This window comes from Siphateles boraxobius, unplaced genomic scaffold, assembly GCF_051911475.1.
Source record: "Siphateles boraxobius isolate OS27281-9 unplaced genomic scaffold, OSU_SipBor_1 37, whole genome shotgun sequence".
NCBI lineage: Eukaryota > Metazoa > Chordata > Actinopteri > Cypriniformes > Leuciscidae > Siphateles > Siphateles boraxobius.
Window position 1 is genome coordinate 2847724 of NW_027508997.1, and position 67277 is coordinate 2915000.

The following is a 67277-nucleotide window of genomic DNA, read 5'->3' on the forward strand; positions in this document are numbered from 1 at the left end:
GGGAAATTGCACAACGCCACAATATCTACTGCTTTTCATTTGTTCATCATGTACAGAATTATATTTACAGAAAATATGATGGCTCTCCCTAAAAATTGTAAGACCTATGTGATTAACCTTCAGCCAAAGATTGGTGTCACCAAACCTGAGGTGTTCAGAGGGATGACCTGTGAACTGTTTGTTTGTATGTGACATTTTCACTTCTAGATGGCATGTAGCCTACTTGATTACTAATACTACAGCAGTCATTATCATAACTATAGTCATGTTATGAAGTAATAATACAAGAATCTGTAATAATCAAATGCTTTTAAAAAATAACTCTAAAAAATACAATGTGCTACACCACTAAGTTTCTTAAAATCAATGTATTTTTAAGCATATGCTTTGTGACCTTATACCAGACAACATCATATTATTATATATAGGCCTATATAATAATAATATGATGTTGTCTGGTATAAGGTCACAAAGTTATCAGAAAGTGGCCAAGATACTGAACTGTTTTTTGCTTTTCGGTTCATTAAAACATTCATACTTTTGTGTTGAATCTTCATCCACACAACGACGCATGTCATGTTCTTCTTGAAAATAATGATTAAACCGGTTCTTTGAAACGAACTGTTCGAAAGAACCGATTCTCAGGCATGAGTCCCATCCATAGACTGGTCCCGTCACGACTCATGTCTGAAAATGTCCTTTTTGACTCTCCGTAGTAACTTTAAGACTCACGTCACGTGATCACAACAACAAAAATTACCGCGAAAACTGTCTTTGACTACATTGGAAATTTACTAGCTAAGACTTTATCCCAGAAATATCGACATCACATTTATAATGTTCTGCGAAAAAGCAGTCGAACTTATAAGAGAACTACATCGGATGGGAGATGGTCAGCTGCCCGCGTTTAATGTAAGTAAAGCGTTTCGTACAGTTTCATAATAGAAAACTGAAACTTAGCTGCCAACATTTCAGCAGGTAAGTTAGTAACAGTCGGATGTCATTAACATGTCAAAGTGAAGTCATACCGGTTTGTCCTGGATTTTCCTCAGGAAGACAGTATTCGGCAAGTCCTGGAGGAAATGAAGGCTCTGTATGAACAGAATCAGAGTGATGTGTAAGTCTGTGCTCAGCTCTCACCATCGAGACTAACGTTAATGCTTTCTGTGTTTGATTAGTTAGCAAACGGCACGGTCTGCAATGCTGTTTTTGTAAACTAAAACCATTAAAAAACGTTTTAGTGACATTCAGCCAAATGTTTTATGATTCTAAGACATAAACGGTATGTCATATCAAACGTCATACTGAGGCATAATTATGAAAAAAATATAAAAAGTCAACTTTTCTCTCATAATTTACGTCATAATTTCATATTTTTATCAGATAATTATGACTTAAGTATTACTCAAGTATTTCAATGTTGACATAGTCATTCAATGTTTTGTCAAGACTTAGACTCTTAATCTAAAAATAACTTCTTAAGTTAGCATGTCATAATGTTGGCTTTCTCTTAATGGCTTTTAGCTCATAAATTAGATTTTTTAGGCAAAACAAAATACTTTTACTAATACTTAAATGAAAACAAATGAAAGCTTAATAAAACAAATATAGTAAATAATATAAATGAAAAAGTACCTAAAATAAAAACAAAATATAAAAATAAAACCTTATTCAAAATATTAATAAATACTGCATGATTTAGTATAAAAAGCCAATATACTCCATATAAACCTGCTTTTTTATAGGAATGAGGCAAAGACAGAGGGCAAGAGTGAGCTGATACCAAGCATCAAGTTCCGCCACTGCTGTCTACTGAGGAACCAGCGCTGTATCTCCGCATACCTGTGAGTGATTCGCTGTTTTCCTGTTATCCATCGTCTGGTTCACTCTTCAGACCTTGGCAGGTGTGATCAAACATTTCTCTCTCTCTCTTCCCACAGTTATGATCGCCTCCTGAGGATCCGTGCTCTCAGATGGGAGTACGGCAGTGTACTGCCCACAGCCATTAGGTTTCATATGTGTGCTGAAGAGGTGGGCCTGAATTTCTTCTGTGTAACAATTATTAAATGCCACTTGTTTCTTCTTGGTGACTGACATGTTAATTCAAATGCTTCTAAATCAGATGGAGTGGTTCAATCAGTATAAAAAATCCTTGGCGACCTATATGAGATCAATTGGGGGAGAGGAAGGTTTGGACTTAACTCAGGATATGAAGCCCCCTAAGAGTTTATACATTGAGGTGAGTGCATTTTTATTTTATTGTTTTTTTAGTATTACTTACATAGGCCTGGTTTCACAGACAAGTTTTAAATTAAGCCAGGATTGGGCCTTAGTTGAATTAGGACATTTAAGTAGCTTTCATAAACATGCCTTGGAAGAAAACATTACGGATGTGCGTCTTGAGACAAAACAATGGCACTTATATATTTTAAGATATGTGTCAGTCCAAGTTACTTTCATTTAAAACAGCTCAAACATGCATTTTAGTCTGGGACTAGGGACTTGTATTAATATATATTTTTTTTTAAATTTCCATTTTAATTTTCAAGTTTTAGTAAATTAGTATTTGTAATTTTCAATCGGTTTTTATTATTTTTTCATATTAAATATTATTTCAAGATAACTTTATATATTCAAAATAATTGTATTTCTTTTTAGTTATTTTAGTACAATCAAGTTTAACCAAATTAAAAGTACACATTGTAACTTGGCCTTCTAGCGGTTAAAAAACCAAACTGCATGCATTGTGAGGAAGAACATTGTTTTGGTTGTGCTTTGGCACTGTGTGGGTGAAGTTTCTTTCTCATAACTAAAAATAAAATGTATAGCTGAATTCTCATTAATGTAATGGGTAAAAAACATGCATATAGTATGTAGACTTTTTCCCCGTTACATTAATAAATTAGCGGTGATCTTTTTTTATACAAGTTCTGAAGTATTCATACATTAAAATTGCCATTACAGCAATCGGAATTTGCTTAAAATGTTAAAAAATATATAATTATTCTAACATAGGCTTTATTTCTTTTATGAAAAATAATTTTATTTTGGGACAAAAATGTAATAAAGTAACCAAAATGTTTTTGTGTGTGTGAAATTGAGCCGTTTACCTAATCGCACAGGAACTTTATTAGCACTGATGTATCTTTTCCTTCATATTCAGGTGCGGTGTCTTAAAGACCATGGAGAGTTTGAAATAGATGATGGCACTGTGATTCTGTTGAAGAAAAATAGCCAGGTAGCTTTTCTTAAGAGCATGTTTGAATCACACTAGAAGGACTGCTTGTTTGTTTATATTGCTGAACGTGTTTCACCCTTTCTCTCTTCACAGCACTTCTTACCCAGATGGAAATGTGAGCAGCTTATTCGGCAGGGTGTATTAGAGCATGTCATCTCCTGAGAATAAGCAGCTGATTGTGGATACTCGCATCTTTTCTTCACTTTAACTATTGAAATGTTATAAAATTACATTTGATTGATCTAATCAGAAAGCAACACATATACACAGGTAAAACTTTACTTGCTCACATTCCTTACAGTGGGAAATAGTACATGATGCATTTACAAAACAGTGGTGTCACAGTTATCTCCCAAAAGTTAGCCAGCTCTTTTAAACAAGGTGTACATCAATTGTAACACTTAGAATAATTTATATCCAAGTGGACATTAGTGCATCATGATTGAAAATTGTGCAATTACAATATAGTATTTGTATCAAAACTGTACATTGAGTGAATACTGTGCTTTTGGTTATAAAATGGGCATTAAAACTGCAGTAAAAAGAATACGTCTTATTTTACTATCAAATAACGCTTGCGGTTTGTACCCTACATCACAGTGAACAAATAAAGGAATGTGTAAAGCTCTGTCCAAATGATCAATTCACTTGCCTCTGAAGAGACTAAAATATGACCTTAAATTAACTTTGCGCTTCGTCCTCTTTATATTGTTGAAAACAGCATGATTTAAATACAAAATGCTGTCAGAGTAATTGTAAGACTTTGCATTATTTGTGCTTTAACTTTAACACTAGGATTGTTTACTGCATTTACAAAAACAATTCGCACCAAAATATAAAAGTGCACTAGCAGGGGGGACTTCAGTCCAGTACAACAGGTAAAGGCTTGTGAAACAAGTCTAAGCCGTGAACGATGCTGGGGCGATTTTACGTAGCAGTTTATTAAGAGCGATCACTTTCTCCTCCAGCAGGAAAGACTTCTTCTCTGCACTCTTCTGCCTCTGCTCTGTCACCTGAAGAGCCTTCATGAGCTGAGAGTTTTCCACATACAGGTCCTTCAGCAGCAGATCTGACTTGGCATTTTTGGCCAGCTATAGGAGGGGAAGTTAGAGGGGATTGTCAATATACAAAATATCAAGCTTTGGAACAGCATACTAATGTACTATTTCTGTTTGTAGTATGTATACTACAGTCTTTTGAATGGATGAAATGCCCAGTTGACCTACATTTGGCAAAAAAAATTGCACAGAAAACACTGTATCACAGCTACGTTTCCATCTAAAGTTGCAAATTTTACATGTGCAAAATTGGAATATCGCATAAAACATTTTTGAATAAAGCACATTTTCCATTCCATGTGTTAAAGAGAACAAATTCATCACTTCCTGGGAAATTTTCACAAAATATCTAATAAAAATGGAAGTTGCTGCAATTGGGAAAGAGAATACTGCTCTTTTTACCTCCATCATAAAGACATGCGTGTCAGGCATTTCAGAATGATCAAACCAACATTGATCTGCTTTGCGATACGATTGGTCCCGCTGGTTAGTCTATTTATCCAATCACATCCACTGAATTCACGTGAGCTTTTTGTTGCACATCGAGGGATTTATTCGGTAAATGTGTTTCCATTGTATTTTACACGCTGGATTCTTATCGGATAAAATATTTGCCTTTTATTTGCATTTTTAGAATTTATTCACATCTTTATTTATAAACAACATGCAGTATGTGGGGTTATCATGTGAAATTTGTACTTGTTGCATAATGCCGCCTAATATTTCACATCCTAAAAACGACAGAATAGTAAGTATTATGCAATATTCAGTAACATGTGGTTTAAAGTGGCGCTATTATGCTATTTTTTAAGTTCCTAATTTTGTTTTGAATATCTCCTGCAATAGATTTACATGAATCCAAGGTCAAAAAACACTTTTTTCCCCTCATAATATACATTGCACATCACCTAATTTCTCAAAGAGTCTAAAAACTGTTGGTTCAAAGATTCAGTCCCTTTAAACCCCTCCTTTCCAAGAGCCTACTCTGCTCTGACATCAGAATTTCAGGTAATTCAGAAATGGTTTGTTCTTTCGAGATACAAATATCTCCATTTATAGTGCACTTTGAAACTTTGCAGACCTTTTACAATGATCACAAACAGCTATATTACACACTGCATGAAAGGTAATATCTGAAAAAGCATAATTGGTGAACTTTAAAGTCACTTGTTTCTGGTTACCTGTTCTTTTAGCTGGTTGACTTTCTCCTGCAGCATCACACGGGTGTTTTTCAGCTTGCCTTCAACTTCATCCATACGCTCCTGCATACTCACCATCAATTTCTCGTATTGCTCCTGTTGTTTGATTTAATAGTTTGCAAATAAAATTACTTGGAATATGAGATGAAGGTTGAAAAAACGTAAACGATTCAATGATAAATACAGTTGTGGCCAAAAGTGATGTGTGGCTTAGGAAAATTGACGTTCAACCATCAAGAATTTGAATGTGTAGCTGTACCTGCTGAAGGCCCATCTGAATCCCGGCTTGCTTGGCCTGAGAGCGAAGCAGACCCTCTAAATCCTGCGTCCTGAGCTGCTGCTCGGCCAATTGAGTTTGTAGATGAGCCAAGTGCTCCCGGGTGCCAGACCCCACCTGTTCTCTTAGTTCCTGTACCACACGTACATGCTGAGCCTGGACCAGCGACAGAGCGCTCTCTGCCCTTAGTGCCTAAACCAAAGCATCAAACACACAAAAGTGAGACCAAAAACATTAATAAGGAATTCTCAGTCAGTGAGAAGGTAGAAATGATCTCCAAACCTGTTCATTTGCCTCATGTTTAGCAGTCTCTAGCTCTGCTTGTTTGTTTCTCAAAGTGAGGCACTGATGTGTCAGTCTCTGAAGTTCCAGCTCCTGAGTCTGCAGCTGAGCCACCTAAAAAAAATATTCCAGCTAATCAGAATGATTTCTGAAGGATCACGTGACACTGAAGACAGAATAATGGCTGCTGAAAAATTGTTACATTTTAAAACATATTAAAGAAAAGACTCATTTTAAATTGTAATCATATTTCACAATATTATTGTTTACACTGTATTTTTTCTTGGTGAGCATAAGAGACTTCAATGTTTCAAAATATTGACAAAATGTAACATGAGGATCATTTGAATCCTATACCAGCTGTGCAGCTTTTCTGTGCTCAGGGGAAGACAAATGGCTATGAGATTTCACTTCTGAGACACATAGGCTGTGTCCGAAATCGCCCCCTATACCCTTAAAGGGCATTGATGGGCACTATTTGAGGGGGCAGCCATTTGTAGTGTTGTCCGAAACCATAGTGGACATTATCGACCTCACTCATTCAATCCCACATTGCACCATATTAACAGGTGTACAACCTATGTACGCTGAACGGCTAGATGGTGGCGCCCCCAGCTGAATCTCCACAACTTGTTTCTCCACAATATTTCAGTAAAGACAAAAAGACTGCAGGAATAAAGGAAGCTTCAATTTGTATTTTTTTGGTGAGTTTGGTGATCCCCTCTGCATTGAATAAAGGCCTATAATAGCAATGAGAAGTATACATTGGTTGCACACAGAAAAAATAATGCATTGTGGGTTTAAAAGTGTGCACTATATGGAATTCACAATTGTGAATTCAGAACATTCCAGCCGTGCAAACAGTAGAGAATGGTGCCAGCAACACCAAGGTCATGGGTTTGTGTATACCTTGGTTAAAAGTGTCATGCATATGCATTCCAAATAGTGCACTATAAAATAAATAGGGAGTAAAATTTGGACACAGATATTTGCAAATTGAGAAAAATCCACTGCAAAAGCAATTTGTTCTTCCTGACTAACTTTGTTAAGAAGGTCCTCGTTTTGTACTCGCAAGCTCTTGCTCTCCTTCTGCAGAACACTGACTGCAGTCTCCTCCTGAATCCTGTGGGTCTGATGTAAATGCTCCTTCTCTTTATGCAGCTGATGTATGCTGTTCTCAAGCTCCTGTACCTTGTGTTACACAACAATATTTAGCGGTTATTCATTTTATTATTATTGAATTAACCCAAACAAGTATAAAGATCATTGTTCACCTTGTCCTGACACTGCTGCAGCATCTTTTGATGTGTGGATGCCTCCTGGATGTGAAGATCCTTTTCTTGCCACAGAATTAGGATCTGGGAGTTGAGCTGCTCTATCTGGGTTTCTGAGTTACAAAGCGATTCCTGAAGCTTCTTCAGCTGCAAAAAACACAAAGCAAGCTTTAGCATGTCCAGGATCAGAAAAGTACTTGAAGAAAAAGCATCAGCATCTCACCTTCTGGTCTCTGTCCGACGTTTCCTTCAACAAATGGTCCTTGTCTTGCTCTAGTGCTTGGTTTTTCAGAGTCTGACTAGTCAATGCAGACTCAACTACAGTCAAATGCTGGAGCTGAAAATTAAGAGGAGTTGCAGTGATTCCTGCCAACTTTGAGATAATTTATTAATATATTTCCTAAAAAACTAAATCATACCATCTCCTTGGCAGTTTTAAGCTCCCTCTCAAGAAGCTCCTTCTCTGTCTGCCACTGTTCCTGGAGCTTTAGTTTGTCGCTCTCCTGCTGCTGTAGGGTTTCCTGCAGCTGTCTGTAGGAAGCAGCTGTCCCATCGTTCTCCTGGCACACCTGTGCTAGCCTGTCAGTCAGCGTCTGCACTGCTCTCTGATCAGTGCACAGCCGGGAACTCAGTTCGGCGTTCTCACTGCTAAGCTGAAGGTTTCTCGCACTGAGATCGAGCACCTCTTCTCGACATTTAGAATTCTACGTTGGAGAAGGAAAACAATTGTTAGGAGAAGGAACTATAATGTTGTGCAGTCATTCAGTATTCATAATGTGACATTTATGAGTGAAAGAGCATATTAACAAAAGAGAGAAATATGATGTTTTTTAGTTTTTTTTTTAAATGCAGAAAGTTTTGTGCGATGGGTAGGGTTCGTGTAAGGGGGTAGAATATACAGTTTGTACAGTATAAAAACCATTACGCCTATTGAGAGTCTCCACAAACATAGCAAAACGACTCGGTTACTAACGTAACCTCGGTTCCCGGAGAGGAGGGAACGAGTATTGCGTAAGTAGCTTACGCTATGGGAAAACTCCTTTTCTCGAGAATATTGAAGTCTTTATGTAAAACGCATTGCAGCTGCACAGCAGACAGCAATGAGCCGGTCATTGGCTGTGCTGCGGCAACTTGCTCGAACCAATGACGGGGCGACTCTGAATGTGCGACCAATGAGCGCGCCTCGCGCCCGCGCGCGTCAGAGCCGGCCAAGATGGGCGTGGCCAAGAGCTATATATTGGGCGCCCCGTCATGAGAGTTCTTTAGGTTAAAACGACTGAAGCGAACTAACCAAGCACAAGCACGGCAGCTTACGCAATACTCGTTCCCTCCTCTCAGGGAACCGAGGTTACGTTAGTAACCGAGTCGTTCCCTTTCGAGAGGTCTCTCCTATTGCGTAAGTAGCTTACGCTATGGGAACACCATGCAAAACGCCGTGCGTGCTGAACTTCGCCTTATGATAACCAGAGGCAGGTGCCTGAGCTAAAAAGCAAAGTTATCATCCAACTAGCCGGCAGAGGCGGGCTTTATATGTGGGAAAAAAGTAAAGAGCGGCTAGAAGGCGCTCAGTGTGACACAAGCACATACATAATCTAGATACGAACTCATAGTTCTACTAGTATCATGCTGATAGTACATTGGAATGCAATGTCGGGACCTGTAGGTTGTAAAACCTGATAAATGTGGACGGTGAGGCCCAGCCAGCCGCCGCACAAATATCCTCGATCGGTATCCCGCTCGACCACGCCCAGGAAGAAGCCACACTCCTGGTGGAGTGTGCTTTGACTCCCCAGGGGCATTGAAGTCCCTTGGCTTCATAAGCCAGAGCTATAGCCTCAACTATCCAGTGAGAGATTCTCTGCTTTGAAACGGCAGAACCCTTCGTACGGCCGCCAAAGCATACAAACAGTTGTTCTGTCTGTCTGAATAGGGCAGAACGCTCCAAATACACTCTGAGAGCCCTAACGGGGCAGAGTAGGTTAGCGTCGTGTTCGTCTGCTGGGGACGATAGCGCAGTTAGGGAGATAACCTGTGCTCTGAAGGGAGTGGTGAGCACTTTAGGAATATACCCATGTTTTGGCCTAAGGACGACCCTGCAGTCGTTAGGTCCGAATTCCAAGCAGCCAGCGCTTGCCGAAAGCACATGCAGATCGCCCACTCTCTTGACCGAGGCGAGTGCCAGCAAGAGCGCAGTTTTGAGCGAGAGCTGCTTAAGGTGCACGGTTCGGAGTGGTTCGAAACGGGGGCCCTTTAAGAGCGTCTAGGACAGTAGCTAGGTCCCAGATCGGCACTGAGGGGGGGCGTGAAGGGTTCATCCTCCTAGCGCCCCTTAGGAAATGAATAATTAGGTCGTTTCTTGCCAATGGACGTTCCATCACAGGGTCGTGTGACGCTGTGATGGCCGCCACATATACTTTGAGCGTGGAGGGGGAGCGGCCCGCCTCCAGAAGCCCTTGTAGAAAGGAGAGTTCGTTCGAAATCTCGCATGTTTCAAGGTTCAGGCCCTCGGCGTTACACCAGTCGAGTCTAGATGGCTGATAATCCAAGATCTGTGTGTTATTAACTGACTCTCTGATTGTGCTAGGACCAGCCAATCGTCGAGATAATTCAGTATTCGCACTCCCCTTCGTCTCAAGGGGGAAAGTGCTGCATCCATACATTTCGTGAATGTACGGGGAGCCAGGGACAGGCCGAACGGAAGTACTGTGTACTGGTAAGACTGTCCCTCGAAAGCGAATCTCAGAAAAGGCCTGTGATGAGGCTCTATTGGAACGTGAAAGTAAGCATCTTTCAGATCCACTGAGAGAAACCAATCTCCTGGGCGTACTTGCGCGAGGATATGTTTGGTTGTTAACATTCTGAACGAGCGAATCATTAGTGCTTTGTTCAGGTGTCTGAGATCTAGGATGGGGCGGAGACCGCCATCCTTTTTCGGGACGACAAAATAGCGGCTGTAAAAACCTGCCCCGCTCATAGAGGGGTAAACAGTTTCCACAGCGCCCTTTCCTATTAATTTGTGCACCTCGGTGCGTAGAACATGCAAACACTCCTTTCTCACTTTCGTCTCGACCACAGTCGTAAAACGTGGTGGTCTGCGAGCAAACTGGAGCGAGTATCCGTGCTTTAGTATATTCAACACCCATTTCGGCATATCTGGAATGTTCTCCCATGCTGCTGCGTGTACAGATATGGGCTGAATACAGGCTAGGGGCAGGCCGCTGTGACGTAGGGACCCGGCCAGCGAATCGCCTGAGCTCGTAGCTCTCAGAGGCGCGGGCGCGCGCTGAGCAGCTGAGTGAATGGGCGCGTGTGTGATTACAACAGCGCGCGCTATGTCTGTAAGACTCGCAGCCTGAGCTGGGGTTGTGTTTGACACTGTAGGGACAGTGTTTATAAGTGGGGGTGCATAGACAGTGGTAGGCACACGCGTTACTTTTATAATGTTTCCCGCTTTTACTGGGGATGAATTCATAACTGTGTGAACAGTGCTTGTGTGTAGTGGTACGTACATGACCGTAGGCACGTGATCTACATTCATGGGGCGTGCAGCCTGAGCTGGGAATGAATTTGGCACTGTTTTGACAGTATCTGGGAATGCACACTTTGTGGACTTGTGAACCCTTAGTGACACAGGCAGAAAAAGACTCTTTTTGTGTTTTCTGTGTGTCGCCGTAAAAACGGCGTTTGTTTGCAGGTGAGCGAGCTCTGTGACTGGCCCATTGACTGCTGTATAGACATTTCCAGCCGCCTGTACGGGGACTGGGTAATATTTGAGATTTTGCAGAGAGAGTGGTCCGGCTTTTTTTTGAGACACGCACTCTCTCTTCTCATTCCTGTGGCTAGGAAGGCTTTCGAGGCTCAGGGTTCAGCACAATCTTGGGCCGAGGACCCCGTCGCTCAGGAGGCGGCTTGCGGTTGTGGGAGCGCGAGTGGCGTCGAGCGTCAGTCTGAGGCACGGGCTGAGAGGCGGTGGGGGCTGCTCTAGCCCGCTGCGGCTGTGGCGGCCTCTGTCTGCTCTGCGATAAGCTGGCGCATAGCTTGTGAAGCGTTCTGGGCCTCAGTGAAGCGTTCGGCGAAACCTTTAACTGCAGGTCCAAACAGGCCGCTGGTGGAGATAAGCGCGTCGAGAAACGGGGCCTTATCCGCGTCCTTCATCTCCGTCAGAGTCAGCCACAAATGGCGCTCGAGAACAGTCAAATTAGCCATGGCGCGGCCAATAGACTGGGCGGTGGCCTTCGTGACTCGCAGGGCTATGTCAGTCGCGCTGCGTAGGTCCTTGAAGGCTTCGGGTTCAGGGCCAGACTCGTCCAGGGAGCGGAGAAGCTTGGCTTGGAACACTTGAAGTACCGCCATTGAGTGAAGCGCTGACGCAGCTTGGCCGGCGGCGGCGTAGGCGCGACCAGCGAGAGCCGAAGTAGTGCGGCAGGGCTTCGAGGGGTGGGAGAGGCTGGGCAGAGATGATTGGCCACGGCCTCCTCGAGGGGCGGCGTTCCCTCGTAGCCTCTTTCCTTCGCGCCGTCCACAGAGGAGAGCGACGAAGAAAAAGAAGGCTTCAGATGCGCAGAGTGGGGGGCTTTCCATGACTTGGTGAGTTCGTCGTGAACTTCCGGGAAGAAAGGAGAAGGCCTTTGCCGAGGGGCCTGCTGGCGCCCCGGCAGAAACCACTCGTCCAGTCGGCTTCGGGTTGGTTCTTCGGGAGAAGACCAATCGAGCCAGAGGTCCTCCACGGCCTTCGAGAGGATGCGGACAATCTCTGTATCCATAGAGGAGCCCCCACTCGTGTTAGTTAGCGTCGACGGGGCGGGGTCGAAAGTGGAGCCCGGCCAGTCGTCAGATGCAGCGTCGATGGACAAAGAGTCATCTACTCCCCCGTCGTCCTCGGACGCGCCGAAAGTCACAAGACCCACCGCTCTGCTAGAGGGGCACGCGGAGACTGGCTCGGCGTGACGTCACTGAGCTCAGGTTCAGGAAGCCTCTGTGAGCGGCGCTTTTTCTTAACACGCGGCTCAAACAGAGGGGTGTCGGCGATGGGCTCGCTCGCGGCGAAAGCGGTGAAGCGAACCCGCAGTGCGTAGAGACCCAGGTCGTCACATTCCGGGCATCCGCCCTTGGTCAAAGCAGCTTATGCGTGGTCCCGGCCCAGGCAGCGAGCGCAGATGATGTGACGATCCCCGTCTGGAAGAAGGTCTCTGCACGACGCGCAGGAAGGCATTTGAAACAACGCCACAGAAAATTGCTCTTTTACAAATGTCGCGGGGCGAACAGATGTAAATACTTGCGTGTAGCGCGCCGGATGGCTCAGTAGGATGGCGTTCGAAGGCGGCTGAAGATACCGACGTCCTCGTAGCAATCCCGCTGGTATGCTTTTCCACGGCGGCGAAGGCTTTCAATAATCCGGAGGATCCAGCGAAGAAGGTGTTCGCTGAAGGAGATTAAATCTAAAGAACTCTCATGACGGGGCGCCCAATATATAGCTCTTGGCCACGCCCATCTTGGCGGGCTCTGACGCGCGGGCGCGAGGCGCGCTCATTGGTCGTGCATTCAGAGTCGCCCCGTCATTGGTTCGAGCAAGTTGCCGCAGCACAGCCAATGACCTAGCTCCTTCGCTCATTGCTGTCAGCTGTGCAGCTGCAATGCGTTTTACATAAAGACTTCAATATTCTCGAGAAAAGGAGTTTTCCCATAGCGTAAGCTACTTACGCAAAAGGAGAGACCTCTCGAAAGGGAACCGATTTTCTCTCTATTATACCCGAGTGGAACTGCTTCTCGAACAAGAAAAAAAAGAAAAAGAAAAAAAGTACGGCGAGAAAACTTGTTTTTGTCCCTTGGGAACTGATTGGATGGTTGTGGTTTGCTATTGCTGTGATGTAATGTGAGTGACAGGTTGTCCCGCCCTCTTGGTAATAAACAGAAAAGAGATGTTGCTGCAAGAGGGAGGGGAAGTTATTTTGATTAAAGATCATGAGGGCACATGAATAAAAAAATATTTTTTAACAAGTAAAAAAAGTGCACTGATAAATCATTTAAAATAAATACTGCAATATTCCATAAAACAATAAGAAACGTCAATTTTGATTTCATGGTGACTTGCTACCCTCTCCATGCTATCAATATTTTTCCAAGAACTTCATTGATGCCAATCTTGCCTCTTTTCGTAGCCTCTCCTCGTCTTCTCGATTTTTCATATATTCTCTGTCCATCTCTTCAAGTTTCTTCCTTAAAAGTGAAGTGAAATTTGTTTTTTGTTAAATAAAATGCTAAAATTAAGTTAAGATAATTGACAAGTCAAAGTAGACTATTTCTTTACCTCTTTTTGTTGACCTCCTCCTCCAGCAATTTGACGTCCTGCTGTAAGACAGCAAGCCTGTCTTTCAGTGCACTGTTTTCAGACGTGACCTCATCAAGTTGAGCCCTACAATTGGACACCAAAATATAGAGATCAGCTCTCCATTACAATCTTACCAGCCTCTGAACTTTTAGGAAGCCTAGTACTGAAAACAATACAATTTCAGGAGTTTTCGTATCAAGATTTTCAACTTAAAAAAAAAAAAAAAAGCAGCATAAGTTTAGGGCAACAAACACACAAATGTAATATTAATACAATTAATAGGATGCAAGAACACATTTTCAATCAGAATACATACAGCAATTTATTAATAGTGAGTTTTCATGCATGTCAGTGACACATTGTCATTCAGTTAGTGAGATGCAGAATGAGTTCTGAAAAATCAAAGTGCATATCTACGGTTAATGAGATCTTATTCTGTGAAACATTCAGTCAAACATTCTTGGACAGACACAAAAGTCAATTCTTGGCATCCGTACGGGAGAATCGACGATTGGATCAATGCAGCAATTGTTAATCTTTTGGTTCTGTTTCGACGGTCATCTACTAGCTGGAGAACCACAAACCTGTGGGGATTGGAGTCCATCTCCAGTTCTAAGGCCATGACAAGTCCCTCCATCTCCAGAAGCTGTTCTTTCATTTGGCACTTCTCGATTTCAAAGGCCTCCTCCATTTGCAGAAGCTCTGCTTGGGAGTCCATCAGCGATTGCTGTAGTTGGTTAGTGGTATTGTCGGCCTCCTCTCTCAAAGAGCACAGCTCTCGCTTTTTGTCCTCCAATTGGTTGGTCAAAAGTTGAACCTGACCAGAGAAATGAGTGACGTTTTTAAACAGATTCATCTTCACCTGAACCTCGTTCCAGAGCAAATCCATCTCTTCGGCTTTGGCTTCAAGCTGACGGTTGAGTTCCAGCATTTGGTTGTCTTTGCTTTGCAGTTCCAGTGCAAAATTATCTCCGTTCTCTTTAAGTTTAGTAGATTCGGCCTCCATTTCAACAATCTGAGAAGAAAGCTGGTCTGCAAGTTGCCGGTAGCTTGTGTTCTCTTGTTCAAGATGTCTTGTTTTTTCTTGCTCCAAGTTCAGACGGGCTTGGAGCTGTTCAACCTTACCCTGCTCCACAAGAAGAAAGCCTTGAAGGTTTTGCTCCATTGTGTGCATTTGATCCCACTCTTCAGAGAGACTTTTAACCTGTGTTTGTAGCTGTTTGAGAACCTCACACTGACCCTTGAGCTCCTCTATGAGTCGATCCCGCTCCATCTCCACAGCATTTAGCTCAGAAGCCTGTCTTGTAAGATCATCATCTCTGGTTTTCAATGCCTCGTGCGTTTTGGCCAAGTTTTCTTGAAGATCCTCAAGTTCTTTCAACTGCATTTGCTGTTCACCTAATGCTGTAGATAGATGACAACTGCTTTCCTGCATTTTTACGATCTCCTTCTGCCAGGTCTCAGATTTGGTCCTCCAGTTCTCTAGCTCTTCTGTTAACTCAGAAATTTTGCCAAGAAGCTCCTGTTCCTTCTCTTTTTCTTTTGCAAATTCCTCCTTTAGATCTTGAGTACTTCTGTCCATTTCTTTCTGTATTTGCTCCTTCTGCTTCAGAAGTTCTTGCTTCTTTTCCCTCTCAGCTTTAAGCTTTTGCTCTAGCTGAGAGAGCTTATTGCAAAGCTTTTGTTCCTTCTCATTTCTAATTTCGGTTTCCTTCTCTTTGGCATGAAGTTCTGAGGTCAAATGCTGGACAAGGGCATCTTGAGCTTTCATGGAAACAGTGTTGTCTTCAAGCTGAACACACATCTCTTCCAGCTTATCTTCTAGCTGTCTTTGTAATAGGAGCAACTCCTCCTCAGCCCTGGATGTGAGTTCTACCTGAGCTTCCATGAAGTGGATGTGTTCTCCTAGCTTCTTGATTTCTTCCTGGTGTTCCTCCTCCAGTTTCTTTCTTTCCTGTGCCACCCTGCTGCAGATCTGAGCTTGCTCTTCACTCCAGCGCTCGGTGCAAAGGAGACGCTCCCTGCGCGCCTCCTGTTCTTCTCTGCGATGCTGCTCAGACTGTTCCTCTCGACGGCTGCGCTCGAGGTGCAGCTGATGGAGTAGGCTACGCTGAGCCTCGCTGTGTTGTGCCTTCATGTGCAATAACTGCTGCTCTGCCTTCTCCCTGGGACACAGCAACATGCTAATTCGTCTATGTCTAAATTCATGGCAATGTAATGGGCACCAAGGGAGAGATAAAAAAATAAATAAAAAAATTCTACTTTTCCCCTACTTAAAAAAAAGAAAAAGAAAAAAAAGTGGTTGAACATACAGTAAAACACAATTCAAGATGTAATTCTTGAATGAAGGTATATATGAATCACACATATTACGTTTTATTGAAAATGCACAAAAATTGTAAATGGGTGAATCTCACAAAACCTGTCAAGAACATTCATATTTCAAACCAAAATATTTTTTTTATATAAATATATATATATATATATATATATATTTTTTTTTTACAATTGTTACTACAATTATCTTTAAACCATCACATTTTTGGGTAACACTTTACAATAAGGTTTCATTTGTTAACATTAGTTAAATACATTAGTTAACACGAATTAACGATAAAAAATATTTCTACAGCATTTTAAACTTAATCTCAATTTACTAATACATTACCTTATTATACTAATACTTATACCTTATTGTAAAGTGTTACCAATTTTTTATTTATGCAAATTTCTAATCACTATAATGCATCCAGATTTTCAAAATATATTTTCTTCACAACAGTAATAAGAAAACTTTTTGCATTATGGAAATGAAAAAGGATGCTGTGGACGAATTATATATTTTTATGAACTGTTGTAAATCAAATAAATAATGGTCACAACAAAAAAACTAATGATCTTAAAATAGGCAACATTTTATATTTGCAACAAAAAAATTAAATTAAATTAAATGTTTAATTAAATGTATTCTTTTTTGGGAGGGGGGCAAACAATATACAAAATAATACCCTCATTATATGAATTCCATTATTAAAGAGTCTTAAAGACTGACAAGTAATTAATCTTCTTGCTCTGTCCTTTTTCAAATATTTACTTCTAATGTCTACAACATATGAACAGCACCTAATCCTTTACCAGACCATTCGCGTAACACTTACCTAACAAGCAGCACCTCCTGGTCCATCTTGAGCTTGAGTTCTGCCTCTAGCTGATCTTTCTCTGAAGTGAGGCGCATCACGATGTTACTGATCTCACGAGCGTAGTTCTGCTCCAGTTCTGCCTGTTCCCGCTGAATTCTCCGTTCTTGCTCTTGACCCCACACTCCTCCTGCAGTCTTACCCCTCAGCTCTGCTTCCAGCTTTTCAACAGCCTGACGCATTTGCTCTGCTCGCTCTTCCGCCTGAGCCTTCAGGTCCTCCAACTCACTGATCTCCATCTTAAAGCCCTGTGAGATGTCCTTCCTTTCAACCTCCATATTCTGCCGCATCAGCTCCATACTGCGCTCGTAGAAATTCACCTGTGGACACAAAATTAAGATTATAAATCACTTTCTCTACAGCATGTTAACCGTCAGTGTCCTGGTACTTTTTTTTGTCCGTCTTTGGTTTAGAAGCATTTGCATATCCTAACTTTTTCCCCTTCAGCTCTGGCTGTTTGAATCTAAACTGAATCTACTCTAATTTGCAAAGGGTACTTTGGTTAACCCATTTAATATTTCCATAATTACGATATTGCCTTACCTTAGTCTCCAATTGGATCTTCAAGTCCTGAACCTCTTGCTCGTATCTCTCTTTCATCTGCTCCATGGCCAGTTCTGTCTCAATGCTCACAGAGGGAGCCAAGCTCTCCAAGGAACCCAGGGCTGAAGAGACAAATCAAGCAATGACCCATGTGTATGGATATTTCATTGAGAAAGGATAACTTTGTTTTTAAAATTCCTCACCATTCTTGTCAGTGACTTGGAGCGTTTTTCTGACCTGAGGAGATGTACCTTTCTTCATTTCAGGATCATCTGTAGAACAAAACAGATAAGTTTAGATGTTTACTACAGAGGTTAAGCTCGATAACATGAAAGATGTGTTAGATCTAGATATTTGTTCACCAGAATCTGATTCAGTGGTTAATGCTCTTCGGCTTGACCATTCATGATCCGACAGGCTGCCCCTGGATCGTCTGACTCTCCTTCCTGAGCCCCGAGACTTCAACAACTCCAGCTCTGAGCACAACTCGTCATTCCTGTCTTGCAACTCCTGTATTTAGTGGGGCGGAGACACAGAGTCATTTGAACTAAAACTTTTTTTCTGCATTTCCTGAAACAAATCTCCCAACAATATGTAAAGCAGAAGTGAAATGGGTTTTTCTTTGAAAGCATCACCAAATAAAACTGCAAAAACTACAAATGGCTTACTTATAGTTGTCTGCAAATATTTAACAAATTATAATTAACTTGATAAAAGGTAGTTTTTGCAAAACAAATGCATACTTTAAATAGCAACGTTCCCTCATTTTGGTTTTGTAATCCTTTTATAGTATAGTTTTCATAACAGTTGTTAAAAACATTGGACAGGTTCAAAATTCTTGTTTCATTTTGTTGACATATTAGTCAAATGTTTTTATAAAGGGGATTTTGGATATCTATTTTGTCGCTCCATGAATAAATAAAAAATACCATCAACAGCCAGAAAAATAATTTATTTTCACCATGTTTTTGTGAATAAAATGTGCATGTATAAAATCAAGCAAATGATAAATGAACAAACCCCTCTGTAAAAACCTTCAGAATAAATAGAAATAAAACTAAAGTTTGGTGAAGTTCAGTGATACCAAAGAGGACAATTGTCTCTATGCATGAGAGAAAAAATCATTTTGAGAAAATGGTCCTTAAAGACATGCATTGTACTCTAATCTACCAGTAAAAATACATGAAGTGCAATAAAATAAACACTTGAAAGTGTATTTTTGATGTTTTCTTTGCACTAGTCTAAAAAATGACATGAAAAGCCAAATAGTCCAAAATCTCAAAATTGACCAGTGCAGAAAAGAAATGTCTTGCCTTAATAAGCCTTATGGGTAAAGTGTCTACCTTGTTGCGAAGCTGTTAAGTGTCATTTTTGTGCATTAGTATACACTTGCTAAGTTTTTTTGAATGGTTCCTAGGTGGATTACTTCCAAAAGAGCAAAATGTCACAAGAGCAAAAAGTAATAGCACACGACTCCTCACAATTAAAGCACCATATATTATAGGAGAGCTGGCATAATAACCAAGAAAGGACACTTAAATACAATGCACAATACAAGGCTGACCTCACCATTCACTCTAGACAAAATATCCACCAACACGCCATAAACACACACAGGAAAGCTCATACCCTGCATTGCTGCTCGTACTCCTTAAAGATCTCTGAGAAGTGCTCCTCTTGATTCAGCAGTCCTGTGCCATTTGGATCAATGCCACCGTACTGTTCAATAAAACAAGCATAGATCAATTATCATTATTGTTCTTAAAGAATGAAACTCATGATCTTCAGCATATAGACGCCTCACCCTGTCCTGCAGCAGATGCTCTAGATCCTTCTGTAGTTTCGAGATGGTGCTCTCCGCTTCAGACAGCTTCTCCTTCAGAAGACTGACCTCCTCCTCCAAACGACGGTTCTCCTGTAACACAGAGCTAGAGTTATTTAACCTGACACCGCACTGACATGCTCAAAGAAACATACACCTCTAACCATGACAGATCACCTCTTCGTTGAGTCGTGTTCTGTAGCCAAGAACAGAATCATTAAGGGAATTAAAGGAGGCATGTAATGCAATTTATATATTATATAGATAATGTTATGGTTTATTTAAATATAATTTCCCAACTTGAATATTCAATGACAAAACAGTCATATGTGTATCTTGGTTGTGTTCCAGCATATTTTTTCTTTGTATGTTTCATCTTTATGAAAAAATACTATATTAGGATTACAAAACTGAATCAAGGAAAAGTTAAAGTATAAATTAGTTTTCTTTTTTAAATCAAATAAATATTGATTTTATTGCAGCAATGTTGCCTTATTTTTTACTTTACAGTGAGTTTACCACAGGTATGGTAGTTCCTACAAATCATAATAAAGTCAGTGTAAAGCATGACCTTGAATGTTGTATTGCTTTAAAAATGCAGGCACCTGCTATTTAATAAAATTAATTCGACAATGTAAAAAATACATTATATATTATTATTATTATTTATATTAATAATAATAATTATTGGAATAAACAATTCTTCCACGAAGAAACGGTTCATTAGTAAAACCGTAAGCCATTTCTTTTTGCAGCCAAACAAAAAAAACAACACGGTGCTTTTGTATAGAAAAATTAACAACCGCTATTAAAGACGACACTCTGAATTCATCAGTCAGAATGATTCATTTTATAAAGTTATACACTACCGTTCAAAAGCTAACTATTCATAGATGCCACCTACGTCACTAGAAATAGAACGCCGCCATATTGACGACCAATCTCGCCCGGCGCCGCCCAAACTGCCCATTTGAATGAGAGAGAAAGACAGAGATAGATGGATAACATTTTTATTTTAGGCTCAGATCCTTATTTGTCACCCCCAGTTTTCTTTTGTCCATTATTATCTGCCCCAGACTTGCCCCAATTTACCTTCCATGATATATATATTTACCTTGTCCATAACCCCTACCCATACAGTGGGGATCGCTTGAAGGCTTTCAAAGAGTACAGTCGCGTATCAATATGATGTGGCTGGATGGGTTACAAACGTAAAAGTGCGGCACCTGGCCACCAAGGATTTATATTTAATCATGGGAAATGTTGGTATTATAAAAAAAAAAATCAAATGTATGATTTTGGTGGTAGTTTGCTCTGACTAGGTAGCGAGTTGCTAGCTAGCTAAGTGGCTCAGCTGGTAGCTTGCCAGCTGTAAGCCACGGCTCACGGCTAGCTGTCATTAATCTGGATTAGGCCTGTCGTGACAGTCAATAAATCAGTTAACGTTAATCGCACGATAAAAAAATGAGCTCGATAATTTTTCCGGCTGCGATAACGTTAATTTCCATTTGCATGCTTTGTTTTCCTCGTCTCTCTCGCTCTCTACCAAAGAGACTGGATGACAACCCTGTTTAAGACATAACCGACATATTTTACGTGAATACTCTCCACAACGGACATTTAAACAATGTCGTATGTATTTGTCCATTCAGACACGAAACAGAGCTCAATTCATTACTCGCGCGCTGTATAGGGCTGTATATGGCTGCACGCTTCGGCTCGGGTGTGTGCGCACAGAAAGATGAGACATGATACAATATTAGAAATTCATTCAATATGAGACATTTCTTCTATAATTTTGGTATAGAATAAAATACCAGTTCGGGGTTCCTCTTTCGGCTGTTGTTGCAGCCAACTGCACAACATATTGCAGGCATTACGGAGACCGCCGGTCGTGAAGATGGCGGCGCAAAGCTACAGTGACGTCATGTGAACCGAACAAATAGTAAATGAATTGTTTTCCAAGTTAATATATTTGTAATGTAATTCATTCCCGTGTTATCCCTAATTTTCAGCATAATTACTCCAGTGTCACTTAAGAAGACTCCAGTGATCCTTCAGAAATCATTCTATATGCTGATTTATTTCTATTTTTGTGGAAACAGTGATTCTTTGATCTTGATTCTTAAAAAAAACTGAATTTATTTTAAAAGAAATTGTTGTTACAGTTTAAACATTTTACTGTCACTTTTGATCAATTGAATGCATCCTTGCTGAATAAAAGCAATTTCTTAGAAAAACAATAGTTTCAAATGCATTTTAAATGCAACAACCTAACAGAATACAGCTACTTATAATAACAACAACAACAACAATAATAATAATAATAGTGACATCAGTGGTTACCTTAGCAGCAGTGCAAATGTCCTCCTGAAGGCTAACATCCTGAGCCTGAAGCAAGTCTAGCTCCTCCCGGAGTCTCTCCCGCTCATTCTCGACCTGCTCAAGAAGAACCTCGCTTTCATACTCAGATTCACTCCTCAGTGCTGTAAGTTTATCCCGGAAGTCCTGCTCCAGACCCCTGCAGAAAAATGTAAAAAAAAAAAAACACTGTATAGCCCTTGCATGTCTCTTTATTAGATATGATTACATATGGATTAGAGGAGAGCTGCAGCCGTACTTGATTTTAGACTCATTGAGAGACTCCATGGTTGCATGCCGATCATCCACCTCTCTGACCAGCTGTAGGTTGCGGCGGTCAGCCAGTTCCAGGTCCGCCTTGGTTTTGTCCCTCTCCTGGCAGGCCTGCTCTACCAGGACTCTATAGAGGTAAAACACAAAACCACCACACCATGAGATGATCATCCATTCTGATGCAACATAAGCAAGTAACAAATGTTAAGCATTCAGAGGTGTTTGGAGAACAAAGTAAAGCCACTTTGTAGTCGTTTCATATCTAAGGGTGCTTTCACACTAGGGGTGGGGGAAAAATCGATTCTTAGATCCATCGCGATGCGGACGTGGACGATTTTTTTTTTTTAGATATGTAGCCTATTTATAATGACGTAATATTGACGGAACGCAAAAGACGGAACTCTGCAGCGCGGAAGTGCAGTGCCCGGACAGTCTGTATGTGGCGTGTGCACATAACAGAGACGCGATGGCTGAGCGCGAAATCCAAACACCCTCCTCGTTAAAAGCTGACGTGTGGAAATATTTTGGCTTCTATGAAGTTGAAGGGAGAAAGGAGCTGGACAATAGTTGTAAGCTTTGTAGAATAAAACGTCTCCGGTTACTTTCGTAACCTCTGTTCCCTGAAAGGCAAGGAACGAGACATTATGGATGTCGTATATGGGAACTCCTCTCATCCTTCACTTCTGCTGAAATCTTATAGGCTAACGCCAGCAGAGCTGGCCAATTGACTCAAAATATGCAAATACTGACACCTCGTAGCAGTAGTAAGCAAGTGCAGCGTCAATTCCTCTTCAGAATCGAACAAAAACGCTAAAACAATAGCGAACACGGCGGCGAGCGTAATGTCTCATTCCTTGCCTTTCAGGGAACTGAGGTTACGAAAATAACCGGAGAGGTTCCCTATCAAGGCTATGGAACTTCGACATTACGGATGTCGTATATGGGAACTGTGTAGAATCCCGCCGTGGCAGCCAAACAACAGACCCAATACGAAGACCGCCCCCCCCAGTATGCAAGCATCTGATAGGCCGAGATTGACCAATAGCGAACTCTAACCTCTGATAGGCCCAAAGGGACCAATCACAAGCTCACAATACACTGCCAGCATTTGCATATCCCGAGCAGTATAACCGGGGGAAATTTGCACTGTCGAAAAACAGGGCAATAACCACAGTAAGAGAAGGCCAACGCATAGCGGTGACAACAGTACAAACACACAATATAGCACACAGAACAACTCATAAGCAAAGCGCAGAGCAGCTCTATACAATGCTGTGTGTGTAATCAACTCACCGAAAGCACTCGAGGTGCTACAGAGGGCAAATCCAACTTGTAAAACCTGGCAAACGTGTTCTGAGAAGACCAGCCAGCCGCAAGACATAAATCCTGAATAGACATACCCTTAGTCCAAGCCCACGAGGAGGCAATCGCTTTGGGCCTTGACGTTAAGGGGGCATTCTTGGCCCAGACAATCATAAGCCAAAACAATAGCGTCCACATTCCAGTGAGCAAGCCTCTGTTTAGAGACCCCCCGTCCCTTGTTGCACCCACCAAAGCACACAAACAGCTGGTCCGATTGTCGAAAAACGGCCGAGCGAGAAATGTATTCTCTGAGCGCTCTGACTGGGCAAACAGCACTCTGAGCAACCGAATCCTGAGAGGTTGGTGGCTCAGTGAACGAGGCAGGGAGAGAAACAATCTGCGCTCTGAACGGGGTGTTGAGCGACTTAGGAACGTAACCGGGCCTCGGTCTGAGAATTACATTACAGTTTCCCGGTCCAAAGCGAATACAATCTTCACTTACAGAGAAAGCCTGTAAATCCCCAACCCGCTTCGCTGAAGCGAGAGCGAGAAGCAGTGCTGTTTTAATTGATAATTCTTTAATGGCAATCGAAGCTAAGGGCTTGAAAGGCGGTCGCGACAAAGCCTCTAAGACCAACGTTAAATCCCACGGCGGCACCGAAGGCGGCCGTGCAGGGCATAATCTCCTAGCTCCCTTGAGGAACCGTGTCACCGATGCATGTCTACCGATAGACTGTCCGTCAATAGGGGGGTGAAACGCGGCAACAGCGGCCACATATACCTTCACAGTGGATGGTAGGCTCCCTTCATCCATCCTGTACTGAAGGAAGCGTAGAATATCCGACACAGAGCTGTTCGCTGGGTCTATACCGACATCCTGACACCATTTTGAGAATACACCCCACTTCAGAGCATACAGGCGCCTGGTGGACGGGGCTCGCGCCTCCGCGATGGTATTCAAAACTCGCGAGTGCAGCGCGTCCCCCCCGCTCAGCGACCCTGCAGCGGCCACACATGGAGGCTCCACAGCCCGGGGTTGGGATGCCAGATCGTTCCGCTCGCCTGAGCCGGAAGATCCGTCCTGAGCGGAATCTCCCATGGCTGTCCTGCCAGTAACTCTGCCAAATCCGCGAACCAGGGCTGATTCGGCCAGTTCGGGGCTACCAGAGTCACCGCCGGCTTCTCCTCCCTGATTTTGCACAACACCATGGGCAAAATTTTTAAAGGGGGAAAAGCATAGAGACGGACTCTCGGCCCCGCGATTCAGAACGCCGGGGATGTGAGCCGCTCTCAGCGAGAGGAAAAACCGGTCCGCCCATAGCAGAAGGGATTCCGCCTGCCTGAATAGGGCTCTGGAATGTACACCGCCTTGGCGATTTATGTACGAGACCACGGAAGTGTTGTCGGTCTGAATCAACACATGCTGTTGCTCCAGCCGAGACCGGAAGGCTTTTAGAGCTAGAGAGACCGCTTCTAGTTCCAGACGATTTATGTGCCACTCCATCTGCTTCCCTGACCACCGACCCGAGGCGGGCTTTCCCAAGCAGACGGCTCCCCCTCTGGTGGACGAAGCGTCCGTCAGGACCTCCACGCGCCGCGTCACTATGCCCATAGGGACGCCTGAGCTGAAGAGATCTGGGTTCCTCCACGGGGGCAGGGCGCGGGCGCATCCGCGGGTGACCATAATGCGCTTGTGGCCAGAATACCACTCGCTCGGGAGGACGCGCGTTTTCAGCCAGTGTTGCAGCGGTCTCATATGCAGCAGCCCCAGATGACACACCGAAGAAGCCGCTGCCATCCGTCCCAGTAGCCTCTGAAACTCTTTCAGTGGGAAAAGCCTGCCAGGTCTGAAGAGACCAAGAGAAGAACTCTGAGCCTCCACTCGCTCGGGGGAGAGGCGCGCTCTCATTCTCACCGAATCCAAGCACACTCCCAGGAATGTTGTAGTCTGGCTCGGTGTGAGGACACTTTTCTGGACGTTCACCCTCAAACCATGCATCTCCAAGTGTCGAAGGAGGGCTTCCACATGGCTGACCAGCATTTCAGAGCTAGTTCAAACGGGAGCACTGTATATTGGTACACCGAATTCTCGAACGCAAACCTCAGGAATCGCCTGTGGTGTTTTACTATCTGGATATGAAAGTAAGCGTCCTATAAATCCACTGAAGCGAACCAATCCCCGGGGCGAATTTGTGCCAGGATTTGCTTCAGAGTAGTCATCCTGAAAGCGCGCTTGTGAAGCGTTCTGTTGACGGGTCTCAGATCCAGAATGGGGCGGAGACCCCCTCCCTTCTTCGGCACAACGAAGTAGCGGCTGTAGAATACGCTCTCCCGCTCCCTCGGGGGAACCGGTTCTATAGCCTTCTTTTCGAGCAAGTTGCAAACTTCTTGCCTCAGCACATGAGCGTTTTGGGGCAAAGTTAATGACTGAATTACGCCGCGGAAGCGGGGTGGTCTGCGTTTGAACTGAAGTGTGTACCCGTGCCGAATTATATTCAACACCAACGGCGAAATGCCCGGAATAGCTTCCCACGCTGCCTGTAAGCGACTGGGCTGATCTAAACCTGCGGTCATCGCCGCTATGCGAGGGCTGGGAATATTTATTGACCGTGACTCTGCGCTGCTCGAAGGCAGGGCGGGTAACACAGTGTGTGGTGCAAGAGGAGAAAAAAGCTCTGTTTGTGAAGTAGTGATCAGCTTTATTTTTAAACAAGAAACAACATTGACAACATTCACAAAACAACTGCACGCGTCGCTCGCGGAACGCTGAGGGACCAAGTGCATATGAGCGCGCCGCTTGGACGCGGGACCGACCTGGCGCTCTCTTCTCCTCTTGCCCGAGCGGTCAGGACGACTGCTTGGGCCTCGCAGGGGACGCGGTGGGCTTTCTGCGCGGGCTCCTCTGCGTCCTCTTGCTACCCGCTCCCTGCCACTGGCCGCTAAGGCCTCTACGAGCATCCGGTCCCGGGCGGGGCGCTGTCCGTCTTCTAACCGCGGCCTGAGGTTGGCGGCCCGAGGCGGAAGACGAGCGGGAGCGAGGCTGCGGAGGCGGCGGCGCCCTCCGAGGAATCACGTGGCTCATAGTCTTCGCCTTCTTCTGCGTCTCGGAGTTACGCTCAGTGACTTTCTCCACGGCGTCTCCGAACAGGCCTGCAGGGGAGATCGGTGCGTTCAGCAGCGCCTTCCTATCGGCCTCCTGGACGTCCGACAGGGTGAGCCACAGATGTCGGTGGAGGACCACCAGGAACCCCATCGAACGTCCAATCGCCTGGGCCGAACGCTTCGTGGCCAGGAGCGCGAGGTTCGTGGCCGAACGGAGATCTCGGATGGCGTCAGCGTCAATAGAGGCAGCGTCATCCAGAGACTTGAGCTGCTTAGCCTGCAGCACTTGGAGAACGGCCATGGCATGCAACGCGGAAACCGCCTCCCCCGCTTTACCGTAGGCCTTGTTAGCCTGGTGGGCCGTAAATCTGCAGGCTCGGGACGGCAGGCTGCGGTCCGAGCCCAGGGCGGGAGCCGACGGGCAGAGGTGCGCGGCGACGGTCTCCTCGACGGGTGGGATGTGGAGGTAGCCGTGGTCCCCCGCCTCGTCCACGGGGGCAAACATGGCCAGGGTGGAAGTGAGAGTGCGCGCCGATTGCGGGGCCACCCACGACTTCACCACGTGCTCATGCACGTCCGGAAAAAACGGTGTTCCTCTTCTCGAAGCGGCCTGAAGGCGGCTCGATTGGAGGAGCCACGTATCCAGCTTGCTCTTAGAAGGTTCATCGGGAGCCTTCCACGAGAGGTCCAGTTCCTCGACGGCCTTCGAGAGGATACGGAAGAGCTCGTCCTGCAGGTCCGCCGGGGTCTCTTGCTCCGCGGCCACCCGCGGTGCGGCCTGCTCCGCACCCCAGTCGTTCTCGGAGGCAGACAGAGACATGGAGTCGTCTTCCTCACTCGCCCCGAAGGAAACGAAGTCAGCGACTTCGCGAGGGGGCTGGAAGGTGGGGTCGGGAAAGCTCACCGGGGGACGAACCTCGACTCCGCGGTTGCGGGGGGCTACCAGCGGCCCAATGGCGGCTGTAGACCCGATCCCCGCTGCTGTGAGAGCCTCTTCCCTCCTGGCTTTGAGAGTTCGAAGAGGCATGTCCGCGCAGAGGTCGCAGGACCCTTCGTCCCTGAGGGCTGACTCAGCATGGGCCAGCCCCATACACGCGATGCAGAACAGGTGCGTTTCGGGGGGCACAATGGGCCCGAACACAGGTTGCAGATAGTTTCCATCGGATGCAGGAGACAGTGCAAGTATCTCGGCGCAACTTCAACGACGGCGAAATAATAAGTTGTTAGTGGAGAATCAGCTTTCTAGCACATGATTTGAGCGTGAAGAGAGAGATTCTGAAGAGCAATTGACGCTGCACTTGCTTACTACTGCTACTAGGTGTCAGTATTTGCATATTTTGCGTCAATTCGCCAGGTCTGCTGGCGTTAGCCTATAAGATTTCAGCAGAAGTGAAGGATGAGAGGAGTTCCCATATACGACATCCGTAATGTCGAAGTTCCGTAGCCTTGATAGGGAACTAAAATATTTCGGCAACACGACAAATATGAAAAGCCATATGACACGTTTCCACCCAGAGGAGGAAAAACACTCGGCTGTACCAGAGCCGTTTCTCTCTATGACTCTGGGCTGTACCGGTGTTCAGACAATTTCTGCTGCCTTGTCGAAAAATGCTACCCATGCGCGAATCGATCACAGATAATGTTGACTCATTCTCTATTGTTTCCATAATGGTGTAAATCTCACAATATTATGACATCGTTATTTCATTTTAATCAGGGTAAGTGTATGGGGAGCATATTTTGATATTTTAAATGAACTAGCAATTATCACATTTGATATAACAAGTAAAAATGATATTATATGAAATAAAATTATAATGAAATTCGAAGTTAAGAGTACAGTATAATGTACTGTTTTTAATTTTAAAACTGTGTGAAAAGTAAAAATTATCATCAAATATTCATCTTTGACCTGTCAAAGTTTCCTACAAGTCTCCACAGCAAGGACACATAGATTTATGGGCGTGGTAAGCAGAAGAAAAATGAGTCTGTACATGCGCATAACCAGTAAGTAGCACATCTCAATGGGTAGCATGAATCGTCAGAACACATGTTGTTGTTATGTTATTAATTTACTACAAGTATGCTGCTAGTTCAGGCACACATTTATTTTCCTGTTGGTTCTTTGCAATGTTAATAAAACATATTGTACGTTAATTCTTTATGGGCCATTACTTTGTACTTTTAAAGCAAAGTATTTATGTTCACACACACACACACACAAAAAGATTCAGATAATCGCTTTAGAATCGAATCGCAGGCCTCTGATTCGTAATCGAATCGAATCGTGAGGTGCCTAGAGATTCCCACCCCTATTTCACACTGGATTGTGTTCACATTAACGACGACGCAGGAGAAGATGGAAAAATGCACAGCATTGCTCACCACCTCTTTCATATTTTGTTTTTTGAACCTATGGTTATGTTTTTAAAGCATCAGCACATAATGGCACATGTGTCTGTCTGCCGCAAATGATCTAAAGAACGTGGGATTCCAGCAGATATTATATACATTCTCTGCTTGCAGTGCGTCACTCAAGCTTGTCAGGAAATTGAGTGAGACCACACACACACACAAACACACAGACAGTGTTATCAAATCATACGTCATCAATAGTGGTTTACCTCCGAAATGAAGTATGATTGTGTTCATATCAGCAGCGAAGCGTACCAGAATTCACATGAACCGTACCCCAGGCCACTCTTTTTAAGCAGACTCCAGAACAGGTCACATCCGATTTTGTAAAATATCGTTCACAATATACAAATGAACCGAAGTCTGACATCAATCGAAAGAGTTTGCACACCAAAAGTGCTAGTGTGAAAGCATGCAGCAAAGAATACTGGTGATCACAGTACATTACATGTCCTCCAGGTGGAGACAAACTAGCGAGCACAGACATTCAGGTGAATCTCATGAAGAGGCATTTTATCCCCCCAAAATATTAGGAGTATTAAGATTTCTACATTGGGAAAATTTTCAGGACTGTTCAAGCTCATTTTACTCCTACACTTTTCAGTAGTGAAATACCCTATTCTCATTACTCCGTTACAATAAATTGATTAATATATACATGTTAAACATTACTACATCATGGTAACCTCTTTTAATTAGAATATTTAGTTAAAAAACATTGCAAAACCAGGTTTTTAATAGTAATACAGTAAAATGACTTAAAGAAGTGAGAATCATCATTAAAAACAAGTCAATACTAGACATTAATAAGAAATTGTAAAATTGCCCTGAAAATGTTACACTGCTAAATAAATAAATACATAAATTCATAGATACTTTGGTTTTCAGGTGAAATGTGATCTGGACGTTTCGGAAGGTTTTATGAGTAAATACAGATCTGATGTGAATAACACTCACTGTAAGTGGTTGATCTCATTTTTGTAGGAGACCAGAGCAGCCTGATGGATGCCGTTTCCACTGACCAGTAACTCATTGTCCAGTGCAAGAGTGAGTTCAGCCAGACACAGTCGCTGCTCCAGAGAGAAGTCCAGAGTCTGTATACAGGTTCAGAATGAAAAACAATTCATGCCATGATTTATAGAGAAAAACATTTTTTAGCGTTTGTTATTATTCATAGTTTGTCAGTTCATCTATCATAAACATCTAAGTTATCTATTACCTGTAGAATATCCCTGCTGTTGTGGATTCCCTCCTCCGTCCAGAGGGCGATGACTTTATCTGGGCTTGTGCATCCTGATCCATCATCCAGCCGGGTCAACAGCCTCTGACCCACCGTAGCCGACAGTAAAGAAGGGGAGGTGGAACGCACCAAACGTTCCTCAAGGGCCTGAGAGAACAGCGGGAACGACATGAGAAAAAAAGACAAAGCGATCCAGCTAAGTTCAGTATTCAACTGCGAGGAAAACCGCTGATGGGGATAAAAAAAAAAAAAAGCTCTCACAGTCCCACCACACAATGCACAATGCTGTCCTTGACATGCCAGAGCTAGAGCCTCAATCATGAACAAAATTATTTCACTGACCACTAATAAACGTCCTTCTGGTGTCGTAACCCTTAAGCTGGCTTAGCCTCATTTTAGCTCCAGCGACCACCAAATATTCATGCAACTCGGCATTTGTTATCAAGCACTGATCACTGAAGCCGTTTTTCTCTTTAAAGGAAGCCTGATCTTTTAAATCCTACATTTTATTAACCAACAAATCTTGCATCCGAATAAGTGCCTATCTTGAGTTAAGATATTGTTTTAAATATTTTTGGCTGGTTGTGCTTTTAGTAAAATCACCTCAGAAAGGTCATCACTAAAGGCCTCCAAAATGTCTTTACATTCCCATGTAAAAACATTACATGCAGGAAGGAGGCCTGTTGTGCAGTACATCTCCTCAGCTGTGATTGCAAGTTTGGCCATTGCATAGCAATACAATCATGCTTTCCCAGAAAACAAAAGAGAAAAAAACAGGAGGCTCCACCTTCCCAATTAAGTTAATTGGTTCCAGCCAGTGCAGACCTCAGTAACTTGGCTTGATGTTGGAGTTCTGAAATGAATCCTGTTTGACAGTCAGGAAATCGTTTAGCTGCCTCTTGTCTTTGTTTGTCAAGGAAAGCCATGGAAAAATTGGTAGAGGCCAACTTTAGTTGTTGATTCTTTCGGTGACTTTTTCATTTTTTCTAATCAGCAGGTGAGAGGAAAATTGGCAGATATGCAAGACTTCTGTGCTTTATCTGTAACATGAACCTGCCAGTCTGGCATGCATAAAACAAAATTAAGCATTCCATGCATAACAACATATGATCAAATGTATGTTACTAGGGGAAGACAATTAACCATCAACTGCAGCAAAAATAATTTTTCAGCAGCACACCAAAAAACTACCCACTGTTTTCATCAATATAGCCAAATATTGTAATATATACTAATAAATATGGTTTTATTCTAAATCTATCTATCTATCTATCTATCTATCTATCTATCTATCTATCTATCTATCTATCTATCTATCTATCTATCTATCTATCTATCTATCTATCTATCTATCTATCTATCTATCTATCTATCTATCTATCTATCTATCTATCTCAAATAAAGAAACGATCACATATAACTGCTTCTTTAACACATTCACTTCATTTGTAGAGAAAACCATTCAGCCACACTCTTGCATACTACTAGTGTCAGTGTTTGCAGCAGATTTTGCCAAAGCTACAGTATGTTTGTTTTTTGCTACAATCTGCTTTCACCATGACCTTGAGTTGATCCTGACCTTTGAGATGGAGCGCTGTGGTTTGGGCCTGGCAGGGGTGGAGGTAGAGATGGGTGCAATGTGACGCTGTTGTGTGAACAGACCGCTCTGGAACTCACTGAGACTGACTCTCCCATCTTGATCCTTGTCTAGTTTCCTGAAAAGAGCATCTAACTCCTGTGTACAGAAAAAAGATATGGTGTTTAGTGACTAATTTTGTTACTTATTCTACTCTGTACAGAATGTTACATGACCGTACCTCAGACTGTAAGTCCTTGAGACCGATGTGGTTACAGACGAGCGACAGCTCCTCGCGGTTAAGTGATCCTCCGGCTCCGACCCCCAGCTCTTCCCATACTGCTCTCACCTGTCCATCTGTCACTTCATGCTGAGGGTTGGATGAGCGCTGAGGACTTTCTGTGCCCTCTTGATTCCAGAGCTTCAACTGACCTTGGGTATATGTAAATCAGAAAGAATAACATTCATGTGCTGATTTAGATATAAAACTGCTCGATTCATTTAAAAGTTACACAATATAGTACCTTGTGCCACAAAATAGTGGTGTGTGGACTCTTTGTTGCATCCTGTGTCCTCATCTGATTTGAGACTCTGTAAAAAAAGAATTGACAGTGTCACCATGAAATCAAAATGTACTATTCTTGTTGTTCTATATGGAATATAGTGGGATTTATTATAAATGATCCATGCACATCATTATTTTTTTTAAATTGTGGACTTACAATGGCCACCACATGCGTGTGATCATGAAGCCCATGAGATCATAGGGCAGAGGTCTTCAACCCTGCCCCAAGAGACCTCATGTTTGTGATTTTCAAGCAATCCTGAAGAGCTTGGCTGCATCCGAAATCACATACTCTCTTGAGTAGGTACTTATTTTGAATAAGAAATTACTTAACGATGGCTAAATAAGTATGTTCTATTTAGTATGAACATGTGTAGTGTTAATGTAATCCGGACATACTACATTCGCCACGTTGTCATTATCATGTCACCTAACAGTGTCAGTAATTCCCAAATCCTCTCCAGTGGCCTCATGGGATAGTAAAGTGTCTATCGTATGCACACTTCAGAATCTCTCCAGAAGTAGTAGGCCATCCGGGTAATTTTGCCTACTCTTTTATGAATACTGTGAATTCGGACATACTTCTTTTGTCACATACTGTTTTACGCCCTACTATATAGTAGGGAAGTATGTGATTTCAGATGCAGCCCTTGATTAGCTGGTTCAGGTGTGTTTGGGTGCTTGCGAGCGCAAAAGTGTAGCTGAATGTAGTACTAGTATGGTTCAGTGATCACAAGGAACACAATAGAATCATCATAAGGCATTCCATCCCAGCAGTCATTACTTCTGCAACGCTGGACGGGAACAACAAGCAGACTGAGGATGCAAGCCCTGAAGTAATGCTGATCTTCACATCAGTATGGAAACACTGCATCATACTAAAACAGCTTAAACCTTGCTCATATAAAGCCAGCTAAATCTTTCTGTAATGATGCAAAAGCGCTTACATAAGAGATGGTTTGGAGTCGGACAGAGTTATCCAACAGTTCCAACACTGAGAGAGCTTTAAAATCAGCTGATAAATCCAGTGAAATACTAAATTTTGTAAATGTGTCATTGTAAAGGTATTTGCTAACTGGATACCGCCCAGTATACACTGAATACTGTATATTATTGTTTTAATAATATAGAATGCGAAACTGTATGTATTATGTAACAAAAAAAATTTGGTTGCTGTAAGCTGACTTCATTACAACAATTCATAGATACAAATAGAAATAAATTAAATCATATCTATAATCTATATATAGAGATTAGTGAACATCTGTAGTGAAATATAATGAATGAATTTGCTAGTTATTTTAATTTTACATGCTGTATTTAAATTATTTTAAAGGTGTGATGTACAGAACAGCTTATAGTATACAAGAGTAGAGTTAATTATTCAACTTTCACAAACTTTATGTAATGCAAAAATGTGTAACGCAAAATGATACCATGTATGTGACAGAAATTCATAATTTTCATCATTCTGAATTATTATGATTCTTATTATTTGGGTTTGTTGTTTACAATATATCTATTCTGTTTTTTTAGGCTACTTCTATGTAATTTTTCTGACTTGTGTGACATGTTGTATTAAAGAATGCCTGACTCGGAGGTACGAGTTTCCCAGCTGTACTTAACATCAGCAAAAGATGTTAAAAAAAATGGATGTCACTTCCACTTCATTTGTCCCTGAAAGTGGAAGGTCAGATTGAGCACTATTGGATGTAGTATTCTGTAGTAGGCTATACTGTGCATTGTAGTAAATGTAGTACAGTAGTAATCATCTTGGTATCAAGTCATCTTGGTATTCTATACTGTACACAGTAGTATACATATGCATACTGCAGCACAACTGGTAAAAGTTGTATAATAGATTGTGTAAAATTTTATACAGACAATGTACAGTGTGGATTTGTGTGCTAGTGCCATCTAAAGGTAGATTAAAGTTTGAAGCAGACAGTCACTGACCTGTAAGATATCTGTGGTTTGATCAATGTATGGCAATGATCAAATGCAGGAGACAAATAGGACAGAATACACTGATCGAAATGCTACAGCTTTTCGATCAGTATACAGAATGTTTCAGCTTCCAGCAACAAAAGAATAGACCCAGCTAAATATGGGACAAGCCACAATGAATTACCATCAGCATTAAATTTTAAACAACATTACAGAACTGTTCACAAACTGTTTTTCAGTGGGAAGGCAGCTAGCAGAAAGTCTTGTATTATCTATCTCTCTGTCAATTGTAAAGAAAAAGCCAATTCATTGACCTCCGCTAAGTGAGGAACATCACACTTGTTGTCCTCAAGTCATCGTTCACGAAGGAAAGCGTTGAGATATGGAGGTCTTTCAGCAAAGGCTACTCTCTAATTGAGTTCTCCAACAATCTGAGCAAATTAGATCCACCTTGATTACGAATGAATTCATAATGTTTCTCAGTTTCTGCCTGAAAAAAATACAAATGTGTTATATTTTAGTCAATGACGTACTCAAAACTGAATAATTTATGTGGCATGAAAAGGTTTGGGTGCAATATTCATCACAGCCGGTTGAATTATTTACATAAACAAGCAGTGATGTTGCTCACATAAATGTTGTAAAAGAATATATGGATTGGAATCTGAGCTGAGGCCTGTGAATCTGTATTGCAAAAACATTGTGCGTATAAGTTAGAAAAGGAAAATTGCTTCAGATCTACAGGGGTACTTGCCAACAGATTTGGCAAACACTCCATTGCGTATTTTTGTTTCCATTTAAAACGTGTTTTTGTAGCGGTAAACAATGTAGCAAATCACAGACATGTTTGTTGATCTTTTGAATGCAATGGCCAATCAGAGGTGTTTAATTTAGTCAGAATCCACTCACCGCCCAAAATGCCAGAGTTTTTGTTCAGTGCTGAGTTCTGCATGCTAGCGAATCCTCTCGTTAACAAACAAAGTGTAGACACGGTGAAAGTAAGAGATTCATTGTGCAGTGTAGACAGCTTCATTTTTTATAATGGAACTTTGTGAGATCGCAATGAACTGAGATGAGTGACGGCTTTTTAGTGATTATAAAGGGAACGATCTTTGCACGCTTTCGAGGCTATGTTTCCATTGGATAAAAGTTTTGTTTTTCATGCAGCTAAGAGGACCGACAGCCAATTACACGCTGCATAGTTTTGGAAGTGACAACTGCATATAAATGTGGGATTCACTCTTTAAAATTCAAGATAATCTTTAGCATTTTTTAAGCTAAAAGAATTAAACTTTATGAGATGGCTTAAAGAACTAAACAACTGTTGCAAAGTAGATTAAAGGTACTTTTTACAGGCCTTTTGTGTATTTAAGATGTTTAAAAGTTCCTAGACAACCTTGTGAAACCTTAAACCTTTTATATAATTCTAAAACTGTGCATGTTCATCAGATTACTTATCGAAACATGGTGAGTTGGATCCTCCTGCTACAGAACAACACAGAATCGCTAGTTACATTGCAAAGAGTCGATTTAAAGAGCATGTAGTCTCCCCCATTTATCGAAATAGAAAGTAATGGGTTACATAAAAGGTCTAAATATTTCAAACACTGTTATGAAAAAAATGAGAGAGGAGAGGGAGAAGAAAAGGAGAACAGAGCGGAGAGACAGAGAGAGAGTAAGAGAGTGAGGGAGGGCTCTGGTATGCAAGTATGCGTTTCTAAAATGAGAGGCGCAGTTAGAGGAAGCACCATGCCAAATTATAGCCAAACCCTTTCCTTGTTGTACTTCACATTATCAGGCCTTCTGACCACAGCTGATGCTTTGCACCCTGAGCTCCACCCAGACCAAGACCTCTAATCCTGGTTGAACACACTCGACACATAAAACACACCATGTTGAGCAGACAGCCACTAAAACATCCAGGACCAAATGGAGCCTGGCGGGCTGGTGAATAAACACCAAATGCTGGCGCTGCCAATATAAACTGTACTGACGGACCAGCATGCTTTCATTCTTGGCTAAAGCACTTGATTGTTCAAATTTTTCACAGACTGTGTCCAACTCTTTTAAGAAGTCTCATCCCCAAAAAAAACACCTTTAGACTAGATTTGTATCTAATTGAGATGATTTGAGTGGTTTTACCACGTTGCTGCAGTAGCTACGATGTTCTACCCTTGTGAATAAGTACACTTTAGCATACTTTAAAAAAATACTAATTACGTAAAACCATACACTTTAAAGTGGGACTTTACTTAAGTGGGAACTGAATGTAGTTTTCGGACACTTAATTTGCATGTTATTAACTAAAATTTATTATAACTTAAATTGATAATAAATGCAATTAGTTCTAAATTAAGAGTGCTTTTTGACTCACTTAAGTAGGACCAAGTACATCTTCATGTCATTTTCATAATTATGTATATTGCCTTTGAAATATGGTTTAAGTGTACTGTCCAATGTACTGACAAGCATATACTTTAATGTCATTTCTAGCGAAACTTGTATGTCATGTATTTAAATATATTTGTAATTAAAAATTTGTAATGATGAAGTTGCAATTTAGTACATTTAAAAGATATTAACTGTAAATGTAATATCAAATGAAACACTACAGTTAAAATTATAATCAAGTACGTTACATGTGCTTAAGTATGTTAGTCAACAACACAACAAAATAAGTGTACTTCTTTAAAGCACAACAAAAAAAATTTATTTAAAATGAACTTTAAAGTAAAACTTGACATTATGTAGCGCTGAGCAAATATGGGCAGAACTCTTTAATGCCCTAGTACTTCAAAATCCTTTTAAAGGTATACATGTGAATTAAACGCGGCACACTGGCCTTCATCATCACAGTATACTAATGCCTATCTAGTGCAAGGGATTTCCTCAATATGCTGATTGAGGACTGTTGGGACACTCCAGGCACAGGATGGTTCTGTCAGGAGAGACAGAGTCGTTTGCACCTCAATGACACATCTATACCATTTGCTTCACAGGACATATGCTTCCAACTACATACTGTTTTTTAACTAGTGTGTTCTATTCTCATCTGTCTCATCTGACAGCTTATAAACTGAACTGAATGGTGGTGAATTGAATAGAGATATTAAAGTATTCTATTAGACAATCTAGGTACTATTGCTTAAACATGGATTGAGGAGAATGTTAACGCTCTTCTCCCCCCTTGATCACCACCCATTTGCCTCATCTTTTGGTTTCCTGTTGGTCGGTTTCGGTGTTGGTATTCCACTCATGTTTAATAATGCTTTGCTCAGGGTATAAGAAGGAAAGATAACTGTTGTTCTTGGAGAAAGGCTTTAACCCTTCCACTCCCGCACACCAGTGCGTAACCTCATACTATGAGAAAGGCTTTTACAACTTTTAGGCTTTATTATTTGTTACAACTAAGTTTTCTATTCAGTATGTTGTTCCATTCTACTGTGTATTTAAAGTGATTATAACTTTCCTTATCTAAACGTTCAGGTTAAATTTCCTATCAGTTCTAAGAAATACCTTTACCTTTAAAGAATAAGAGGTTAAAGAATAACAACAACTTGGAGTCAGATTAATTATATTGGAGTCAGATAAATATTTGAATTATAAACGTCATCCTTCAACTGCCTTTTGTCCCGATTATAGGTTTAAAATATCAGCGTAAACTTCCAGCCTTACAATTATTACAAATCATTATTACAAATAGATCAATCTATCTATCTATCTATCTATCTATCTATCTATCTATCTATCTATCTATCTATCTATCTATCTATCTATCTATCTATCTATCTATCATCTAGTTAACATTATATTATGTTCAAGTATAGTTTTTATAAAAATATTTTTTTAAAGATTTGAAGTACACTAGAAAGGGATAGTTCATCCAAAAAATCACTTTAAGTGAAGGGACCTGTGGTGTGCATGAGCAAGAAATACATCATCATCCTCCATTGTTTCTAGTACCAAATCAAGATGGATCCAAAATAACTCTTTAAAAACCAAACACATGGAACGAGAGTTCCAGCAGCATAGGTTTATATTTGCACTGGCTTTCCAGTCTGGCACTGTTGTGCACAAGAAAAAATTACTCAAGAAGAAAAAGTACAGACACAGCAAAACCAACAAGCCCCTTTTATAAGTGCTCCTGCTCTTTAAAGGAAAAAAGAGAATGTGAAATGAGCCATGTTTTGATCATGGGCCAAAAGTAACACAAAATTCTGGTAAAGGTGGGGGCTGCAATATGGGCCTGCACTTGCACATTCCACACCGCCACACTTCCTGTCTGTGAAAAGCAGGTCAGCCCAGATCCATTCACTTGAATCAAACTAATTCAGGTTTTTCGATTGACTAACAATACGCCACCTCAAGGGCACTGCAGTGTTTATATCTAACAAGTCTACAGTGTCACATGATCCTTCAGAAATCATTCTAATATGCTGATTTGCTGCTCAAAACAAATTTCTTATTATTATCAATGCTGAAACCAGTTGTGCTGCTTAATATTTTTGGGAAAACCATGATACATTTTTTACAGGATTCTTTGATAAATAAAGAGTTCAAAAGAACAACATTTATTTGAAATAAAAGTATTTTGTAACATTATAAATGTCTTTACTTTTTACTTTTGTTTAATTGAATGCATCTTTACTGAATAAAAAAAAGATCCCAAACGGTAGTGTAGGTATAATAATTTTACCTCAACACTCTCCAGTGAGGTGGACCGTCTGAGCTTGGCTCTCCTTACACCGTTTATTTCCACTTTGTCAGTCCCAAACACTGGTGAATCTTCTGAGTCTGCTGTGAGCTCTGTGTCTGGCCGTGATCGCCGCCCGTACCGCTTGGTTCCTTTCACATATTTAGGCTTCACCTCCTCTGGGACTGCTAGAAGAATAGGAAATGATGTTTAGTTTAGAGGTAGATAATGAAAGTATGTCAGAAGCAGCCAAAATGAAGAAACAAAATAGTGGTAGAAGTAATAGTCGGTCATCTCATCTCACATCATTTGTTTATCTATGTCATAAACTTTCTCATAAAATGAAAAATATGCTTGAAAGGAAATGAAAACCTAAAAGAAACCTCTCCAACATCTGTTTCTCATCACAGCTTTCAGGTTTTACCATTTTCAAAGATAATTTTAGCATTGAGCTCTGAGATTTCACAACATACATTAATACTGTATACCAGTCTCCCTAATGCATCTATGAAAAAAGACAAATGTTATTCTGGCTTAAAGAAGACCTGCACAAAAAATTGCAGCATCTGTATAACATATTATTATGCCTCCAGTGAAAGGGACCATAGCAATCAAAAGGCAGGTATCTCAAGGTATGATGTGGTATTATTGTGAATGCCAATAATAATTTTGTCTTCTTAAATAATGTCTTTAAACCAAATAAAGTTGATCAAGAAAGATAAAAACGACACAAAAACATTACCTTAAGTAAAAATAATGATTGCTTTCTCTTCCTGTCTTCTTATATTTGTGTTCCATTTTTCAGTGCCCCCAAAAATTAATATAAGTATAAGAAAGCCACACAATGTATGAATGTCTTTCAATTTCAAACCAAGTGGCATTTCCAAACAAATAATGCTAGAGATTTTCTCACATCTAACCTCTTTTTTATTTTACAAATTTTTCAATGATTTTTGTTTCTTAAACATGTTTGCTTTTAACCAGTGGTCCTAAGGTAATTTTTAGTGAACGTATGAAATGTGGTTTAAGTGTCAAAATACTTTCTAAGACCAATATGCTATAAATTGATCGAAGAACATAACAAAAAGCTGGGATTTGCACGGCTTTTTAAAAAATGTTTTACATAAAACCCCAATTCCCTAAACATAGTACGATTTTTTTTCTTTTATTCAGCAAGGATGCATTAAATAGATCACAAGTGACAGTAAAGACTTATATATTGTTAGTTGTTTGATTTCTATTTCAAATAAATGCTGTTGTTCTTTAATTCTATTCATCAAAGAATCCTGAAAAATGTATCACGGTGTCCACAAAAATATTAATGAGCACAACTGTTTTTAACATGTTTCTTGAGCAGCCAATCAGCATGTTAGAATGATTTCTGAAGCATCATGTGACACTGAAGACTGGAGTAATGATGCTGAAAATTCAGCTTTGCATCACAGGAATAAATTACATTTTAAAAATAAAAATAAATAAAAAGCAGTTACTTTAAATTGTAATATTAATTCACAATATTTTTTTTTTTTACTGTAATTTTAGTCAAATAAATGCAGCCTTGGTGAGCATAAGAAAATATCCAAAACATTTAAAAAATCTTACAACTCCAAACTTTTGAATGGTGGTGTAACTACCCATAAATATACCCGGCTATTCATTAACAAATACAAATGAGCATTTAGACAAAAAACACGATCCTTCAGTTCCTCTGGTTACAGATATTATATCAACTACACATCATGTACCATTAATAAACCTTGAGTCCACAAGGTCCAGACTGACTAATGCAAAAAATCATGAAGATAAACAGGCCTAAAAGCTTTGATAACTAAGGAAGTATATAAAGGTCCCTTTCCACTAAAGTACCTGGCTCAAGATAGCTGCTCTCCTCCTCTGAAGTACTGAAGTCCAAAGACCTTGACAGCACAGCCACAAAGCCCTCTTTGAACTCCTCAAAATGTACCTGTAAAAAGAGATTATTTTAACATAATACAGCGATAGGATTAGGGACATTGGGATGATCGTGGGGAACTTCTTACCCTGGCATAATTTTGTGTTCCTAGCAGAGTGTCCAGCAGCAAGGGGAGATGGGCATCTAAGCTCAGCTTGTGGCATAAGGCAGTAAGCTCGTCTTTGTCGAGGTAACCTGTCCCGGTGGTGTCACAGCTGTCAAACTCAGCCTTCAACTGGGCCACATAGCGGTTCTGCTCCTCGTCATCCATCCCACCACATACTGCACAGCCAGCAAAGTCTGGGACATGAATGTAGAATTAAAGAAATGAAAAGTTTTACTGTATTACTCATCCCCATGTCGTTCCAAGACTTTGTCGTAAGACTTTCGTTTCTTTTGTCTTCTGAACACAAATGAAGATTTTTTTAATGAAATCTAAGCAATTTCTGTCCCTCCATTGACAGCTACGCATCTACCACTTTGACGCTTTAAAAAGTTCATTAAGAGATAGTAAAACTAATCCATATGAATTGAGCAGTTAAGATACATTTTCTGAAGAGACTTAATCGCTTTATATGATGAAAAGATTGAATTTTATTCAGGCTTTTATTCAAATATAAACATACATCATCTCCCATATTAGTTGTAGTAAACAGAAGCTCAAGCATGTTCACTTAACATGTGAGAACCAATGAGGTTCATTCTCGTGTAACGCAACAGTTTGATCTTTTGCAAGAATCAATGAGGTTTGTTTTCACGCATCAAGCTGGTTCGTTTGAGCTTCTGTGTGTGTTTGCTGATCAATGTTTATAGGTAAATAAAAGACTAAATTAAATCTGTTCATCATATAAAGCGATCAAGTTTAGTTTTACAATTTTTTATGAACTTTTTGAAGCATTAAAGTGGTAGTTGCGCAGACTGTCAATGGAGGGACACAAAGCTCTTAGATTTGATAAAAAAGATATTTATTTGTGTTTCGAAGATGAACGGAAGTCTTATGGGTTTGGAACAACATGAGGGTGAGAAAATGATGACAGAATTTTATTTTTCTATCCCTTAAAAGTGATAAACAAGGCTAGTGGTCAAATCATCATTACTGCAGCCTGATGTATGAGCAACACTCTCTATCCTACATAGAGAGTAATTGATTGAATTGATGAACTTCATTGATCTGACAATCTTATCTAGGCAATCTAGAGTTGATGATGCATATGCTAATTTAGGCACAAAGAAGTATATTCTACACTATCTTCCAAAAGGGTACAGTAAGATTTGACAATATATTTTTTTTAAGCGGAGTAATGGCTGCATAAAATTCAGCTTTGCCATCACAGGAATAAATTACATTTTAAAATATATATATAAACAATGCTCTACATACTGTGATATTTTAAAAGTTAAGCGTACATTTTATAGTACATTTCTGAAGCCTAATTTACCATATAAACACAAAGGCTTTATATAGTTACACCATTTTATTGTTTCTTCTGTTATCCTGTTGGTCTTATTGTTTTAAGGTGTCTTTTATTTAGCAAAGAATGTCTTAGTAACTGGCAATAGTGTATTAATCCCAGTCCAACAAAGCACTCCACAGTGACCAACACTTTAGTGTTTTAGCCAGTAAGAGATTATTTATCAGTAGTCTCAAGTGACTTTAGATAACAGTAGAGGCCATAGCAAAGTAACGTTTAGACTTAAAATATCTCATGCTTTAAAAAAAGTTATTTTAACACTTTGAATCCACTATAGCACTGACTGAATGGAAACCCCTTCAGAATCATAAACACCCCCGAAAGTCAAATCAAAATAGGGTCTTTAGATCCTAATTCCGTGTAACCTTTTCACACACACACACACACACACACACACACACACACACACACACACACACACACACACACACACACACACACACACACACTATTAAATCAGTTTTTTTTATACAGAAAATTTGTTTTACTACATTTGAGAATAAACCCTGAAGCCTGCAGGTATCCCACAATGCAGCAGGCGGGTTGGTATACATTCACCATGGGAACGAGGAAAAGTCCAACGTTAATGTAAAACAAAAGGAAAGTATTCTCGATTGCAGTAACGTTAGCCTACTTTCCATTGTAAGCATTCATTTTCAAAGTCCTCGTGATTCGTTATAGATGCTCAGGCGATCACTTAATGAAAAAATGCGTTAATGTGACATCGATGAAATTCAAACCATCTTACCGTTGTAACCTCACACCGACTCCATTCCCGTAAAAATCACTTTATGTCCAGCATCAGTCGCAGTTTCGTCTTTAAAAATGTGGTCAAAAAGTAAACGACCAAAGACGGAAAGAGGCTTTTCTCTTTGAAATAGACATAAGTAACGCATCCAAGAAAAGTGCCCCGGGTAGAAGCACGCTGTAGCCGGACAGACACCCGCGCTCATCCGCCGGAGAGCACCACCGCTAGTGCGGGGAGGTACCAATGTTCCTGCGCCTTCAGAGATGCTCCTTTCTGCAGCCCCTGCTGGTCAGGCGGTGGACTCCAATGGGACGAGACAAGAGATCATGCATACACGACCCCAAATGAATCCCCAGAGACTAAAGGCCCGTTCACTTCAAGAACGATAACTACATTAGCGACGGCGTCCACACTAACGAAATATAACGGTGTGTGTTTATTATAAGCGCGCGCTTCAGGTTTGTCGTCTGTCGAGCTCGAGCTCTTTAAAGCAGGGTGGATTCTGATTTTTTTTTAATCGTTCATCAGCTGGATAAAATCTCTGTGCTTCTATCTTTATAGTTTTGGTGTGAACTATGCTATTATTTTATATTAATAATGATTTTTAGAACTATATATATCTTTATCGTTATAGTTATCGTCCTTGGTGTGAACGGGCCTTAACTCTGGTGTTAGCATTTGCATTACTGTAAAAGAAAATAAAGTTGAGCACTTTAATACTTTTGTTTTTAATAGCTGCTTTAAGTGGGTAGATTAATTTATCAAATGCACGTTTACATAAGAAAAATAAACACTTGTTTACACGATCTCTTATCTTCACAGGTCATTTAATTTTAATTCTAGCACTTTGAGGGTCCACGGCACGCATACACGGCTTTATTAGAGCGCCACCCGTCGGCAGACACATGGAATGTTGTTCCAAACCTGTGTGAGTTTCTTTCTTCTGTTGAAAACAAATGAAGATTAGAAGAATGTTCGTAATCAAATAATTGACGGTAGCCATTAATTTCCACAGTATTTTTCGACTATGGAGGTTAATGGCTAACGCCAACTGTCTGGTTACCGACATACTTCAAAATATCTAATTTTGTGATCAGCAGAAAAAAGAAACATGCTGATTTGGCACAACTTGATTTTCATTTTTAGGATCCAGAGGATCAACTTTTTAAAATACATTATTTTTATTAAACTTATTATGGCCAAAAAAGTGCTAAAGTGAATGGTGACTGAGAGGTTGTCATCTGTATAACATCTGCTTTTGTATTTTACAAAAAAAAGTTTGGGACAACATAGTAAATGACTGATGACAGACTATTGATGACAATAGTTTATATTTAACACCACCTGCTGGTGTAAGTGCTCCAAGTGATCTCTTGCAAAGATATATTTTTAATCATTTAAGGGTTCTACTTGTATATCGAAAAGTTAAATGCAACACTCAATTCTCTAAAACACATTAAGATTTATTTTCATGCATAAAATGAGGCCTATCATTATTAATTATCAGTGTACGTCTTGGACAAGAATGTCCCACGTTGTTCAAATCAGTGGCAGTGGGTCAAAGATGGCTCGTGATGACTTTGGTTTGTTTTATTTTTGCTTTCAAATGTGGAGAATATGGGCTAAATGAAACTGTAAGTTTTAATATAGTTGGATGTAATGCAAAGTATACTTTCGGCCCACAGCCTTCAATCAAGTTTTGTGGCCCTTCGAAATCGAAAGAAGAAGTTTAGGCAATCAAAGAAAAATCCGTGCTTCTTGTCATCGTGACTCAGCTTAGCTAGACTGGTGACCTTTCACTGTTATTTGAAGTGTTTGACGAATCATCTTGTGAGTATCATTGTCACATTATCAGTGACACTGCATTCCGAGATCAGTTCGGTTAAAACATTATCTGCTATCTGTTTTAAAGGTTGTCAGAATGTTACGGATGCAAAAGAACTTCAGCCACCATCAGTAATAGATGTAGCCTACGTGCAATAAACACACAAATACAGACACGCCCATCACACTATAATCATTGGCTATGATACAACGCTATCAGAAAATCCCCGCCCACCGCATTTCTACAAGCGCTACCATTGGATATAATACAGCTGTGCATGTAGAAAGAGCTGAAGCCGTTTCCGTGTGGAAGAAAAGAATACAGAGCCTTCACAAGTCTCCACATATCAAAAACTGGTAAGTTCTGTTTACAAAAGGTATTTACGTTGCATGCAAAGGTTTGTGTTTGAACTGCTTTGTTATGATATATTGCTAAGTCGCAGTCAAAACTTATTTATATGAATATATCGATATCGATGTTGCAGACCACTTTGTGTTAAAAACCTTTATCATCAGTTCTTTCTTAACGATAAGGTTTAACGACATGTGAAACCATTACAATACATTTTGGTTAAGTTTTAAAACAAGTAAATCTCAATAAAATGTAAAGGATCTGCACATACCTGAATTGAAGTTGTTTGAGCATTTGACAATTTAAACTACTGATGGGTCAAGGGGATATAATTGAACAAATAACATTGAAAATATGTCACTGAAACCTTTTCAGAAAATCAACTGAAACTTATTTAATAAAATATGTCATAAATATATTTACAAATAATATATATATATATATATATATATATATATATATATATATATAACAAAACATACACAGAAATTCAACTGTCATGTGTGTGTGTGTGTGTGTGTGTGTACACAGCTGTTCAAAAGTTTGAGGTCTGTAAGATTTTGTTCTAAGAAATTAGCACTATTGATATTTAATAAGCAATAAGCTATGATGCATGAAATTGGTCAAAAGTGACTCTAACAAAATGTATAATGTTACAAGCTGCACAACTGTTTTCAATGTTGAAAATAAAAAAATATTTCCTGAGGAGCCGATCACAATATTATAATTATTTCTGAATAATCATGTGACACTGAAGACTTAAAAAAACTTTTGAATGGAAGTGTGTATATATAAATATATATCAATACTTCAGAAGAATCAAACAAAATTTAGATTTTAATTTAAACATCATAGTTTTGTTTTCTCTCCTCAATAGTAAAGCATTATGGGTGGGCAGGTGTCCATTGATGAGACTGTTCATGTGGTGATTGTTGGTGGTGGTTTTGGTGGCATTGCAGCTGCGCAACACCTTAAACATCATGGGGTGCCCTTCATGCTTATTGACATCCTGGATGCGTTTCATCACAACGTTGCAGCACTGCGCGCCTCAGTTCAACCTGGTATGCAAAAATCAGAGTCTGAATGCAAGAAAACAAACAGCAAGATGAATAAAATAATGCAGTTTATTTTTTTGTATGTTATTGTAGGTTTTGCGAAGCAGACTTTCATACCATACAAAGAGACATTTGGAGTGAATTTCCTCCAAGGCCGTGTCACACGTATAGACACCGAAACGCAGACAGTTGTGCTTGACAATGGAAAGGTAAGTGATATTGCAATGTTACAGCAGATGAAAACAAAGTATGAGAAAATGTCTTTATACTGTATGTGCCAATATAAATCTACAGGAAGTACGGTATTCACACCTCATTCTGTGCACTGGAACAAGCGGAGATTTCCCAGGCAAACACAATTCTGTGGACACCTACCAATCAGCCATTGAGAAGTATGAGGACTTTGTCAAATTGGTGAGTTTTCTTATTATGCATGTTTATATATGTGATATAATCTTAAATGGCAATACAGGCTAAATTGTGTAAAAGCTTTTATTTATTGCATTTTCTTCCAATGTTACAGATCCAGTCAACAAACACAGTTGTTGTTGTTGGTGGCGGAACCACCGGTGTTGAAATGGCTGCTGAGATCAGGACAGAATTTCCTGACAAGAAAGTAGAGCTTTGACTTCTCACCCAAAAAGACTTTGCAATCTTATTCTGAAGCATGAGCTTAAAGTGCCCCTATTATGCTATTTTAAAGGTTCCTGCATTTTTTGGGGATCTCCTACAATAGGTTTGCATGCATCCAAGGTCAAAAAACACTTTAATTTTCTTGTAATGTAGATTGCACATAGCCTAATTTCTCAAAGAGTCTAAAAACTGTTTGTTCAAAGATTCAGTTTCTCTAAATCCTTTCTTTCCAAAAGCCTGCTTTGCTCTGATTAGTCAGATGGCCCAGTCTAATGTGATTGGTTTATAGCTTACAGCGCTTAACGGAAACAAAACGCCCATTACCATATCTGAATTTCAGCTCTGGAACTTCCTCAGCGCTTGATACACAGTGATACGAACAGTAACGATGGCGTCGATTTCCTTCTGTATCAATTCTAGTGCGAGTCCTCATCCTTTTGAAGTGCATGCAAAGTAGATTTGCTCTCGCAGCCCTGAAAATAGCATCTTCTTGACTTATCGACAACACAAACCAAACTCTTCCAGTCTCAGGGGCTGTTTACGCGACAGCTTTTTCAACTAAAAACGTAAGACTTTGTTTTTGGCTGAGTTTTGGCTGTTCGTTGACAACAGCATTTTGGGTGCTTTCTTTTAATTTGTAAAAACGTGTTTTAAAGTGCAAAATTTTGATAACGATCGCTGTGTAAACAGCAAAAACGTCTTGGGCTACGACTGTAACCCTCGTTACCTGAGAAGGGAACGAGACGCTGCGTCGAGAATCGACACATTGGGGAACGCCTCCAGCGTGACGCGTGTAAAGCCTGTATGGAACTAGTCCAAACTTGATTGGTGTTGCGTCATGACGTCATCCGTGGGGTCGCATGTGACGGTGAGCGGAAGCTATAAAAGGGAACCAGATCATAACAATGTCAGCTTTTGATTGGTCGAAGCAAGTCGCTCTCAGGAGCGCTAGAAGTGTGGCCGAGGGACGCACTAGAAGTGTGGCCTGAGAAGGGAACGAGGGTTAGAGTCGTAACCCGAGACGTTCCCTTTCGAGGGTACTCGCGCTGCGTCGAGAATCGACACATTGGGGAACGAAATGCCCACTGCGCCACACTGAGAGAGTACGCCCTGGTGTGAAGCAATCTGGCACACTTAGGACGAGAGAACTTCTGAAGCCGGAGTAGAGGGCAGATCTAGACTGTAGTGTCTAATGAAGGTGTGAGGGGAGGCCCAGCCCGCGGCATCGCAGACCTCCTGAAGAGAAACTCATGACAGCAAACCTTTAGAGGAAGCCACTCCTCTAGTTGAGTGAGCTTTTACTAGCAGAGGCGAAGGCAAGCTGCGTGCCTCGTAAGCTAAAGTTATAGCCTCTACTATCCATCTGCTGATAGTCTGCTTGGAAACAGGGGAACCCCTCTTAGGTGACCCGAAACATACTAGTAACTGGTCCGCCTTCCTCCAGCCTGAGGTTCTATGAACATAGACCTCAAGGGCCCGGACCGGGCACAATAAATGCTGTCTAGCTTGCTCATCCGACACATGCGGTGGAGGATGAAAAGCCTGAAGAATTATAGACCGTGCTACATTTGACGGCACCTTAGGCACATAGCCAGGTCTAGGGTGGAGAATGGCCTTTACTCTATCGGGAGCGAACTCAAGGCAAGAAGGAGCAACCGATAAGGCCTGCAAGTCCCCAACTCTTTTGAGGGACGTAATGGCAAGCAGGAAGGCCACTTTAAAGGATATACATTTCTCAGACACCTCATCCAATTGTTCGAAGGGTGCCAGGGATAACCCCTCGAGGACCACTGTCAGGTCCCAAGTGGGAACCCTGGACTGGATGACAGGCCTCATCCTCCTAGCTCCACGAAGAAAACGTATAATAAGTGGGTGTCTCCCCAAGGTGCCCACCCCTAGAGGCGTGTGGAGGGCAGCTATGGCCGCCACATAGACCTTAAGCGTGGACTGGGAGAGTCCGTTAGAGAAGCGACTCTGGAGGAACTCCCACTGAAGCCACTGGGCAGTTAACTGGGTCCAACTGAAGTTCTCTACACCATAAGTTAAACACATTCCATTTTAATGCATATAGTTTCCTCGTGGAGGGGGCTCTAGAGTTTAGAATGGTCTCAACAACCTCGGTTGAGAGACCAACATTTATGAGCTGGTCCCCCTCAGGGGCCAGACCCACAGTTTCCAAAATTCCGGCCGAGGGTGAAATATTGTGCCCCTGGCCTGAGAAAGAAGGTCTCTCCTGATCGGAATTTGCCACGGAGGGCCTGCTAGAAGGACCATGATGTCCGAAAACCATACTCGGGCCGGCCAGTACGGGGCTACTAGGAGTAAGCTGATCCCGTAATGCCGGGCCCTCTCTAGAACCCCTGGGAGCAGAGCGATCGGGGGAAATGCGTACAGACGTAGCCTCGGCCACATCGGCACCATCGCATCCAGCCCCAGGGGAGCTGTATGCGAGAGAGAGAACCAGAGTGGACAGTGAGTGTTCTCGTGAGAGGCAAATAGGTCCACTTCCGCTTGCCCAAACTCCTTCCATATTAGCTCCACCGACTCAGGGTGGAGTCTCCACTCCCCGGGCTTCAGCCCCTGCCTCGACAGGATGTCTGCTCCCACATTGCTGACCCCAGGGATAAACATCGCTCTGACTGAGAGAAGTTTGCCCTGGGACCACAGGAGGACCTGATGCGCCAAAACCCTCTGGTTCTGAGCCACCACTGTAGGGCTCTCATATGCAGCAGGCCAAAAGGAATTACGTTGGACGCTGCCGCCAGGAGACCCAGCACCCTTTGAAAATGCTTGACTGTGATGGTTTGGCCTAGCCTGAGGCTCGAGATTGTAGACAAGATGGTATTCATACGAGCGGGAGACAGCTGTGCCCGCATCGTAGTTGAGTCCCAAATTACCCCCAGAAAAGTAGTTTTTGTTAGAGGCACCAAAGAACTCTTCTTGACATTGAGTCTTAGTCCCAAGCACCTTAGATGGTACAGAACAACATCTCGATGTTGAACCGCCATCTCCTCTGACTGTGCCAGCCAGTCGTCGATATAATTGAGGATGCGAATGCCTTGAAGTCTTAATGGAGCAAGGGCAGCATCCATGCATTTCGTGAAGGTGCGAGGTGACAATGCTAGGCCGAAAGGAAGAACCCTGTATTGGTAAGCCTTTCCCCTGAAAGCAAACCTTAGGAACTTCCTGTGTCGTGGAAGGATGGATATGTGGAAGTATGCATCTTTTAGATCTATCGTGACAAACCAGTCCTCGGATCTGATCTGACTCACGATAATAGGTATTGTTAACATTTTGAACCTGTATCTCCTCAGAGACCGGTTTAATTCCCTGAGATCTATAATAGGACGTAATCCGCCATCCTTCTTGGGAACTATGAAGTTCCGGCTGTAGAACCCGGCTTCTCGCTCTTGGGGCGGAAGATACTCTATGGCCTCCTTCGCTAAGAGGGACTGAACTTCCTGTTCCATAACCAGACCCTGCTCGGGGCTGACCAGTGTGTTTACTACCCCGCTGAACCTGGGCGGGCGATATTCAAAAAATATTCAAATATTCAATTTTTTACCCCCGTTCTACTGTGTGCAGGACCCATTGAGATATATTTTGAAGACCCTTCCAGGTGTCTAGATAATCTACAAGGGGGACCAGTCTCTCGGGACTGGCCTCTGGTGTTAAATTCGATATATCGGTGACCTGAAGCATTTGACTGCCAGGAACTGGCGGCAGCCTCGTGGGACTGCCCCCTGGCAGCAGCCCCACGATACTTGGAACGACGGCGGGGGATAAGTTGGTTTAATGCGGCTGACTGCCATTTAGTCTCCTGAAACCTCTCGACGACATTGCTGACTGCGTCGCCAAAGAGGCCAGAAGACGAAATCGGGGTGTCGAGGAGGAAGGCCCTTTCCCTGCCCCCAACGCCCGACAGATTCAGCCACAAATGTTTCTCCGTGGCTACCAAGGCTGCAATAGAACAACCAATTGCACGGGCCGTCTCTTTGGTAGCACGGAGAGACAAGTCAGTCACTCGACGCATCTCCTGAATGTCGTCGAGGGTGACCTCCCCGCTGTTGTCCACATCTTTTAGAAGGTCGGCCTGGTATGCCTGCAGGAGCCCCATCGTGTGCAGGCTTGCACCAGCCCGACCCGCCGCCATATAAGCTTTTCCCACCAAGGCCGATTTTGTACGGCAGGGCTTGGAGGGAAGCGCCGGAGCTCTCAGGGACGATGCGGCCTCGGGCGAGAGATGAGATGCAAAAGTCTCCTCAACCCGAGGCATCGTCCCATAGCCCATCTCTCTCGACCCCATTATTGAAGCATATATATTTATATTGGGGCTAGACAGTCGAGAGGAGAAGGGCTTGTTCCACGATCTCGACACCTCAAGGCTGTGACCGAGCTTGCAGGAAGCGCTCATCAAGCTTGCTTTTTACTGTCGCTTCCTGCTATTCTGGTGGCCAATCAATATTTAATTTGGCCACAGCCATAGTCACAACCTCCAGCAGCTCCTCAGATGCAGGGGAATGTGATGGCAGATCTCCACATTCTCCTGCATCGATGCTCAAAATATCCACCTCCTCGGAGGCAGATAATTCGAGCACCGGGCCTCGTTCATGGGCGGAAGAAGCCGCTGGGCGGGCTTCCGAACCGTGAGCGAGACCACGAGAACTGACCGATGAATGTCGATAAAGGGCCGAAACCGTCTCAACATCCTCGGCCAGATCCCTCTGCGATCCCCATGAATGAAAGCGCCGCGTTGCCTCGACAGACGTGGGACCTGATCCACGGGGAGCGCGTGCATGGCCTGCCTCATCGAACAGGCTCAGGCGGGAGCGGAGCGTTCTCAGGGGCATGAGATCACAGTTAGCACAGACAGCGCCCTCGAGCACTGCCCGTGCATGCTCCACTCCCAGACAAACAACACAGAGAGAGTGTGTGTCACCCTCGCTCAAAAAGCGCGGACAAGGGGACGCACACTGCCTGAATTGTTTCTCTGCCATTGCTTATATATATATAGGGAAGGGATAACGTACCATACAACACCAAATAAGACAAACAGTCACACAGAGCGCTTCGCTGAAGAACAGAAAGCTGACATTGTTATGATCCGGTTCCCTTTTATAGCTTCCGCTCACCGTCACATGTGACGTCACGGATGACGTCATGACGCAACACAAGTCAAGATTGGACTAGTTCCATACAGGCTTCAGACGCGTCACGCTGGAGGCGTTCCCCAATGTGTCGATTCTCGACACAGCGCGAGTTCCCTCGAAAGGGAATTTGAATCTCTGAAGACGATGACGTCATGCACATACTGTAGGTATTACGTGTTCAGTGTTCCATCGCCATCTAATGGCCTGGCCACATAATACAGGGGTTTCTAGTCGATTTCGTGGATCCGTGTGAATGGGGATCGTTTTGACAATTGTGTCCTCTGTACGCGGAAAACTCAAAGGAAAAACTTCTCCATTTTAAGCATATTGTTGTCGTGTAAACGTTCCCTCAGCTACAACGACAGTGTTTAAGGGCGGGGCAAAGCAGACGTTGTTTGCGGGCAGCCAATGAAGATCATAGGCTGGCATAATGCAAATATTTGTTACACTGTTACGTAGATATATAACCGGAAGTGAGACTGGAATTGCTGAGGACTTTCAGCAATTGATTCTTTTAGGAGACAACTTTATTTCACAAACAGCTATATTACACGTGACTGCATGAAAGGTTATATTCGAAAAAGCATTATAGGGGCACTTTAAACGTGATTTGTGTTATATAAATATAACCGTCTTCTATCACACATTTCATCTAGGTGATTCTGATTCACTCGCGTGAGGAGGTGGCTGATCCTGAACTATTGCCTAGTGTGAAAGAACAGGCCAAGCAGGTGCTGCTGGAAAAAGGGGTGGAGCTGTTGCTTGGTAATTATCTCACATGACATGGTTGCTTAGCATCTCTGCCTGATGTGGGCCATCACATGCCTATTTTTCTTCTGAAGGAAATACAGTGCGAAATATGAATAGTTTTTTAGTACTTATAAAGCACATATTAATGCCTTATTCTGCATGACATATTCTACATCCCTTAATCCTACCCAATACCTACACTTAACAACTACCTTACTAACTATTAATAAGCAGTAATTAGGAGTTTATTGAGGCAAAAGATTCACTCGATTGTGAATAATACTTTTCTACTTCAGTATTAATATGTTACTGTAATTATATTGTTATGGGTTTTTTTCTTAGGAATTGCTTTAAGATAATAGGCAGGTAAGATGATAAAATAATTTCAATCAAATTTCATGTCCACCTATCAATTTATTTCACAAGTAGCCATGTAATAAGGCTGGACATGGGGCGGAGGGGACTGTTATCACCCTGCAGATGTTTATTCTATATTGACTGGGTTTCTGTGGGTCTTTATTCACCCTTAAATTAAAGGGATAGTTCACCTGAAAATAAAAATTCTGTCATCATTTACTCACCCACAAGTTGTTCCAACCCTGTATGAGTTTCTTTCTTCTGCTGAACACAAAAGAAGATATTTTGAAGAATATTGGTAACCAAAAAGTTGATGCGCCTCATTGACTTCCATTAGTATGGAGGAAAAAAATACTATGGAAGTCAATTGAGCCCATTAAATGTTTGGTTACAGACTTTCTTCAAAATATCTTCTTTTGTTATCAGCAGAAGAAAGAAACTCATCCAGGTTTGGAACAACTTGTGGGTGAGTAAACGATGACAGAATTTTCATTGATGGACGAACAAACCCTTTAAGGCCTTAAGACTTTCTGTGCTGACGCAAGACATTTTTAAATTCATAACGTCATGGCATTAAATGTTGCATGTATTCCAAAACATGTATATCTTCCTCAGTATTTTTGTCCTGTTTTCCAATACAAATATCTAAACATCTTTAAATCAATATACATTTACTTGAGGTGCAAATGTTAAATGTCTTGAAAAAAGGTAACAAAATGAAGTGAGTTTATTCTTAAAACAAGAACAAATATCCATCATTGAGTTATCAACTTCCCTTTGAATTAAGTAGATTTTTTCACAGAAAACAAGACTTATTTTTTACTTTTATTTTATGTTATTTTGTATCTCCAGTAAATACATCTTGATTTAAGAATCGTTAGACATTTGCACTGGAAAAAAGAGAAAAATACTGAGGAAGAAGAGGAACATCACTCTTTTGCAGTGTGATCAGAAGGTACAGTAAAAGTTATTTCCATATTCTAGTGGTTGGGCGTTTCAAGCTACTTTTTTGTCAAATTAATTAAAAAGTAATGGATATCTGTTGGAAGGGGTAATTCCAAACCTTAAAATGTTGCTAATGCAACTCATTTTGTTTCTCCTTAGACATTTATATTTAGAGAACATACATATTGTGTTAGATTATGTAAAGTATGGAAACTTGCACACTATGCAGGTTGTAGACTGTTTCCTTCTCTAATTCCCTATGCACCTGAATGCAGGGCAAAAAGTGTCAAACCTTGATGAGCTGGAATTGAATGTGTGTCGGAGAGGCATGGTGGTCAAGACCAATAAGAACGAGCAGGTCACCGCCGATCTTGTCATCTGCTGCACAGGAAATAAGATCAACTCTGAAGCATACAGGTCCAGTCTGAGTAAGTGCTTTTTGCATGTAATAAATGGGCTAATAGTTGCTTGTAATTTTTGAGATGATGTCTATTAAAACCCCCCCATAAAAACACAAAGTTATTAAATAGTTAATTAAATACATCATTCATTTTTACTAATTGTGGAGATTTCTTGAGACAAAGTATTTTAAAGAAATTCTTGAAAATAAAGATTTCTTCCTCTATGGTCCATAAAATGTTCTTTTATTAAATATAATCAAATATATGCAAATGAAATACAAATTTCTACAGGTGGCATTTAAACATGATTTTAAACATAATGTATTCTAATGTTTTTGGAATACCCCATATTTTGTGTGCATGATGGGTAATTCATAAAGAAAGTTCATGTATTATTAAAAACTATACTTATACTATATGTGGATATGAATTCTGCACCCTCAAGTCTTTTTTGATGGATGCATAACCCTGGTTAGGATGGCGTACCTGTGCAGTTCCTAAGCTTAGAAAATATTATATGAATGATATGCAAAATTTCACTCAATTGTTTGTTGACTTTTAGTAACATCCCATCATATAGAGAGAGTATTAAATTCAGCAGTTTTATTTTCAACATGGCTGTTTTATTTAATTCATATAAAAGTACGTCTTTATTGAAACATGCCTTGAATTACGTGACTGTGAGTTTGTCTCAATTTTTTTTGTGCCAAAGTTAAACTACAAATAAAGCATATAACATCTCAATTGTGCATTAATGGCTGTTTAGTAAACTTACGTATTGGCCGTCAGCCAGAAACTAGTTATTGTAGTCGATAAAGTTATAAATATGGATATTTGTCTCGCACAAATGCATTGCTTCGCTTCAGAAGGCCTTTATTAATTACTTGAACAAATAAAGGGCTTCAAATTTTGGCTTCCCATTCACTGCCATTATAAAGCTAAGATTAACAAGGACATTTTTTAATATAACTCCGATTGTATTTGTCTGAAAGAAAAATGTCATGTACACCTAGGATGGCTTGAGGGTGAGTAAATCATGGGGTAATTTACATTTTTTGGGTGAACTATCCCTTTAATGGCAGTTTTACACGCAATTCTCTAAACTCCCACAAGATGGTGCCATTTACATTGAACCCGATGTAACAGAACCAATACCCGATTATGGGGAAAAAAATTAAATATTGGTAAAACCAATTATGGGTCAATCAGTCTAAGTCACTGAATAGATATTGTTTTTTGGATTTATTTTATTAAAAACTAATGGTTTTCAAACCCTGGTTAGGATTACGTACTTGTGCAGTTGCTAATCGTAGAAAATGTTTTATGTATAATATGCAAAATGATATATCACTCAATTCTTTGTTGACTTTTAGTAACATGCCGTCATATAACCTCATTTAATTGGCAGATTTTTCATCATCTCTCTCTCTCTGTTTATGTTTTGTGTTCTTATTTCAGGCACGTCTCTGACAGAGAATGGTGCTCTGAAGGTGAACAAGCACTTGCAAGTAGAAGGCTTTAACAACGTGTATGGTGTGGGTGACTGTGCCAATCTCAATGAACCCAAGTTGGCGTATCATGCTGGACTTCATGCTGGAGTAGCTGCCACCAATATCATCAACAGTCTGTCAGGAAAACCTTTAACCTCATACCACACAGGTAACAACCATAAGCCAATGATTTAGCTTCAGCTGTCTTTTTGTGAGCTCACTCTTAAAAAGTTAATTTCTCACAGTTCTTTTACAATGCTTACAATTCAGACTGCTTTCTCAATGAGTTGTTTATTATTATTATTTATCAATTTATGTCCCTGTTCCCTATCAGGAAATGTGACTATGCTGATTGCTATGGGTAAGGATGCTGGAGTGGGCCAGTTTAATGGCTATAAGCTACCTGGCTTTCTGGTCACTAAGGCTAAGAGCCAAGGCTTGCTGCTGTGGAAGAGCTGGAGGGAAATGGGGCAAAAAGCCCCTAATTAACACCAGGTTAACAGTAAACAACAAAATATGTATGAACTATGGTCTCACATGGTTCCATTTATCACTTCTATATTAACTAAATGATTTTTACATTTATTACTGTTCAAAATAAACTAGACCAGCTGAAGGATGCTTTATATTGTAAAAAATAACCAACATAATGTATACTTATAGGCCTACTTGTATAACATCATATATATTTTTTGTTTTATACATTTGTTCAAGTAATAAATTAATTTACATTCACAATACAGTTTGCCATTGTCACTCTATACTTTTGATAGCTGTTAGTTCTCATATCTTCCTGCATTTAGCAAGTTTAGCACTAGAGGGCAATGAAACAATATGAATCAAATCATTGTATCCTGGTCAACAAAACAAGATGCTGAGTCACTGAATAGATACTGTGTTTTTTTTGTGGAATTCTTTCATTTAAAACTTATGCGTTCCAAAAACAATCCAAAACTGCACAACCCAGTTTTCTTTAAATTATTTATGCACAGTTAATGCCTTTGCTAATGTGGTTCGAGTGATTCGCACAGTGAAGTAAATCAAATTAGCCAAAGTCATTTTTAAGAAATTGTTAAACTTGTCAACTCAGGGTTGTGAAAGTAAAGTGTGTGTGTGTGTGATTTCTGCTCCTCTAGCCACACCTAAATGAATTGCTGTCTGTTTGATTCAACGACTCGCTACATAGTTGTCACATGACCTCAGCATGTCATCATGTGTTTGCATGGTGACTGGGAAGGCTGTTGGCATTTGGTGTTCATGAAACTCTTGAATTATTATCCTGATACCAACACCTATTGTGTTTTTTATGTCAGGTTACACATCTTTGCACGTTGGCCTTGGATACAAGTGGTCTTTAAATGGCAATACTGCCATAAATTCCAACTTTGTGAAGTCACGACCCACAGTTTGTGTTGAGTCTGGGTCACACAGGCACTGTTTCAATTCAGATGTTGTTTAGAGGCTGTAGTTTTGTGGCACTTACAGCCACTGTTCATCTTTGTTAATGCAGTTTATGTTTGACATCTGTTGTCCATATTGCAGTTTTTGAGAATGATACACCTGCAGTCCAGGCACCAGCTAGTAATGATGTTTTATATTGTTTTAGCATGTAAAAAAAAGAAAAAGAAAGACAATCCTGTCATTTACATTCCAAACCCAAAAGACCTGCGTACGTCTTCGAAACACAGATGAAGATATTTGTAAGGAAACCTAAGAGATTTTTATCCCTCCACTGAAAGTCCATTCACTCAAAACTTAAAGTTCATAAAGACATTTAAACTAATCACTTTAAACTATAAACAGATTTTTAAAGGCTTTTATTAACCTGAAGTGTTGATGTTTTCATCTTTTAACTTTTGTTTAGACTAAAACCATAGCACTTCTGTACTAATACTTTTCTAGTAATATTGGTAGTTATTTCCTTTGAGGCTTTTTATGAGAGTAATGATATCATTAAATTGATAGAGCATTCCGTGTATCTGCACTAAGCTACACTATATAAATGAATCACTAAATTAAATACTTAATTATTAAATAGAGACAGCAGCATGTTTAATTTCTAATAAGTATCCACACAAATGGTCTGACGCTAGAATCTCCCTGATGATTTTTTTGTTTTTGTTATACAACTTTGCACTGATGTGACTCACATTAGAAAACTAAGATTAAAAATGTAAAATGAGACGCAAGAGAGCCATTTGAATGCATATATTGGTGTGGTGGGACTGGGATTATTGCAGTTATAAGGCTCAAAAAACATTGCAAAATAGCATTAGGGAAAAGCATAATGTCTTGTCTCTCGTCAGTCAAAAAGCAATGAATGATATTAGGAGACAGACAATTGAATTGTTTTACTGTGAAGGGAGACAGGTATTAATGCATTCATCAATCCTCATCAAATAAATCTGATGTTTGAATGAGTAAGTGGAGTCAGATTGACCACTGCATACCCTTTGGCTTTGTCTTAATTTTATTCATTCCCAACCAGAATTAATCTGGCAAACTATCTACAAGAATTGTCGAGACAAGTTCCTCAGTAAAAATGAAAAAAAGTATATATATATATATATATATATATATATATATATATATACCTGCTTTAAAATTATATCGACACCTGTGGAAAAAATAAAATTTAGCGACATGAAGAAGTCGTTATGATTTTTATGACATCTTTATGACCTCCCTCCAGAACACATGAGCTCATCTTGTGGCTAAAGTTACAGTGAACAACATATGGCATAACCTCGAGCATCCTGGGTTTCCCCCAGGCAAACATCTGTCTGCCCTCCCCTCACCAATTCAATTAGCTCTAAAATGAATTATGTTCAGCTAATTTACAACGCTGTATTAATCATTAGCTTTACTTTTCTCTCTACACTAATATTTCCACTAATATTTGTCCTCCGGTTTACTGCAAACAATTAAATTAAACGTTTCCCATGGTATGTCAGGGAGCTAGTTATGAATGGCCTTATTGTGCTGAGTTAAATAGCTGTATGTTGTTTTACACAATGTTTTACACAAACTATATTCTAGTGTAGGCTACATTTGGAATTACCTTAAGAAAACCCTCATTAACAAGATTAAATTGTTGGTGATTTAACAATTTCCCTCTCTCCGGCTCTAATTTCCAAAACAAACCAAGTATTCCAAGCATGCTAACCTTGTCCTCAAAGTTAATGGGAAAAGAGTCAACAGTAGATTGATTCAACTTTTTTTTAACTTAATCGTTAATTGTGTCAGTGCAGTCACAAGGACAGTAAGGGTATATTTTTGTCAGTGATTTGGTCAGAACTTTTTTTATACCCACACATATTTATTGGGGGGGTTTAAGGGCTGTTTACACAACATCGTTTTTTAACTAAAAACGGAAAACTTTTTCTGTTTTGGCCATGAAAACACAAACTTTTGAAAACTGGTTCCAAAATGCAAGTTTTTGAAAACAATACTGTTATTGCTCCATGTAAAATACGAAAACGCGAATGTGTGAAAACAGTGACGCCATGCACATGCATATTACGTGTTTAGTGTTTAATAGTGTCTTAACTGACAGGAGTGGTACGTGTGTGTTTTCCTGCTGTAACCCATCTCTGCTTCAAGGTTGGGTGTGTTGAGCGTTCAGAGACGCTCTTCTGCATACCTCATTTTATAACGAGTGTTTGTTTGAGTAACTTTTGACTTTCTATCAGCTGGAACCAGTCTGGCCATTCTCCTCTGACCTCTGGCATCAACAAGCCCACAGAACAGTCGCTTACTGGATATTTTCTTTTTTTCTGACCACTCTCTGTAAACCATAAAGATGGTTGTGCATGAAAATCCCATTAGGTTAGATCAGGTTCTGAAAGATTTTTTGACTATTTCACATAAAAAGTGGATCACGGTGGGTAATTAGAACCATGATGAAGCACTGTCAACTATAGTGTAGCGCAAAGTAGTTGAGTACTTTTGGTCTCAAAGTATCTCACAAATGGATGTTGCATGCAGCCCATCAGTATGCATAGCCTACTCTCAGTACTTCCAACAAAAGTTGCAGATTCTGCAAAAACGTGCAACGGAGCAGCAATGGAGTATCAGTTTCATACAGAAACAGCAGCAGTATTTTTGGATGATGCGGATATGTAGAGAACTGAGTCTGAATGGGAAAATCAATATGCAAAATAATGTAAAACAAATGAATAGATTAGGAAAAGGTACAAAACAAAATACCAAATAAGATCATTTGTTTTTGTGATTTTTTTCCACTTGCTATAACATCGCTTTTTTATAGTCCAATTACTTCCAGATGTACTTAAGATTTAAACATGTGATAATCGTGTGAATGTGATAATCATTATGTTAATCAAGTGATGTCTATAACTCGTCATTTATGCCGGATTTAATTGAACCAGAAATTGTCACAGTCTTAGTCTGCACTACACTTCTCAGAATCCTTCTTGTTTTCACACCTGCAGTCACTCCCTCAATTACCCACCTGTTCATCGACATCATCCGTGTCGCCTGTATTCACCTCGTTATTGTTGATTTGTATCTGTATTTAGTTTCCTTCTGTTCAGTTAGTCCTTGTCGGTTCTTGTGTATGTTACGTGTAAATGTTACATCATGTGTACCCTCTGCCCGTTTTGTCTGCCTGTACCAGTGTGTTATATTTGGAAATAGTAAAAGTCTTAGAATTGACCATTCGCAAACCACGCCCGAAAACCGCCAGTGGCCAATCGTGTCTAAGCAACCGTAACTAGGCGCGGGAGGTCTGGGAAGCTTTCGAGCGAGGGAAACATGCCGAAGCGTTGTGCCTATGGATTGTGCAAATCTGATACCCGGTATCCTAAAAGTTTGGACAGGGGAGTGGAATTTTTTTTTCCTTCCAGAAAATCTAAAAGCCAAGAGAAATTATGTGCGTGGATCAAGCAGTGTTGGAGACCCCATTCACAACTAAATGTCCACAGGATTAACAAAAACACCTATTGCTTGGAAATAATGACGGTTCTTTGTTCATAATGCATATATTTTAAAGTAAAATAAGACGATTAAAGACAAGACGGAGGCTCACTGACATACTTTAAAATATATTTCAGCATTTTGTTAATCGATGGCCTTCTACCCCTGACTGAGTAACTTTAACCCAGTCCGATCGAGGCTCTCCCGGTGTTAGTGTTATTCCACAAGATTTATGAATAAGCTGTTTGATTTATAATTATTAGATTATTTTCACATTTCACTTACCCTGTCGTGCACGAACATAGCTTTTACTCAATTTGTGTTTCCCATTTGAATGGTCAGCGTATGAGGCGGCTGCTGCTTGCTCTGGGACTATAGCTTTAGCTTTAGGCTTTAGCTTAAATTTTTATGAAATTATTCTCTAATCGGTTGCATGTTATGTCATAAATATATCCCTCAAATGCATACTGCAGTCCCTTTTGTCTTGCTCTCTCAGATATTTCACATGTTTGCCAAAAATTACTAATTATCTCTTTGGGAATGTCTGAATCCGGTGCATACACACTGTAATAGACGTGCCAGGCTTGAAAGCCTGACAGGCGTAGCAACAGTAAATAAGGAGGGCAGGGCTTAGCGAAGGGTCAATTGGAACTCTGGACTCATCTTATACTTCAGCCCGCACCACACCCTTGACAGAAGAACCGACCACATCATGAGCTGGGAGCTCACTGGACAGATTGCGGCTTTGGCTCTGGATAGCTGCTTGGGAGTTTTGTCTTCTCGCTGCCTCCTGCTCTTTGAACAATGAGGCGATCAAGGCGTGTTACCAGCAGGGGGGGCAGAGGTGGTCTATCCGAGGGAGCTCCCAGTTCTCTCCGGTCTGGACTGGAGAGAGGCACTCTCCAGGTATCTGGAAAGCTTCATCCCGTGGCACGCCATAATACCATCAGATCGACACATTGCCTCCCCGGTGTTCTCTCCCATCCTGCCTGAGTCTCGTCCCGCCGAGACTGTCCTGCCTGGGTCTCTTCCCGCCGAGCCTATGATCCACGGCAGCCCTGCCGAGCCTGCGCTCCGTGTCAGCCCTGCCGAGCCTGCACTTCACGCCAGTCCAGCCGAGCCAGAGACTGTTCACGTCACGTCTGCCCAGCCAGAGACTGTTCACGTCAAGTCTACCGAGCCAAAGACTGTAAACGTGATGGTTCCAAAACAAGCCTGTTCCTGTCCCAGAACCTCTCCCAGAGCCTGTCCCGGTCCCAGTCCTTGTCCTAGAACAGGTGTGCCCAACCCTGCTCCTGCCGATCGACTGTCCTGCACAGTTCATCTCCAACCCTAATCAAACACACCTGAAGCAACCAATTAAGGTCTTCAGAATCTGAAGCAACCAATTAAGGTCTTCAGGATCACTTGAAAATTAAAGGCAGGTGTGTTTAATTAGGGTTGGAGATAAACTGAGCAGGACAGTCGATCGGCAGGTGCAGGGTTGGGCACCCCTGTCCTAGAGCCTGTCCCAGAGGCTTTTCCTGATTCCGTCATTTCCCCCAAGAATTTTTTTGGGGAGGGTTATAGGTCCTCGCCGTGGCCACCCAAAGGCCCACGGCCACCCGAAGGGTCCTCACCGCCATGGCCATCCGAAGGGTCCTCTCCGCCATGGCCACCCAAAGAGTCCTCTCCGCCATGGCCACCCGAAAGGGTCGTCTCCACCATAGCCACCCGAAGGGTCCTCTCCGCCATGGCCACCCAAAGGGTTCTCTCTGCCATGGCCACCCGAAGGGTCCTCTCCGCCATGGCCACCCGAAGGGTCGTCTCCGCCATGGCCGCTCGAAGGGTCCTCTCCGCCATGGCCGCTCGAAGGGTCCTCTCCGCCATGGCCACCCGAAGGGTCGTCTCCACCATGGCCACCCGAAGGGTCCTCTCTGCCACGGCCACCCAAAGGGTTCTCTCCGTCATGGCCACCCGAAGGGTCCTCTCCGCCATGGCCACCCGAAGGGTCCTCTCCGCCATGGCCACCCGAAGGGTTGTGTCCGCCATGGCCGCTCGAAGGGTCGTCTCCACCATGGCCACCCGAAGGGGCATCTCCGCCATGGGCGCCTGCACAACCTGCTCCGTTCTGGTCCCCTGAATTGCCAACTCCTGATCAGCCTTCAGGGCGCCCACCCCCCCACTCATGTTGATGTTTTAGGCGCGAGGTTGCACCTTTTTGAAGGGGGGCGTATTGTCACAGTCTTCGTCTGGACCACCCTGTCTTCGTCTGCACCTCGTTATTTTTGATTTGTATCTGTATTTAGTTTCCTTCTGTTCAGTTAGTCCTTGTCGGTTCTTGTGTATGTTACGTGCAAATGTTACATCGTGTGTGTACCCTCTGCCCGTTTTTTCTGCCTGTACCAGTGTGTTATATTTGGAAATAGTAAATAGAATTGGAACTTTGGACTCATCTTGTTCTTCAGCCCGCACCACACCCGTGACAGAAATAGGGTTACATGTTGACGGCATGTTATACCGGTATATCAGAGGTAGTCAACACTGGAGAGCAACCTTCCTGCAGACTTCAGTTCCAACCCTGCTTTAACACACCTGCCTGTATCATTTGCAAGTAATCCTGAACACCATGATTAGCTGGTTCAAATGTTTCATTGGGGTTGGAGCTGAACACTGCAGGGTGGTAGCTCTCCAGAAGCAGGATTGGTTTGGTTACGAGAACATGTTTCAAACTACCATGCTCTTAAAATGATTTTCCACATCAGATATCCATTGTGGAAAAAAAGTAGTGCACTTAATTTTATTGAATGTGCTCCTGTAGTGTACTACTTCAAATTTAAAAGTATATTTTTAATAACCTCTACTTGCAGATAAGATAATATAATATTATTGGAAATGAAATAAAAGGCCACTTAAGCATAGATAAAGAGAGTACAGTTCCATTACAAATCTAAACTTTTGATAGTACTATAATATCAAGTCTACTAAGGGAGATATAGAGGTTTTTCGCATTTGGCTCCTAAACTCTGGAATAGACTTCTTGATAACGTATGGAGACCAGACACACTCTCTCTCTCTCTGTTTAAATCTACACTAAAGACACACATCTTTAGCCAAGCATTCACATAATGCTTCTCATAAGCTTCTACTACAATCATTATTTGATGTAATAGCACCAAATAGGTACACATGATCATCTTTTGCCTAAAATGTTATGAGCAGCAGCTACGTCCCTGTTTCTACCCCAGGATGCTCATCCTAGAGTAACTACAGGTTGCGTCAGCTCCAGTTTGGTTCCAGCTTTTGTAATGACTTCAGGCAACGCCGACAATAGCGAAGTTTTCAGATGACAGCAACTTACAAAACACAACTTTCAAATATTATCCTAATATTATAATTATATTGTAATCATTATATGAGCACAAGTTGTAATTGCTGCCTAAAATGTTTGTGGCATTAGCTTAACTGAATACATGAAGTTAGCAAACCACATAATGTACAATATTATAGCTATACAAATTTGATAATCCATTTTCATTTAATTGCAATGAACAATTAAATGGTTGAAATCTTTTAAAAGGTACACTTTCGTATGTTATTATTGGGTGCATCTTAGAATCTTAGAGGTATAATAGTATCTTTTGAACAGTGTTGGGGAAAGTTACTTTTAAAAGTAATGCATTACAATTGTGTTACTCCCTAAAAAAGTTATTTGCATTACTCAGTGGCATTTCATGATAAGAAAACGTTATACTTTTGCTTTTGTGTTACTTTTTCTCATCTGGGATGGGTCTGTTGGTTTGTTTTTCGCAGGTTTTTTTTCAATTGGTTACGATCGGTTAATACTGAAGCCATATTACAGCTCAAACTAACTTTTCAGATATGCACAAACAATGCCTCTGCACTCGATTTCTCTCAACATGCTGACAGAAGAGCCAGGTGTCAGTTAATAAATGGGAAAACAAAGTAACTTGCGTAACTTATTTTAAAATTAACTTAATTTCTTGTAAATTTAAAAGTAATGAGTTACTTTACTAGTTAGCTACTTGAAAAAAGTAATCTGATTACATAACACAATAATGCATTTGCAATAATAATGTGTTACCCCCAACTCTGCTTTTGAAAGGGTACAACCCTGAGTGACAGCTTAGTGCAGGGTAGACTTAGTTTGACGGTAAATATCCCTCATTAGGTGCGTTCCCATTATAGATTTGCGCAAAACTTTTGCGATTTTTTCTAAATTTCGACAAAACACTATTGCAAAATGACGCCGTTTCCATTAACCGTTGTTATGTGACTAGAACTTATTTTTTCCCTCTCACGATAAGTCATTCCAAAAATCATACAGATGAATGTTGGTAGGTTTATGTATATCCCAGACACCGCACTGGCCATTATTATTAATCGAAGGGGACGTATGTGTGTTATCCAAGCATTAATGGTAAGGAAAGACCCTTATACTTGGAGTGGCTGGTGTTTCTGGGTGTTTCTCCCTCATATCTGCTTCGAGGTCTTGATTGTGGCATTTCCTTGAGGTTTAGAATCCAGTATTCCTGTAATTCTTTTGTCTTTTATGGATTCAATAAAGAACTCTGTCTCATATTCTGTCCAAACATACTGCGTCATCTACGTCAGGTGACCTGTAAATGCGCAAAAACTGTTTTCATTGCAGTTTTGCGAAATATTCCTTTTTCAAATTGCCTGAAAAACCACCTCATGCGAGCGTAAAAACTTTTTTGCAATAAATGGGAGAATTTGCAATTTCAATTTGCGCAATTTGAAGGGTAATGGAAACAGTCTCGTTTACATTCTCGTCAGATTAAATATGGGGTCTCGCCTTTATGAAGTCTATTAAGCCAAAGCAATAGGTTGCTCCAGTAATCACGTTTCCATTACCGTTTAGATTGCGCAAATATAAATTGTGAATTGAAAATGCACCCAATGGAAACACGTCAATTTGGCAAAAACTCCCATTTATCGCAAAACAGTTTTTACGGTCGCATGAGATGGTTTTTCAGGCAATTTCGAAAAAGAAATATTTCGCAAAACTGCAATGGAAACAGTTTTAGCAAATTTACAGGTCACCTGACGTAGATGTTCGATATGGCCAGTGCACTGGCTGGAATATACGTAAACCTACCAACATCAGTCGCCATGATTTTTGGAATGACGTCACGAGAGGAAAAAATTACATTTTAGTCGCATAACATAACATCGGTTAATGGAAACGCCGTAATTTCGCAATAGCTTTTTGTAGACATTTAGAAAAAAACGCAAAAGTTTTGCGCAAATCTGTAATGGAAACGCACCTAGTCTGTCTCTGTAAATGGTGAAGTGTTATTTGCATTAGATTAAAAGCTTCTACTTATCAGCAAAAAACCCTACAACAGTCTCTTGATTCTTACCGTATTCAAACTTTCCACTCTATGAGCGGAAGGTCAGTACATGGCACTGAATTTGTAGAAGCAAATGCATGTTAATATATAACTAAATAATTTAGAGGATGAATTACCTTTTCAATATTCACAGAATATGTGGTGCATAATGGCTGAAGATGCATGTCTCTGCTCGCTTGGCAGACGAAGTGTGGGCAAGGATGGTGGCAGGGCACATTCTGTTTTTTCAAGTGCCTAAATTGATTTCGGTGTGGAGTTTCTTGGGCAGCAGCCAGTGGCTAATGCAGTACCATCCTGCCACTCCCTGTCTCAGATGCAGACACATAAAGAGAAATGTACATCTGTACTGAATATGAAACACAGTGATCCTTCTGTTTACAAGACTCTAAGGCAAAACTATCCAAATCAAGAGTGCATACATGCACGCATAGCAGGGAATATATGTCTATACATAAATACTCCAAACTTCAAACCATGTTTAATTTGCCATACACAAGATTTTACAGATAAATTTGATCAAAATCTTTCAGAAATGTATCATGTCGCCAGCAATAAGCATCTCTGATGCCTTCGAATGACTTTACTAAACTTTATAGAAAGCCTCTAAACAGAATTCAACCTGTCTGGAGTATGAATAATAACACAAATTATTATTAAATAATCTTATTTATTAGATCATCAAATCACATTAAAAGGGCTATATGTGAGAATTTTCATGCATTAATCGTTTTTTATATAGCCAATGTGTGAATAACTTGTACCGAAACTTAAAAAACATGACCTCCCCCGACTTCCTTTTCAATAAAAGCCTGTAAAATGAATTTTATGTAAAAGACTCGGGCTGCATCCGAAATCGAATACTTCCCTACTATATAGTTTGTGAAAATACAGTGCACCAACAGAGCAGTATATCCGAACACATATAGTATTCGAAAAACAGAAGGCAAAAAATCTCCGGATGACCTACTACTTCCAGCGAGATTCTGAAGTGCGCATTCGATTTATGAGTGGCAGTGAAGCGACGTAGCTGATGCTGGTAGGTCACATGATAATGACAACATGGCGGATGAGGTGAATATGGAGAATGTCCATATTAGATTCAACTATTGAGATCTTTGACTTTTGATGGCAGACTTTGGTATCT

General features: G+C 41.1%; 3 protein-coding genes across 8 annotated transcripts; 2 read left to right on the forward strand and 1 right to left on the reverse strand.

Annotated features, from left to right (window-relative positions):
* Nucleotides 1-737: 737 nt before the first annotated feature.
* gins1 (GINS complex subunit 1 (Psf1 homolog)) lies at nt 738-3462 on the forward strand. The gene is made up of 7 exons (XM_077197001.1): nt 738-912; nt 1053-1117; nt 1746-1844; nt 1941-2031; nt 2123-2239; nt 3164-3238; nt 3332-3462. The coding sequence occupies exons 1-7, from the start codon at nt 838-840 to the stop codon at nt 3398-3400; spliced, it is 591 nt and encodes a 196-aa protein (XP_077053116.1). The 5' UTR covers nt 738-837; the 3' UTR covers nt 3401-3462.
* A 41-nt stretch (nt 3463-3503) lies between these two features.
* On the reverse strand, nt 3504-43513 carry ninl (ninein-like). Of its 5 annotated transcripts, none has more exons than XM_077196996.1 (28): nt 42864-43158; nt 40732-40943; nt 40559-40655; nt 38696-38880; nt 32012-32078; nt 31729-31919; nt 31491-31646; nt 29891-30058; nt 29629-29765; nt 21839-21979; nt 21565-21739; nt 19201-19311; nt 19026-19115; nt 17759-17906; nt 17600-17668; nt 17397-17518; nt 16815-17173; nt 14241-15821; nt 13636-13740; nt 13475-13544; nt 7748-8032; nt 7552-7665; nt 7329-7475; nt 7096-7245; nt 6055-6168; nt 5755-5964; nt 5478-5591; nt 3504-4329 (listed from the first exon to the last, which is right to left on the reverse strand). In XM_077196996.1, the coding sequence occupies exons 2-28, from the start codon at nt 40912-40914 to the stop codon at nt 4138-4140; spliced, it is 5481 nt and encodes a 1826-aa protein (XP_077053111.1). In that variant the 5' UTR covers nt 40915-40943; nt 42864-43158; the 3' UTR covers nt 3504-4137. The 5 variants fall into 5 exon arrangements, with proteins under 5 accessions (XP_077053111.1, XP_077053112.1, XP_077053115.1 ...); XM_077196997.1 differs by having other exon boundaries at nt 38696-38877; nt 42864-43094; XM_077197000.1 differs by lacking the exon at nt 14241-15821 and having other exon boundaries at nt 38696-38877; nt 42864-43513.
* Nucleotides 43514-44946: 1433 nt separating this feature from the next.
* aifm2 (AIF family member 2) lies at nt 44947-56558 on the forward strand. 2 transcript variants are annotated; one of them, XM_077197003.1, is made up of 9 exons: nt 44947-45044; nt 45917-46100; nt 46188-46303; nt 46389-46508; nt 46618-46710; nt 52534-52642; nt 54205-54357; nt 55789-55989; nt 56155-56558. In XM_077197003.1, the coding sequence occupies exons 2-9, from the start codon at nt 45926-45928 to the stop codon at nt 56307-56309; spliced, it is 1122 nt and encodes a 373-aa protein (XP_077053118.1). In that variant the 5' UTR covers nt 44947-45044; nt 45917-45925; the 3' UTR covers nt 56310-56558. The 2 variants fall into 2 exon arrangements, with proteins under 2 accessions (XP_077053118.1, XP_077053119.1); XM_077197004.1 differs by having other exon boundaries at nt 45019-45044; nt 45914-46100.
* The last annotated feature ends 10719 nt before the right edge of the window (nt 56559-67277 follow it).

Excerpts from the sequence above, each read along its gene's own strand:
- gins1 (XM_077197001.1), top strand. The coding sequence starts at position 838 with ATGTTCTGCGAAAAAGCAGTCGAACTTATAAGAGAACTACATCGGATG. Across the intron at positions 913-1,052 it reads GTCAGCTGCCCGCGTTTAAT|GAAGACAGTATTCGGCAAGT; the intron begins GTAAGTAAAGCG and ends GATTTTCCTCAG. Across the intron at positions 1,118-1,745 it reads GAACAGAATCAGAGTGATGT|GAATGAGGCAAAGACAGAGG; the intron begins GTAAGTCTGTGC and ends GCTTTTTTATAG.
- ninl (XM_077196996.1), bottom strand. The coding sequence starts at position 40,914 with ATGGATGACGAGGAGCAGAACCGCTATGTGGCCCAGTTGAAGGCTGAG. Across the intron at positions 17,907-19,025 it reads AGTACGAGCAGCAATGCAGG|GAGTTGCAAGACAGGAATGA; the intron begins GTATGAGCTTTC and ends CACTAAATACAG. Across the intron at positions 7,476-7,551 it reads CGTCGGACAGAGACCAGAAG|CTGAAGAAGCTTCAGGAATC; the intron begins GTGAGATGCTGA and ends TGTTTTTTGCAG.
- aifm2 (XM_077197003.1), top strand. The coding sequence starts at position 45,926 with ATGGGTGGGCAGGTGTCCATTGATGAGACTGTTCATGTGGTGATTGTT. Across the intron at positions 46,304-46,388 it reads TTGTGCTTGACAATGGAAAG|GAAGTACGGTATTCACACCT; the intron begins GTAAGTGATATT and ends ATAAATCTACAG. Across the intron at positions 54,358-55,788 it reads AGCATACAGGTCCAGTCTGA|GCACGTCTCTGACAGAGAAT; the intron begins GTAAGTGCTTTT and ends TTCTTATTTCAG.